Genomic DNA, 72,089 nt, shown 5'->3' on the forward strand with positions numbered 1-72,089 from the left:
GAAGTAAGAGAAATTCAATACAAACAAACAAACAAAGCTAATTTAGTGATAGAATTTAAGTTAATTGAATAATGATGGAGTTTTCCATTACAAACAATTCCTTTCCAACACTATTATTGCTAGACTAGATGTAATTTGACATCATCCTTAGAAGGCAAATAATTTTGAACCTTTCAATAAAAAACAACAATTGATTTCTAGAAACTCTGTTACAGAAAATGTCCAAATCAAATAGCTCAAACCCAGGAAGGACTGTAAGAACCCCTTAAGGCTTACTTACTCTAAGGCACAATTCACAGGGATTATGACTTTTGGCAAAACACATTTTCTTTTTAAGGTGGATATAATAATAGATAGGTAACAAAGTCTCAGATTTTGAGGTCTCTTCTAAGTTTCTTCCAACCACATTCTTTATATTAGCTCCCACCTACCCCCTGGCTAACAAGGAGTTTGGAACACACACCCCTCATTTTTAGTGCTTCAAGTTGTTTTTTATATCTAAAGAGCCTTTGAAAACTAAAGCATTTCTTTTGTTTGATACTTGGACACCCTTTAGTGAATTATACTCCTCACAACTTCACTCATTTCTAGCTGTCTCAGTTCACATGTGCTACTCACAGCATTTATACTAAGTTCCTATGTCAAGTATAGTATCCTGTGCGTAAGAATGTTCCATAAATGTTGAATTCATGAACAAATTAATGAATAAAGACCAGGTCTACTCTATATGTTCTAATCTGCTTTAGCTCACACTGCTTAGTCAAATTCAATTTTATTTTCCCATCAATATCTGCTTCCAGTTCAAACAGCGATCTATATACCTTAAGTAAGAGCCAGAAAAAGGAGTGTCTGAAAGTTGGGACCTCATCCCCCTCTAAGCACTTCTCCTATTTCTTTGCCTGAGTAAATTGATGCCTACAAATAATAAATATGCAGCAGGGTCAGGGCCAGGGGTCCTTTTTGTATGAATTTAGTAAAAACATATTTTTTATAGAAAAGTATCTGCAATAGCCTCCCAAGAGTTTGGTCAAATCACCCCAGAATTTGGTTTCCAATGACAGTTATATGATATATGTGTGAAAATAATGGGCAGTGGTTTCAGATTATGAATGTTATTTTGGTTGACATTCCCAGCAACTACCATGGCTTTAAGGCAGGAGAGCAAAAGTAAACTAAATAAATAAATAGGAGAAAAGGGAGGAAAACAAAAACAAAACAACACAAATTCCAGCTCTGTTTTTTACAGGGACTACTTGAGCCAGGTTGAGAAGGCAGAATGCAACATGACCAATAAAATATAAACTTTCAGTCTCCGATCAAATGATGAGGGGAAGTTTCTCTTTGTATTTTTAATAATGCCCCCTACAAATATGCACATGATTGGACTCTATTATTATAAAACAATAGTAAAGGTTTGTAGCAAAATCTGTTTTCCACCTCAGCATTGTTTATGCTATTTTAATAAGTTGAATAAACTTGAGAAACTAAGAAAGTGTCACTTTTCCAACTCGCTAGGAAGAAACCTGACAACTGCCACGTAATCATTGAAATGCAGTGATTTGTTACAATGCTCCCAATAATTTCTTCCTGACTTTTACTCAAAGGCTAATGACATTGAGAGAGAGAAAGCATTAGGATATTGATTCACATATTGCAGGAGGGAAAGTTATCACGCTGTTTAATTTCAAAGTCAAAATGCTAGGTAGGGAGTTAGCACCTTCACAGATTCTCTGATCATGGGAGGGAGGAATGTGAAGGGAGTGCAGAAAAACATAGCCTTTAAAATAATAAACAGCTTCCCTAAGTCTTGTCATATCACAAAAACACCCATACAACTCCCATGCATACAACTCCCAGGGGCTCATAAATTAATTTAGTGATAAAAGATTGCACCCTTAGTGATGAAAGTCGGTAATACAATTATCCTTATGGATAATCGGGCCCATTATGTAGTTCCAAAGCCCCTTTTATTTGTCATGTGTTGACAATTCAACCAACTCTCTTGTCTGCCATCCTCCATATTTAATGGGTCCCCACCAAAGTATGCAACACACTCGTTTGTATGGGAAGGATGTCTTCATATTGTTATGCCATTGCATATCCTTTACTTCCCTATGTTGCTCATCAGTCTACCTCCTGCTCTTTTCTCCTGTGACACCTCTGAAATGGTACCCATGGCAACACCCCCGCCCCCAGAAGAAGAGGAAAGTGAAGATGCTGCCATCATCCCCAGCACACCGTGCTGACAATGCCAGTCATTAATGCAGCAGCTTCTGCCTGCTCAGATCTCCCTCGCTTCTCTCTGGTCTTGTTTCCCTGCAGTAGCAGCCACGGAGCTTACTCACGGAGATCCAGAGACTCGCTGTTAATGATTTGTCACTTGTTTAGAACACCTCGGGATGGCAGCTCTGTATAATCCGCCCTCAATGGTACTGCCAGGTTGCATTAGGAAACAATTACCTCGCTTATGACTAGCAGAGGAGGCGCCTGGATTTCCAATTAAGCTCGCGTGTTTCCAAAGGGGACTGGGCGCCCCTATATTTGAGGAAGGAAAGAGGCAGCACCATTAGAGTTCTACTTGCTCCTGCTTCAGAGGTAAGCCACGCGAGAGTCAGTGCCCTCCAGATTAACAAACCGAGAGCACCGGAAAATAATGATTTCATGAGAGTTCAGCCATTGACATTTAATAGGTTCTCACCATTTGTTAGCATCTGGAGGAAAAAATGAAACTATGAACACACTTGCCTAAATGCTTTGAGAGTAGAGAACCAACAGAAAAGGGCCAAATGCAGCTTATTTTTTCATTCACCACCCCATTCTGTGTGTGTGACTGTGCAAAGCAGGCAAATTGGACAAAAACAAAAACAAAAACAAAAAAACAAAAAAACCTTGGAATTGTTTCCTTCTCTTACATTCTTAATAAATGCTAGATTCTACAGATTTCTTTTCTAAATTAAACATATATTTTACTATAAAAAATTAACAGTTATTGAATGCTTAACATCTAATATAAACATGTATAAATTGACCAATTTAAAACATTATTACATTGAACAGATCTTGACTTAAATATACCCTATGGATTTTATTTTTTATTTTTTTTAAATATATTTTATTGATTTTTTTTGCCCCCCTCCCTCCCATACATACCCTCCCTCCCCAGAGTTTTATGTCCATTGGTTGTACTTATATGCACTATGGATTTTAAATCACTTTATTTATTGAGACAGAATAAGGTTGTTTGTACAGCTAGGAAAGGTCAAATGTTATTGAACTTCCACTCCAAAGAGTTAGTCTGGAGTTTCTATCCAATAGCTCTCATAATATCATCATCATAATGATGATAAGAATAATAGTTTTTAATCTCATTTAAAAATGCTGAAAAAGGGAGAAGAACAGAGATTTTTAATTAAAGGTCTGTGTATACAAACATCACATACTCCTATATCCTTATTCTGGCCCCTCCAAAAAGAGGAAGACAACTAACCATTTATCAGTAGCAGTGTGAAAGGAGAAGATTTATCATTTTAAATTTTTCATTGCAGATGGTTTTCATTTTAAAAGGCAGGGAAGCAATTTTTTTTAAATCATTTTTTTTCTTAATGCAATTGAGCCAGACGTCTCTCGTAAATCTTATTGCTTTAGTAGACAATACTCAATTCTCTAAACTTTATATGCAATAGCCAGCTTTTTTTTTTTTTTTTTAATATGCCCGTCTCCCAGGCATGAAAATGAAAGCCACCTGAAAGGTGGCATCATATCCAAAGTATGCCAGCAGGGCCATCCTCTCCTCCTTAGCTCACAGTTGAAGATATTCATCTTTGTGCTCAAAGAAAATGATGAGTTTCAATGAGTTTTTAAGAGATTTCTTCCTTTGCTGCTGCTTTTTTTTTTTTAATAGGAAGAAAATAAATGAGTCTGTCACTCAGTATATCTTTTGAGTCAAATAGTAAAAGGCATCCAGTGATTCACTGAGTTCATGGAATCAGGAATCCAAGACAAAAAGTAAACCATAGGGGGGAAAGTAGGAGTGGATGCTGCCTTTGTAATTAAAAAAAAAAAGGAATAATTAATTCTGGACTTGAATTTTCTGCCTGATGTCACCTACTTTAAGAAAAAAACACACAATAGTATGTTAGTGGTATAGTATTGCATATTCCCACTGAGCAAATGACAGAGGTACTGTGCTGACTAGATTCATTGTTATTCACAAAGTACATTTGTTGTCAGTGTTTGAGTCTGCAGCATGCCTAAAATCAAAATACTCATTAAAATAACAATACCATCCATCATCTTCATCATTTTACATAAAAAGTTCTAAGAGATTCGTTTCCATCCCAGCCAGCCTAAAATGTTTTGCTTTTACAGATTCTGAAGTTAAATCTCATGACCATTTACCATTTATGTTCCACCTTTGGTGATACTGGAGATTAAATAATACACAATCACCAGCTGACATGTATTTTGTAAGCTCCAAGTAGGTAGCCACAAAGAGGAATTCTAAGATTTTATTAAATTAATATCCATATTTGCAAATATTTCAAAGGTATGCAACCAAAAATCAACCAAGGTTTACGGGAAATCTTTTTAGGATCAACCATGTGGACAAATGGTGGCAAACCTCTCCTGGATGGGGTGTGATAGAGAGGACAGCGGATCCACCATCTGACACCCAGTTCAGTGCTCTCACGTTATACCCTGCAGCTTCACATGGAAATGAGTGAATATTGAACATATTAGAAATGCAGACAATGATTTTTTTTATCAACTAGAACCTCTTAAAAGACTTTTTTTAAAGTTTACTCCAAAGGGCATCTGTCTTGATATTTGTTTACTCTACCAGAGAATACATCTCATTCTGCCATCTCATTCCCTTTTACACATATGTGGTTTTCTGTTATTAAAATATGAATGTTACTGGGAAATATAACTATTTTTAAGGCCTCTATTTCCCTATAGCTCAAAATTATCATATTTTTTAAAAGAAGTTTTTCTTAAACATCTGGAAAATATGCCAGAAGCGATCAGCTGAGATACAAAATCCTTTGCTCCAAGAACACATTCTTAAATATAATGCTAGAAAGTATAAACAGGAAAATAAAAATCACTCATAATCTCATCACTACAAGATTAAACATCCTATGTGATATGTATTTATTTTCCTGAATCAAATCACATTTGACATAAAAACCCATCCTTATGGCTACATAAAAATCCAGTTTAACTCACATTTTATTTCCCTTTTCTCAGGACCTTTCCCAGAACCTAGAATTTACACAATCTAGAAACTTTTGAAAGAGAGACCTCTGTCCTACGGTCAATTGTAGTCTCCATTGCAATGATCAGGGTCAATTCAGAGCTATATTCCTGCTATGAATCCACTACTGTAGCTCAAGACCAGGTTAAATATTCTTTAAAAGCAGAAGTTTTATATTTTAACAAAGTTCCATCTTGTCATTGTGTTACATACCCATATATATATATAAATAATTGATTTTTTACAGAGAGGAAGGGAGAGGGATAGAGAGTTAGAAACATCAATGAGAGAGAATCATTGATCAGCCACCTCTTGCATACCCCCCACTGGGGATGTGCCAGCAACCAAGGCACATGCCCCTGACCGGAATCGAACCTGGGACCTCTTAGTCCATAGGCCAACGTCTATCCATTGAGCCAAATCAGTTTCGGCCCCCTGTATTTTTATCAGCCATCCCTATATTGTTTGAGATTTGGATTCTTTGTCATTACTGATTACTGTACATGGCATTACATTTATATATAAATACTAGAGACCCAGTGCACGAATTTGTACACCAGTGGGATCCCTCGGCTTGGCCTGCAGGGATGGGGCTGAAACTGGATCTCCAACATCTCCCAAAGTGTCCTAGATTGTGAGAGGGAGCAGGCCAGGCTGAGGAACCCCAAAAGTGCATCTTCGGGGCTAGGGAGACACACAGGAAGTTGTGTCCAGGAAGGGACTGTGTGCAGGAGGGCCCCAGGGTGTGTCCACCCCATCTTGCTCAGTCCCTATTGGCAAACCCTAGCAGCAAGTTAACCTACTGGTCAGAGCATCTGCCTCTTGGGGGTCAGTGCACATCATAGTGATTGGTCAGCCCATCAAATGCCTGCCTCCTGATGGTCAGTGCATGTCATAGGGAGCAGGTGAGCAGCCTTAGCATATCATTAGCATATTACACTTTGATTGGTTGAACAGGCAACTAGATGACAGGACACTTAGCATATTAGACTTTTATGATTTAGAATTTGGTCACATCTCTGACTATTTCAAAAGAATAGATTGTTAGGAGTAAGATTGTTAGGAGAAAGACGTCTCTCTTTCAAAAGTTCCTATGTTGACAGGTACTGACTGTTTTAAGGATCTTTATTCAAGCTTCAAAATTACTTTTAAAAAATGATGTTAACATATTAATGATTTTGTCACTTAAAATTTAGTTGTCAATTTCCTTATTATTTTCAAGTTTTTTTAAACATAGAAATTTTAAGGGTTTCTTTGGGGTTTTCTTTGTTTTTAAAATATATTTTTATTGATTTCAGAGAGGAAAGAACAGGGAGAGAGAGATAGAAATATTAATGATGAGAGAGAATATGGATCAATTGACTGCCTCCTGCATGCCCTCAAATGGGGATCGATCCCACAACCTGGGCATACACCCCTGACCAGAATCAAACCCAGGACCCGTCAGTTTGCAGGTTGATGCTCTGTCAGCTGAGCCAAACTGGCTAGGGCAGAAATTTTAAGATTTTATATAGTTAAACTATGTATATTTTTTTGTCATTTTTCCCATGCTTTATGCTTAAGAATCCTTTCAATATCTTGAAATCTAATATCATTTTATACATTACTTTTACTTATTTAATACTTTAATCATACTAAAATTTGTTACAAAAATTAAATTTAAGGTTTTCTCTTTAAAATAACTAGATTTATTTTCCCACTATCTTTATCCTTCTCCAGTAATTTATGATACTATCTTATAATAGTGATATGACCCAAATACTAGGGTGTACTGGTTAATAATGGTGAATTTTGTAATCAAAGAAAACACAAATAAATAAGTTTGAATTAAAGACCTTAATCATCAGTAAAAGATCTGAAAAATTTTCTATGTGTATACAAAGTAAATATGAAGTCACATGCTATGCATATTCTATTTTTGGAGGACCTTATAATATGATTATTAGAAAAATTAAATTTCAATAGTAAATGTAAAATCAGGAAGGTTACCCTCTTGTACATAAAAAGTATAATCTCCACCCCTAAATATTTATGCACAAATATCCAGGTACAAACATCACCCTATGGTTTCCAGCATATAGGATATGGGGAAAAGATGCCGATATTTTCTAAATGTCAAATATTAATAGTAGCTTCTCAAATAATGAACTCCTCAAGTAATGTGAAAATGCATAATGAAGAGCAGAAAGTTGTAACCTGGAGCTTCCTGCACTGGAAATAGTTGAGTCTCAATTTATAGTGATTTTCTTTCTTAACCATTCAGCTTTCAGGCAGTCTCAGTTCTGGGTCAGCGAATGTCCACCCTCTGGCCACAGCCTCACCCTCATCTGTGCAGGATGCCATTGATGTATGATAGCAAATCCTCAGATAATGAAGAACCAAGCACTGGGGCTTTTCTAATTTTCACAGAAAATGAACTTTAATTCAAAACTATGCCTGGCTAATTAAACTTTACTGTGATCTAATTTGCCCTAATTATTTCCATAAATTGAGATGTAACAGGGGTTATATAAAATTATTGTAACATTAAATTGAGTTTTAGTCTGAGTTTTAAGCTAAAATGAGGTTTCTGAATGGTTGCAACCTGTTGCTAGATATGGATGCCATTATTCAAAACTCAGAAGTGTATAAAATGAATTTGATTAAAATAAACAAAAAAAGGATTTTTTTTTCTCTTTGAAATCTTAAGGAAAAGTTTCACTCCATGAAAGTACAAAAGACTGAGGTTATACTGTATGAATAAAGCTGAACAAAAAAAAAAATTTGATTTAGATCCAATAAAAGCAGAGTCATCTAAACCCATGACTTTGACCACCCAATACTAACTATAAGCCAAACTACTTCCTATTTCCTGAAGAGTGTACAGTCTAATTATATGCTATATTAGAGGCCCAGTGCATGAGTTCATGCACTGGTGGGGTCTCTTGGCTTGGCCTATGGGGATCAGTGGACCTCTGCACCACCACAGTCCAGCCTTGCCACAGCCCAGCCTTTCCAGCCAGCTCATTGGGCTCCAGCCTGCTTTCCGCATCAATCTCACACAGCATGAAGTAGTGCGCGAAGCAGCTGGCGGCCAGGGAGAAGCACAAGCCCTGGATGGGTGGTACCCGGCTCCCACACTCCCATTCATCCTGACCCCACTGGCCTGGCATGCAGGAGGAGTGTCCGCAGAAGAGGTTCACGCCACCACAGCTGCGCTCACCAGCCATGAGCCCAACATCTGGTTCCCATCTATCAATTGAGCAGTGCTCCTGCTATAGGAATGCACTGACCACCAGGGGGCAGCTTCTGCAATGAGTGTCTGCCCCCTGGTGATCAGTGCATGTCATAACTACAGGTCAGTCTTCTGGTCATCTGGTCACTTAGGCTATATAGACTAGAGGCCTGGTGCATAAAATTTGTGCATGGGGGGTGTCCCTCAGCCTGGCCTGCATCCTCTTCAATCCAGGACTCTGTTAGTTTGGGCCCAATCCCTGTGGACCACTGGATCCTAACCACTTACCTGCCTGCTGGCCTAATGCCCCCAACTGCCTTCCCCTGCTGGCCTGATTGCCCCTAATCCCCTGCCAGCCTGATCTCACCCTTAACTGCTTTCCTCTGCCAGCCTGATCACCCCTATCTGCCTCTGCCTCGGCCCCCACCACCATGGCTTTGTCCAGAAGGAAGTTGGACTTCCGGAAGATGGCCAGTCTACCCAGTCTAATTAGTATATTACCCTTTTATTAATATAGACTAGTGGTCTTGTGCACAAAATCCATGCACATAAATAGAGGATTAATTAGAGGAAATAATTTAATATTGCTATTTGCCTTCTCTCTACAATAGAAGTGTCAGAGATTAAAGAAAATTAGTAAAATGTATATGAAAACCTTCCTCCTGTCAGAGTCTGGGGTGCACCATGGGACCCAGAGACAAGTCCCTACCCACGCACATCCACCTCAAGATTGTGTGATTCCCAGACCTTCACCCCGACACACATTGGTTTAGATCCAAACCCGGCCAGTCCCACCCTTGTCAAGCCCTGCTGGGCAGGGGATGTAACCTCAGGTCTCCTGGCCCAGTGCCAGGATGGGGGGTGTGGCCTGAGATCCCCTGTCAAGCCCTGCCAGGCATTGGTTTGCAGCCTCAGGTCCTCTGGCCCAGCACCAGGACAGAAAGCGCACCTTGAGGTTCCCTGTGAGGCCCTGCCAGGTTGTGGGGGAAGGTGTAGCCTCAGGTCCCTGCTGACTGCTCCTTAAGGCTCCTTATGGGAACTTGGCCTCAGCTGTGGGTGGAGCCATCTTTTGTGACGGAGTAATGGTCAATTAGCATATTTCCTCTTTATTAGTAGGATTATAAAGCAATAACAGTTTATCAAAGTATATTTTTATGTCTCTGAGGTACATTTTAAATGCTCCACACTTCTTTTATATTAAAGGGAAGGAAGGGAGAGGGCAATAACCTATGGAAAAATGAGATGCTTATCACAAGTGGCAATCATATTAAACTGGAACAAAGAACTTTGCCCCGAGTTAGATCCAGCACTGAAAAGAAGATATGAATGAAATGAATTCACAACTCAAACTACTAAAACAAGCAAAAGTTTGGTCTTTAGGATAGTTTTCATTTTGGCTAACTAGATTACTTTCTACTTATACTGGTGTAAACTTCATAACAACAGATTCTGAACTCCATCTATTGGAATAATTGCCATCTATAGATATTCTATGAAAATGCCTGATAAACATTTTTTAATCAGTTAAATAAATATATCAAATTAAACTCATCTATACTTTTAATGTACCTCATTGTCGTTCATTATGTAAGCCTCCCATATGTTCTGTATCATTAGAGAAACATTCTCAGTGGTGTAATGATGTAGTACATACACATGGGGTAAAGTAATGCATTTTTCATTTCTTCTGCACATTTCATTACAGGGTAGAGATGCTGTAATTTTTCACTTAAGATTCCATTTTGGTGTGGGAATGGGAAATAGACCTTGAGCCAGAGCTGCATCCAATTTCTCTAATTTATAGCAACTGATAATTTGCTGGAAGATAAGTTTTCTTAACAATCCCCTTCCTATCGATGCTCAGGAGAGAAGGTATACAGGTTGCATTTTCTAGCCTTTTCTTTTTCTCAAACCGGAGATATCTCATTTTTTGAACAAAATGAATTATTTCATTATTTCATTATTTCATTATTTCATTCCCATTAACCATTTTTGCCAGTGATACTTGAGCTTTGTGCTATAGTTCCTTAAAGGGAATTTCAGTTTATGGAAGATGGGGAAGGTAGGATCCCTTACTTCCAAAGGAAGCTCTCTGGAATATTTGCTGTAGGGATGGGTTCCCATTTTCTTTTACTTGATTGGTGTAAATAGAGTCTTTGGACAGCCTCATCAACTGCTACACAAAGTAGCCTAGGACACTCTAGGACTATGTGAAATGCTGCTGATCACAAGGCTTGGAATAGCTGTGCATGGATCCCATGGCTTTTTCTTTTAATGAAAGTTGCAAGTTTCAAAATGGTACAAAAGTTCAATGTTTCCTGGGATGGGTCAGGGCCTCTGGTGTATATAACTGCTTCTCCATTTTCTTTCTTTCTTTCTTTTTTTAAAATATATTTTATTGATTTTACACAGAGAGGAATTGAGAGGGACAGAGAGTTAGAAACATCGATGAGAGAGAACCATCGATCAGCTGCCTCTTGCACACCCCCTACTGGGGATGTGCCCACAACCAAGGTACATGCCCTTGACCGGAATCGAACCCGGGATCTTTCTGTCCGCAGGCCGACTCTCTATCTACTGAGCCAAACCGGTCCCGGCTGCTTCTCCATTTTCTTGTGCCTGTTTTCCCTCTCCTTTTTCACTTACCTATGGCAAAGGGGCTTCTCTTGGCTGGAGAATGAAGTTAGCTGTGAAATATCCCTCCCCCTGTGCCCCAGCCCCACCTAACTTGGCCCAGGCATGCAATGCAGCCACAACATGAGCCCCTATCATTCTTCCCTGTGCCCCATCCCTGACCAGCAGGAGTCAAGAAGGAAGATGTGTTATTCCACATTATTTCATTACAAGACTTGTACTGAGCCGGGATGGACAAATGGGAGCAATTCAGTGTTTCCTGGGATGTGTGTGGCTGCCTATTGTCAGTTGATACCAGACAATATGCTCCATTTCCCCTGGGGGTATCCAGAAAGCTGCATTTATTTCTCTCACCATTTGTTAATAGCTGATCTATTTTCCATGTTTTCACTTCATGTGAATTTTAATAATTATAATACTCTTTCCCTTAGATGCATCCGCATAGGATCAGAGGCCTGGGTCAGGGAGAGATAAAGAAAGAAGAAAAAGGGAGGAGCATAAAAAGAGTCTCATGAGTTGGAAAAGGAAAAAAAAAAAAAAAAATTCAAGTAGCAGCCAACAAGCCAGCAAGTCCCAGTTGTCTACTAAGTGTCTCTTCAATAATAAGACAATGACATTGAACAGTTGCTGTTTTCTGTCCAGCACCAGCTCCTTGTTTGACATAAGCTTGATGTCTACCAAGGCCATGGCAGGCCAGCTCCTCCGGCACTCCCCCTGCCGGAACACTCACAGGCCTTCGGGACACCGAAAGGCAACGGCTCTAGTGCTTTCTTGCAACCACATGAGATAAAGAACAAATGCCCAGGCAAGTGCATGAGCTGGCTTCCCTCGTGCCCACTCGCTAAAATTCAAACTCTGCAGTGAAAAGCGGGCACTCTGAGAAAAATAATTATCACAATAAAACTGGAATGCAAGGCTACCTCTGTGGGCTGCCTCCTCCCTCTGACAGATTTCCTTCCAATTCCTCCAAAGTGCACAGCATCGACCATGTGATACTCTTATAGACAAATAATTACGTGTACAGCTGTGCATATTTTCTGGCAGACAGATGTTGGATCGGGACGGCAGTTGCTGCAGCTCATGTGCGGGAACAAAAAGAACACTCCATTGCATTAATTCTCTTCTTTCTTAACAGGTTCACCACTTGAACCAGACCTTTCACTTGGTGTATCTGTAATAAGAAGTAGATTCCATCTCCTCTTGGTGTGCTCCTGTTTCAAGGAGCAGTTAATCGGGTTCAAGGTTTTGACCCTGAGTTGAAACCTATGATTCCAGACTTTAAATAGGAATGCTACTTTCCCCTGTGTCTCCACGTCTCCATAACTATGTTCTTGGGGGACAGGGGAGTTTAAGCTGAAATTATATGGCTACAAGGGCTAGCACCTGCAAGAAGTTCATCAGTGTTTGTTGGCTTTACAGCAGAGTTGGAGGTTCCAACAGTCTGTGCAGTAAAAGATGGAGAAGAGACCGATGGCCCTGTGGTGGTGTGCCATTTTTCTCAATGGGCTTTCTCATTTGGCTGCCGTCACAGCATGGTTGTCCTCTCTCTGGCTTCCCCCTCATTACCAATGCCCTAGATAGGGGTGTCGAACTCAATCAGAGAAGGGGCCAAAATCTAAAATCCAGCCTAAATCGCGGGCCGAATGGTTTACTGAACAGTCATAAACTGTCATTGTGATGGAAACGCAGTGGAGTGCAGTGATGACAGCGCGGTTCGGGCCACATTGCAAGGCCTGGCGGGATGGATTTGGCCTGCAGGCCTTGTGTTTGACACATGTGCCCTAGGAGGAAGACCAAGACAGGTGGCCACAGCTGCCTCTCCACCCGAGGGAGCCAGAAGTACAGGAAGATAACTTTACATTATTTATAGTTTTTTCCTTTTTCATAGGCACAGGTAGGCTGGGATGGTGAAAGAAATGGCCATAGTCTCATGGCTATTTACAAAAACACATTTCAGGGAGGTCTCAGTCTGACATGGAAATGGAAAACAGATGAAAATGTCTTAAGCGTCACCCCTGAAACAGAGCACAAACAAATAGGACTGAATCTCAGCTGGAAATCTCTAGTCTGAGGAGGTTAGGAGAGGCGCGGAGAGGAGGGGGATTAGGAGAGAAGGAATGAGAGTTCCTAGAGTCAAAGGCACTAATCCTAACTGCTCCCGCTCCACCCTGAAGACTGTGAAGGCAGAGAGGTACCCACAAAATGCTCTGCCCCCATGCCCAGCTGCTCCTCCAGCGGGGTGGTGAGCCCCAACATCAGCAGGGCCTGAGAGAGCACACCAGACAACAGCACCTGCTTCCCTGTTCTGCTCCTATCTCCTTGTGCAACTTGTATCCAGTTTCAAAACCCTCCTCCTCACCAGGGTTTTCAGCATCCAACAGCCTCTCCCAGGGGTGCTAAACTGCTTCTGCTTTCATCCACCTCTTCCTTTTCACCCTACCCTTTAACTCCAGAAAGTTCTCATCATCTGTGCCCTTCTATAACTAGCAGGAAGCACAAGTTATGTCCTGCTGTCCAGTATTCTGCTCTAAATGGCTCATACAGAGGCATTTCTTGCTCCTGTTGCTTACCCAGGTGAGGCCTCACCCCTTGAGTTCCCCTCCTCTCTCTTCTATTTTACTTCTAGCAAAGGGCTTCTTCCTCCTCTCAGCCAGATATCTCTCTCTCTCTCTCTCTCTCTCTCTCTCTCTCTCTCTCTCTCTCTCTCTCTCTCTCTCTCTCTCTCTCTCATCAGGCCACTTGATGCTGGTGGGGAAGATCCACATGAAAACATTGAATCCAAGTTTGCATTCAAACAGAATACCTTTGACCTTTCTCTAAAAGCCCTATTGTCCCAAAATCCTAGTGAGAGCAACCCCAGAGTTTCCAAAGGCACTTGTTATTTCAACTTCTTTTTGCTAGCATTCAAACCAAGGCACAAAAAAAGTGAAATGCCTTTCCCAACATGTTTTTCTCTTAAAACATTTCAAAAACTTAAAATTGACTGTATGCATGTTAAAACACAAATCTCTTGGCCCTTGGTTTAGAGAAGAAGCATTTTGCTGGAGAATATGAAAGGAGTCTTTATTTTACTAGTAATGCCTGTAGGTTAAGGAGTGCATGCAAAACCCTGGAGCCAGAGATTGGCTGAGAGCACGCAGTGCACTTGCCGCCACTGTAGTTTCAGGAGACCTTGTGGAGGCAGAACACAGGGCTTTGCACAGAGATTGCTCCCTTCACACTGTGGTGGCAGATGGGAGCATGGCAAGGGCTGTGGGCAGGCAGAGTCTTCTCATTGCCAGTGAGTGCTTAACACCACAGGGTGGATGATCACTTCTAAACATCTACCTTATCAGGATGGCCTCAGGAACACGGTGGGGATTAGCCTTGCATCCATGGGTGCTGATCCTGATTTGGCTCACTACTAGAAAGGTAGTGAGTAACAGCACGTGGCTTTGTCCCTTCCTCATAGTGCCCAGGCACCACATTAGCGTGGCAGCCTGTGATCAACACCAATCCAGAGCTAGGGGGACCTGGCAGTGCAGAGGAAAGGTGCCCTGTAGGGCTCTGAGCTTTTCCACACAGAGATAAAATTTACCCAAATTACTAAAGAGCAAGGGAAAAAAATTCCCATCACAATTACATGGATGTTCTGTCAACAGCAGTAACAGTAGCAGTTACAGAATAACTACAGATAATTACAATCATTTAATTCAAAGTACCAAGTCACTTCATGCAGAACATGACTCATTTATCATTATTGACCTTAGAAGAAGCAAATTTGCCCAAATCAATAAAGGTTCCAAATATCCATTAGAGCAGACACAGATTGGTTACAAGCGTTAGGAGTTTCTATATACCTGGATTAATAGGGGGGAGTAGATCTGCATGCTTTTGATTAATGAAGAGATTTTTCTTTTTCTTTTGAGACAGGTATTTGAAACAGAATTGACCTTAATTCCTCCTTTAATTCATGTTGTAGAAAAGCAGTTGTTTTTGTTAAGAAGTTTTATTCCTATCAGTTGCTGAATCACAGTGTAATTACAAAGAGAAGTAATCTATAAACAGGTAGAGTTCAACTTTGTTTTTAATGGACTCTTCGGGGCTCCCTGAATATTCATGTGACAGGGTCCATCTGGTGGGAATGGACAAGAGAGTCTCGTGAAAATGACCAGACAGCATTGTGTTTCTCTTTTAAATTACCACCGTGAGCTTCTTCACACTCAGATAGCATTCGCTCAAATTATGAAAGAGGAGAGGGGACAATTCCCATCACAATTATGGGACATTCTATCAACAACAGAGGTAGCAGTTTCAGAATAGCTACAGAGAATCACAATTTCCCTGTTGTAGAAATGAGAAGATTCAGGCTGCTTTTGAGTTTGAATAATAAAATTGAGTTTGAATAATAACAGATAAGTAAGTTCAGTCAGTTAAATATAAGATAGTTTAAATTGATTCCCAGGTGTTTTACAAACACTACCTCACTTAAACCCTAACGCTGAGGGCTGGTAGGGAGAAAGGTAGAGAACTGGAGGGAAAACTCTTCTTACCACAACTAAATATATATACACAAATGAGAGCATACCCCACCAGCATACCATTTCAAGGTCCTAGGATAGAAAATTCAGACTTCTGTTTACAATGAAAGAGATTGTGAAACGCCTTAGCATAAAATTAACTAGTATATGAAGAAAAGATTACAACTCTATTTGTTCCAAAATTTTAAAAATTACAAAATTCCCTTCATAGTGGAAATTTAAAATGATGAAAAATTACAAACGTCATCTCATAGGAAGACCGATTACTACAATGTCAGATTGTTCTCCTACCCCACTCCTGACACTCACAGTCACCTCTAAATCCTCTCCCCAGTCGGCTGAGAAGGGAGCGGAGGCTAGCTCTTCCAGGTCACCCAGACAATAACAGCTGCCGTCTGTGTCCACAGGAGTCGGGCTGCCAAGGCCATCCTCCGGGCACCATACCTTGCTGTCTCCAGTGGAGCTCAGGTGATCCCTGCCAGGGCAAGCCTTCAGCCAAGAAGTCCTCTGGAAGAGCTACATCAACATTCTGAAGTGAGTTTTGAACCCTCCACACCCCTGAGGAAAATCAATGATCTTTCCCACTCCTGCGGGGGACTCTCAGGATCAGGTGCAGCGTAGCCCACGCTTTACACTGATTAGTTCTTGTAAAGAAGCCAAATTCCACAGCCCTCTCATTGACTATGGAGTTTAAAATCTTTACTTGAGGAACTGAGAAAATTCTCCCCCAGCTACAAATCCAGCCCGACAGGAAACCCAGGTACTGGCAGGGAGGGAATCAGCTGGAACCACTAAAGAAACAATTGCTTCCTTAATACCATCTGGGGAAGGGAGGCTAATGTGGAGGCTGAGAACATGGAAGGAAGCTCTGAGGAAGAGGGGGAAAATGCACAAAAAGCATAAGTCACTGGGACTGAAAATTTGTTCCATTTGTGCCTCTCCGCAGGAAGAAATAAAGAAATGCTGACAGGGCATGCCAGTCTGAATCCCCTGAGCAGTTGGCCTGTTTGACTTTGTGTGATGGTGGGCCAACCTGTGTGCCTGCCGGCTCACACTACCGGCGCTCTTCAAACACATTCTATAGATCCCGCTAATAAATTCCGTTTGGCTGCAAACCCTTCCCAGTTCCAGGCAGTCGCCTCTGAAGTGTAAGTGCAGCCTTTCTGTAAGCCAGGCTACTGCCACTTGCTGGTGATCTGTACCCCTTTGGAAATCTCATCTACGCTGCATTTAGAGGCAGGAAGCAGGGTTTGAATGAAAATGCAGTACCATGGCTAGAGGACACAGCTCTCACACCTTCTGCAGAACCAGAATAAGTGCTATGTTTTAAAAATATATATGTATGTGTTGGCAACATTGAAAAGGGGGCTAAAAAAACATCCCCCACAGAAGTGAGAGCAGCAGCAAAAGAAACGTTAGCGCCCTGCTGACGGGAACAATAGAGCATATGGACATCACACTGCGCCTGCCAAGCAGACGAGGGCAGGATGATCAAAATGGAGTCAATCTGCTCTCTAATAGCAGAAGAGTCGCCTGCATGAACACTGTCTCCAAGTGTGCCGCGAGGCTCGAGGCTCTTTAATTGCCTGAGGAAGGGTTTGGCATTTCAGCCAGTGCACTCCTTCCACTGGGGCCTCTGTCTCAGAGCACTTCCCGCAGTGAACCCGCGGTGGCCACCATCTGTGGATGTACACACCTGAGACCTTGCCCTGAAGTAGAACATCACCCTGCAATGGCTCTCGCCCCAGAAGCCATTCTTGACTCTCACTGGGGTGAAACTAATTTGACCCCACAGAACAAGGCCAACAAAGCTAGGTTCGGGCTGAGGGTTAATCACTATCCACTATGCAACTTCTTGCTTTCTACCCACTTCCTTCTAAGGCCAAACCCATTCTCCTTCAGGAAATCTATAAGGAGATCAACACAAACCCAAGGTAAGTCTTTTTTAGTTTGTGTAAATTTTGCACTGCTGGTCACAATGGTGACTGAGAGGCAAACGTGGACAGCTCGATGCAGCACATCACCTTTTCTGAGGACCCCCTAGAAATAGATGTTCCCTTGCGGGGGGGTTGACTAGAACTCGTCCTCCTTACAGCCATGTTTAATTGGCACGCTAGGATCCTTTTTCTCCATCAGGACTTTTTGATCCAAAAAGCACGCTGACTGTACTAGTAAGGAAAAGCCTTGGGTCTTTCACTCCTCTCTGTGGCTAAAATACTGCATGCTAGCACAGCTCCCAAATGTATGTTTGAAGCCCAGAAGCCCTCCTCTGATCTTCAGACACATGTATCTGACTGTGTGTTTGGCATCTCAACTTGAGTGTCACAGGGGCATTTAGAATTGTGCCACAAACACATTCACCTCTTTTAATCCCCCTCCCCGCTTTCCAGTCCAAACTGTATCAGGCTTCCCTGGACAACTGTGCACCTCTCCTTCCTGGATGATCATTCTTCCAAACCTGGGCTATTGTGCAAGCAAAAGCCAACGAATTTAAAAAACATTATGTGACTACTTTCCTACTTAAATGTGTCAATGACTTCTCACTGCACTTACATTAAAAGCCACACTCTTCCTGTGACATTTGAAATGGGGACAACTTCATGTGTTCTAATTTCATATTTTCCATGCTGCTCTCTCCATAAACCACAGAGCGGCAGTCCTCGTGGCTTCCTCCCAATTCTTTTAAATCTGGAATATACTTCCCTACCTTAGTGCCATTGCACAAGTTGGAATGCCCCTCCCCTACTCCTTTTGTGGTTTGGGTTTCCTGTTTCCTTGACTCACAGCTGAAATGTCACCCCCTCAGAATCGTCTGCTCTAATTCTCTCTAAATAGAGTTCTCTGCACTCCTCCATCATTCATATCCATCCCTGGACCATAGTCATTTTCTTCATTGCACTAGTACTGATCACAATGTAGCACTCACCTGTGTCTCTTTCTATTCTTATTTATTATTAATCCCCCACATCCTACCAAAACTCTATTTAGTACCCAGCAAATATCTGACACATAGTAGGCACACAGTAAATACTAGCTGAATGAATGAATGTGCCAAATGAAAAAAATGGAGCCAAAAGTATTGAAAAGGGAATTGAAAAAAGAAGGAAAAAATAAAATGAGAAGGCAAATGGTCACCAATATGAACTCAGATGAGAATCAGAAAATACTGTGCCAGGCCGAAACCGGTTTGGCTCAATGGATAGAGTGTCGGCTTGGGGACTGAAAGGTCCCGGGTTTGATTCCGGTCAAGGGCATGTACCTTGGTTGCAGGCATATCCCCTGTAGGGGATGTGCAAGAGGCAACTGATCAATGACTCTCTCTCATTGATGTTTCTAACTCTCTATCTCTCTCCCTTCCTCTCTGTACAAAATCAATAAAATATATTTAAAAACACACTTTGTTAAAAAAAAAAAAATACTGTGTCAGGTATGGAAGAAAGAAAACCTTCCAAGTCAAAAAGTATAATTTCCCTCCAACTCAAAGAGACATAACTTTAGCATACCAAAAAGCATGTTATCCCAACTAAAAATATTCTGTCATAATGACCATCAGGAAAATTAATGTGATCATACTTGTATTGGTCAAGGCAATGCCAATCAATGTCACAGAGAAGTCTCCAAATCCCAGTGGCTTAACATAGTACAAGCTTATTTCTCACTCTCATAACAGTTCCACGTGGGGGTTCCATTTGGGTAGAGCTCCTTGAAGAGATACACCAGCGACCCAGACTCTGCCATCTTCAACATGTGGCCCCACTGTCCCCCTGGGGGCTGACTCCCATTCTAGCTAGCTGGAAAGTGGGGAGCTTCTCTGGGCCTGGCCCAGAGTTGGGTCTGCCACCTCTGATTACATCCACGGCTGAACCTCAGCTCCACAACCTTCCTGAGCTGCACTAGGAAATGGAGTTCAGCTTTGCGTCCAGGAAGTGGAGGAAATGGGTTGGTGATCTGTGTCACAATATCCTTCAACCTTAAAGAATGCCTCTTAAATATTTTATTCAAGTTGTCAGTTATATGAAAAGAAATGATGTTTACAGCCTATGACTGGCAACCCTAAAAATAGAATTGAGCCCATTTAGCACATACTTTTTAATAAAAATTTTCCCAGGTGCCATAGGGCACCTTCCTCGAGGTCTGAGTCAGTCTCTTTCATTCACAAGTGAGCTGCAGGAAACGGTGAAACGTGCTCTCTGCTCGGGTCCTTAAAGTGTTAATGTGCAAGGTCTGTGTGCAGAAGGCAAGCTGCCATAGATCTCACTGACTTTGGCAGCGACTCAGAGGTTATATTTTTCTCAGGGATGAAATATTCTTGGATAATTGTTCCAACATGTGAGAACCAAAAACGTTTGGGTTTTTTCTTTTCTTTCTTTCTTTCTTTCTTTTTTTTTTTTTTTTGGTAGAGAAAGATCTCAGGAAATAGAAGCAGACAAAAAAACCTACTAAGTTATCTAGTCCGTCTCTTGAGAATCCAAGCAGATTTATATACTTCAGGATATTTCACAAGATAATCCACTTGATGTGGAACAGCCAGCCACAGACCTCCCTGTCAGCCCGTCTTTATGGTGCGTGACACACAACTCCATGCACGTGCACAAACTTCATCACTCTCAGACGCAAGCGGAGGTGGCTTTATGGGTGTGCCTCTACTGGAACCGTGTAATGTGGTAGGAGAGATGCTGGAAAAATGACTCTATCTCCAGAAATACCTCCCCACCTAACTTGGAACACTTTCCTAAAATTTTGGTACGAATGAATACATAATGTGAACCTCCCACCTTTGTGTGAACTAGCTTACCAGATCCTTCTCCTTTAGAACACCTTGCCAAGATGAGAACATTAATATTTTAAAGATAAAGTATGAGGGAGTATATGACCCTGTCCAGGAAGTGGAAGCCGGGAAGGCAGCCCTGGGCACCTGCAAATGGCAACTGTGCAAAAAAAACGTTTATGTCATTATCAGGTGGTTATATGGATATTCAAGCTCTTTCTCTTGTATTAAATTCATTGATAGCAAGTTAGTTCTGCAATAGAAGGGGAAAATTGTATTTTATTTTTATTTTATTTCAACATCTGAACAGATCACTGTGACCAATTTTTCTTGTCCTCTATTTCAACCACATTTATGGGTCTTATGCCTATGACTCCCTCCTGGGTTATAGTCTCTTCCAATCTCCTTGTTTCACAGATAAAAAACGGAGGCCTGGAGGTATGAAGATATCACAATGGCAGAGCTAGGACTGTAACTCAAGCCTACAGACTTCTCACTCATTGCTCTTCATAGTGCATGATAGCATTTAGACTTTATAAATTCTTTACTTAGTTCTGGGCATTTTAAGTTAAACAAAGCAAGCATTTAGCAAATGCCACCACTTAAACATCTTATCTTTGGGGGAGATTAGACTGCACATAAAATAATTACAAAAACATAATAAAACAAAAAAACCACTGAGGTGACTGGCAAATATTTTTTTTCCACTCTGATGTTTCCTTCCTGCAAAGGGGATAAAAAAGTGTGACTCTGGGCTTCACCTTGCTGCTGTGGAGTGCTTTATCTCACAGTACTAGAGGCGTGGTGCACAAAATTCTTACATGGGTGCAGTCTCTAGGCCTGGCTGACATGGAAGGGCAGGTCCCAGTTGACCTGGGCCCCCCTCCACCGAGTTCCCACCCCACTCCCCATGCATCCCCCTCTGCTTGACTCATGGTGCCCAAGTTTCCAATTGAAGATGCAGTGAGTGTGTGCAGCCAAATGCCACAGGCTGGGGCACAGCATTGACCTCTGGGTCACCCAGTGGCACCCCACGAAAGCCAGGTGGGCAGCACACTCTCTCCTAGCTGGCCTGCCAGACTGCCTCCTGCCAGAACCCACAGAAAGTCAGACCCACCCCTGCAGTCCTGGTGGCTGTGTGGTTGCGGAGTGGACTCCTTGTAGGAGCCAGCACCCAAGTGCAGGGGCTTCCCGGGCATGCAAGCCCTGAAATCCCAGGGGAGGCTAACAGGGGTAGTGAGAGTGAGCTCAGTAGACACCCCGCATTCTCACTGCACCTCAGTTCCCATCAGTCCCACCCCCAGGTAGCTGAGGAGAGGTCACAGTGAATCGCTGACACCTGCCAAGACCCTAGCTGTCCCCTCACGGTCAGTGCACATCATAGGGAGCAAACTCCTGATATCTCTGTCTCATGGTCTGAGGGAACAATATGCATATTAGGCTTTATTACATAGGATGCTTTGGAAAGGATCACTGGGCATGCACAGTTCTGCTCAGTCCTTCTCCCTCTCACATGCAATTCTCACTAAGAGAGCTCAAGTTCACAATTGCACCCCCATATCCTAAGTATTACTGCCTAAGATAAAGATAATTCTGCTCAACTTGGAGCTTCATCTATAGTCCAATCTACTCTCATATTATGCTAGGTCTGCCCAGTGTAGACACTCTTAAAGAAGTTTTATTAACAAAGGTTTATTCTTCAAAATGTTTAGTATTATATTGGGGAATAAAACTATTATTTCTTTGTAACATCTTGGACAAAAAATTCTCAAAGTTATAGGACTCCAGATAAGGGTTCATTCTTACAGAATTTAGGTCTCCTGGTATTATTTTAAAAACATAAATGGGACAGAGAAGAGGCTGTCACAGGCAAGGAAACCTATATGGAACCAATGAAGGCAGTGGATGTGAGGATAGAATTTATGTTGAGGAAGAGAAGCCTAAAATATCACAATTGGAAAAAGTCTTCCAAGTCAGAGTTTGCAAAATCAAAGGTTTTCAAAAACCAGGCATAGCCAAATAAAAAGATAAATGTGTGCAACATATGATAATGAAAATAAAATATGGTGGCTCTATGGCAACCAATAAATTAAAGAGTTCATTTTGAATCCAAGTGTATAGACTCTTTCTTAAATGTTTTATGGTAATTAACGAACCAGTCAAACAAAAAAAATACATCTATGAGAATAACAGATTGATCTCTTCTATGTCACTTCTGAAAAGTAGATGTTCAATCTATGCTAAATGACATCCATTGCCTAGGTACTGCTATGATGAGCAGAAACTCCTCTCCCAGTGAAGCAAAATCTGCTTCCTGGATGTTCATCCCTCTCCTAGCTAATTTCATCCTTGAGGTTATCAGAACTAGCCTAATTCTACTCATGCTTTGGGCTTTCACTAGAGACCATCAATAATCAGTGTTCTTGTCTCCTTCTGAGTATCTTCTTAGGACATGTTTTTTATTCCCTTTGCCATCTTTGCTGTTAATCTTTCTAAAGAAATATTTTGTTTACTCTGTTTCTTCCAAACTGTGGTTTTAAACATATTTTTTTTTCTTATTTTAATCTTTATTGTTGAGAGTATTACAGATGTCCCCCTTTTTTCTCCATGTTACCTGCTTCCACCCAGTTCTTATCCCACCCCAGGCCTTTACCACACTATTGTGTCCATAAGTAATGCATATCTGTTCTTTGGTTAATCTCTTCCCATTCCACCCTCCACCCTTATCCTGTCTCTTCCCTCTGAGATTTGTCAGTTTAGTCCATGTTTCCATGTCTGTCTCTGTTCCTATTTTATTCACCATTTTATTTTGTTCATTAGATTTCTTGATCTTTTATTTTATTTTTTATTTTTACATTTAATTGTGGATAGATATCTACTTATTGTTATTTTATTGCTCATGGTATTTTGTTTTGTTTTGTTTTTAAATTTCTTCTTCTTCTTCCTCCTCCTCCTCCTTCTCCTCCTCTTTTCCTTTTCTTTATAAGCTTACCCTTCAATATTTCATGTAAGACTGGTTTGGCAGTGATGAACTCCTTTAGCCTTTCCTTGTCTGTGGAGCTCTTTATCTGACCATCAATTCTAAATGATAGCTTTGTTAGGTAGAGCTATCTTTCTTCTAGGTCCTTGCTTTTTATCACTTTGAATATTTCTTGTCACTCCCTTCTGGCCTTCAAAGTTTTTGTTGAGGTTATCAGAACTTTGGGTTCCTGACAGTCATGTGGGTGCTTTCTAGTGGGTAACTAACTGCTTTTATCTTGCTGCTTTTAAAATTCTCTCTTTATCTTTAAGCTTTGGCATTTTAATTATGATATGTCTTAGTGTGGATTTCTTTGGTTCCTCTTGTTTAGGACTCTCTGCACTTCCTAGACTTGTAAGTCTACTATTTCTTTCACAAAGTAGGGTAAGTTTCTGTATTTATTTCTTTAAATAGGTTTTCAATATTGTTCTCTCTTTCATCTCCTTCTGGCACCCCCATATTGCGAATGTTGGTACATTTGAAGTTATTAAAGAGGCTCTTTATACTGTCTTCATATTTTTGAATTTTTTCCCCTCTTCTGATTGGGTGTTTTTTTCTTCCTATTCCAAATCATTGATTTGATTCTTGGAATCCTTTACTGTTATTCAGAGTCAGATTTAAGGATAACATCAAGGTCTTCAGCCTGGGTGAATAGAAAAATATAGTTCCAGAAACAGAGAGTACTGATTCTAGTTTGGGAGCCACTGAATATCAGGAATCAAAAGGACAATAGATATAAAGTTTTGGTTGGAAGACTGTTGTAAACTTAAGACTAAACTTTGGGTGAGAGATCAGTGTTGAAAATGGAGGTTTGCAAGGCATCCACTTGAATAGATATCTGAAATTCTGAGAATGGACAGTGTTTTGGAGGGGAGCAAAGTTAAAAAAAAATTAACATGACTTATTTTTTTCACATCTGTTATATTACTGGATGGATAAGTAGATGCTATAAATAAGTTTGTGAATTTCTTGTATCCATCTTTAATGATACAGGGGCATGTGAAGAATATCAGGAGAATTAAAGAGAATTTTGAACACTGAAAGACTACCATCAACAGGCTGATTCTTCTCTGCATATTGGGAAGTTAACAAAACATAGCTGAATTCAGGCTATATCTAAGTTCTGTCCAACTGAAAGATAAGTCTTCTTTGAAATATTGTGATGACAGAGAAAAAAAAAAAAGATGCAGATAAAAAAACAACCTGAAAACAAAGTGATGCCATTTGTATTTCATTTGTATTTAATAAGGTATGTTTTTATTATCTGCCACTCAGCCATAGAAACACTAATACTCTTTATTATTTTGTCTTTGAACTTTTGACATTGAACTTCCTTTAGTCTAGTTTTAACCCTTGCTTCTGATAGAATGGGAGGAGAGTATGTGTATATATGGGCACACGGTATTGCAAGTTTTAGTATTGGGGAGATGTTTATGTCCCCACCTGTTGCTTGTAGGATTGGAATTCTTTCTAAAGCTCAAGAAAAAGAATTTTCTGAGACATGGGAGAACGAAATATTGTAGAAAGCTTTATTTTTTGTGGAATCAATCCCCTGAATTTCCAAGTTTCCATTTCTCTTTGTTGAACCAAGAAAGAAGTGTAATTGTGGCTTCAATAGGGTTAGAATTGAAGCCAGTGTCCAGAGGTTTCAGCCCATGTCAGGGCATAGTTTAATCCAGCATCAGGCTAGTTTAATGTGTGTCTCCAGCTGCAGTCTGTCAATCCATTGTGTGTGGGGTCTGCATGAATGTGGGCCACACAGGTGAATGCAAGAGAGCCAAGAGCTGAGAGAATAAACTCCTTTGGGGGATTATGTATACCCAAATTTTCACAGGTTTGTGCTGGTTCCTCCTCCTCTAGCCTATGATTTATTTGTTTCCAGGTTTGACTGACAAGTATCTTTCCTAGGTCACCCCAAGTTTACTGTGCAGGCATCCATCCTCCCTTTTGTCCAGTTCCTTCCCTCAGTAATCTGTGGGGATTGGGCTGGTGGTTCCCAAAGTAATGTGAAGTTGCAGCTTCCTGGTAAAGCTGCCCAGGTGGCCATGTTTATAATGCCTGGTCTCTCTTTTGCTTGTTTTCTATTAAAAATAACCAGCTAATTATAATGGCATCACAAGAAGTTCCTCTCCACTGAAAATATATGTTTTTTAAGAGTTTGTTCACAATAAAGACTAAGTGCCTGAAACCAATATCTTCATTTCTTACATATCTCTACATTAAAAATATTATCTTTTAAATAACTATAAAGTAATAGGAAAAGGTAGATTTTGGTCTTGGGTTTTGTAAAATTCTTTTACAATTAAAACTAAAATTCTGGTACAAAATCATTTCCAATTCAACATTTCTTTATTCCTAGCAACACAGCCTTTGTTCATGTTCACACACTGTTCCACTACATCCTCTTGTTTGAGATTATTAATTTGATGGTGAAGGACTCCCATTAATATTGTTCTCCTTTAGTAGGGGCCAACTCTCCTCAGAGTCACCTTCAAAGGAGCTTGACCAGTGACTAAATGTATGAATTTTTAAAACATTGCCAGTCAGCATTGAATGCGTTTATCCATTTAAAATGAGTTTTGTTTCAACACATTTTGCTGCCATCTCTGGTAACTGGAAAGTCAATTTGAGACATCTTATAATGTGCTTTTCAAAATTGACCACGGCTGCAGAAGCAGCTTCTTAAACCAAAGATAATTAATTTCTACCTGTCCAATTTGATCACTGTAGGCTGACAGTCCCTTGTAGTCTTTATTTTTAATGTATGTGAGTTTCTTTCTTTCTTTCTTTCTTTTTTAACAGAGTAGATTGTCCTTTCATCTCTCTATTTTCCTTCTGCAAATTGGCACTTTCTGTCTTCTATGAGTCTCATTACCATCCAAGGATTTCCCCCCACTTCACAATAAAGGAACTAAACTGGGGCATCCAGGAGAAAACACACATACACACCTACCTCTGTAGCACATTTTCTTTGCTTTCTCTGAATCTTCCTCCATGTGGTCTTTATGGCTTCCATAGCTCTAAAGTGTCAACAGAGACCTGAAACTTTTCAACTATTGGCTGCCTACCTCATTCTCCCTCTATTCCTCCTAGGCAGCATCCTAAATAGAATGGGATGTCGAAGCACCTGATTGGCTCTTAGAGTATTCATTCTCCAGGAATACCCTGTAGATACCAATTGAAACTGCATCATCCATAAAAGTAATCCATAGACCCATTTGCTTTTCATTTTTGGCTTATGATAGCAATAATGACGGTAACACAGGGCCCAGGAATTGATGACCAGCTGGGGTTAATGGCCCTTGGCTGCACTGTAGGCTATCAACTCCCCCAGCTAGTCATTAATCCCCAGGAAATGCCCCATACCTTGATCGTTATTACTTAATTAATGCCTCCTTCACTTTCAGCCTAAGTGGTCAGAGCACTGTAACCCTAACAGCAGCTTGTAGGTGGAACTGTGTGTTTCAACTCAAATATTGGAATTCCCTAAGGCTGCATACATATTTTAACTTCTTCCCAGAATAGTTGATTATGTTTGCCTCAGGCTCCCACCCCCACCGCACCCCCCTTATATAAGGGTTGGGGATGGTAGCTGTGAGGCTTTATTTTTCAAGTGAAAATTTGCTACTTGCATATCAGAGGTACAAGGTCAAAAGGAAACTTGAATGTGTTCATCTTTGCCTTTGGTGTTTAGGTCATCTGGATTGCTTTTGCTTCCAGAGATCTAAATGCAGAAATAAACAGAAAGGAAGAAGGGAAGCTCCCTTCTCTAGTTGCTTAAAACAGACTTCACAATAGAATTTATTCTGCTGTTATAAAACTCAAAGTGCTCTCATAACTGGCTAAATAACACGTGATATAAATATTCTCATGGTGTTAACATTATTATGTATCATCTTTTCAGAGATCGCTATAAGCTATCCTCAAAGAATACATTACCAGGCTGACAAAGAAGGTAGAGTTTATTTGGTTTAGTGTGACTGGTGAATGTGTCTACAGGAAAATATAACAGAAATTTTGTCAAAGTGTATAATTATCACAAAGAACAAGACAGACTCTGCTTTGGGTCAGCTGGATTTACATATAAAGAACACCATGTTTGTAAACCAGATATTAACCCAAAGTGATCTTAACTTCTTCTGCCTCAAGTAACCATCTACATTTATTCTCAGTAGGAACAGAAGAAATGCAGTCCCGCTTAGCTCTCCATATTCTGAAAGAAACTCATGTTATCTGAAGAAATATGTTCCTAAGAGATGAGCAGTGATTCATGACCATTAGAGGCCCCAGTTGTGCAACAACTTAAAGGAGATCATTTGGGAAGATCCAAACTGTAACACTTTATCTTTAAGTTTGCTTTGAGAATCACACATCTCCAGGATCAACATTTTAAATAGAAATAGAGTCTCATCCCTGGAATCATTGAATCTTAGGACTGGACAGAGCATTTCGCAAATCATTTTGCTCCCTGACTCAACTTTATACTGGATTAAGCATAAACCAACTCCGGTAGATAGAAATCTACCAAGAATATAGTTGTATGACCACTTCCCTGAATGTATCTTAATGATAAACAGTTGTAACTGATGGGTAATTTTTCTTTGTACTCAAGTTTGAGTTCATTTTCTCTTCTTCCATCTTCAAATGGAAAATCCTTGCCTAGCCTTGAAGATTTTTATCAAATTGTCTTCTTGTCTAGGGCCCTGAAGAAACAAAGTACCAGTTCCTTTATCCTTTCTTCTGAAGTCTTATTTCCATACAGTTTGTCATCTTTGTGTCACTAGTTTCCTTTAGTTCCCTAAGATCTGCTTTGGGGGAGGGGTGTTTGCAGATTGTATGCAGGTCAAGTGTTAGGATCTGAATAATGCAAGGTAATAATCAAGGATTGCTCTATAGCTCAAGATGCCTGTACTGAATCACAGAATACCAAAACACAGGTCCTTCTCTGTTCATAACATCTCAAACACTAGAGTGGCCATAATATTGGTGCCCTGACTCATTTTTGCTAATCCTTCTATTCTGTAAGTACAGAGTATTTACTGTGATTGCTCATTGTATTCAGCATGGAGCACAGAGATTCAAACAGCAAAAAGACAGAGTCCATACCAGGGAGGAATTCACAAACAATTAAAGGGGATACACGGATAAACCAACACAGGTCAACAAATCTGTCCCTTATAGTTAGAAACTTCAGGAGATAATGAAGGCGCAAAGGTGTGGCACCTAATTCAACTTGGAAGTTTCAGCACCTTCCCCATATAAAGGTAAAGCTCTGGTATTACTGAATTATAGAGAAGGGGAGTTAATGAATAGGGAAGAGTGTTCCAGGTAGAGAGAGTGCATTTATCAAGGAAAAAAAGATATGAAAATAGATGCTTCTGGCAAATGGTCCAGATGTTCATATTCTTATTGGTCCTATCATCTCCTCTACTCATTTAATGAATTTTCAAGTTATTTCTGACTTTTCCTTTTTCTCTGTTCCTTTTCCTCTCTCTAGTCACCATTTTCTACCTACCTCACCACTCTCCCACTTCTGCAGCTGGTTTTCTGAGAAAGTCTGGTTTCCAGAGACAGCTCTGCCCATGTCTGTTCAGCCTGATAAGCTCTATGCTTCTGCTCAGAAACCCCCTTTAGCCCTACCTTAGACATATGTTAGTTAGGTGATGTTGTCCAATAATTATACATCCTACACTTGCAGTTTATTGTAAGTGATAGTGTATTATTGATTTGAGGTCAGTAATACCCAATAATATATAGTTGATTCTACAGCTATGCTTAAATCCAACCAGTCTTTTCCAAATATGTATATTATTTTGTGACTTTAACCTATTAACCAGACTTAGAATCCAAAGTGAATCTACTACATCATTAATGAAAACCTTTAAGACTAGGTAGTCCAAGAGTAACATAAATGTGGAATATTCTTGTCTGTGGGAATTATTTACAAAGTTTATTTTCTAATATTTTTGTTACAAATGAAGCAATCTTACATTTCTTTAGTCACATACTATATAAAATTGAAGATTATTAAGAGAATAACTAAGTTTACAGAGTAAACCTGAATATTCATATATTTTATTTAAAATTATAATTTATGCCAAAACCGGTTTGGCTCCGTGGATAGAGCATTGGCCTGCGGATTCAAAGGTCCCAGGTTCTATTCCAGTCAAGGGCATGTACCTTGGTTGTGGGCACATTCCCAGTGAGGGGTGTGCAGGAGGCAGCTGATCAATATTTCTCTCTCATCAATGTTTCTATCTTTCTATCCCTTTCTCTTCCTCTCTGTAAAAAAATCAATAAAATATATTTTTTAAAATAAAATAAATAAAATTATAATTTACTACCAAAAATTAAATCATTTTTGAACTATGTTAATGCTTTTAGATGCTAAGTTATGATTATAAACAACAATGTAAATACAGACATATGCAAAGGGCAAGTTTAAAAAAACATTTAATACATTTTAGAATAATTTCAGAACTACAGAAAAATTGCAAGAATGTTACAGAGTTCCCATATATCCCACACCCAATTACTACAACACAGTTGTCACAACTATTACCCATAAACATATCTTATATACTAAAAACCTAAAATGCTAAGTTTTTGGTCATCTGGTCATCTGTTCAACCAATCAAAGCATAATATGCTAATGATATGCTAAGGTTGCTCAACTGCTCACTATGATGTGCATTGACTACCAAAGGGCAGATGCTCCAACTGGTAGGTTAGCTTGATGCTGGGGTCTGGCCAATCGGTACTAAGTGAGACAGGCTGGAACCCTCCTACAGTCCCTCCCTGGCTGGCCAACCTTCCGTGTTCCTCCCCAGCCTTCTACCCAGCCCTAATTGTGTACCCATGCAGTCCCCCGGCTTTTGCCCTCTAGCAAGCTGGGACCGTTCAGGGGATGTAAGAGAGCTGGTTTCAGCCTGATCCCACAAGCCAGGCTGAGGGACCCCACTGGTGCATGAATTCGTGCACCAGGCCTCCAGTGTTAGTAATAACTAAGGTCAATACTTTATTTAGATTTCTTTCATTTTTACTTGAAGTCCTTATTCAGAATACCACCTTATAGTTAGTTATAAAGTTTTAGGGTCCTCTAGACTATGTAAGTTTCTCAGATTTCTCTTGTTTTCTATAACCTTCACAGTTTTGAGGCATACTGGTCAGGCATTTTATACAATGTCCTTTAATTTGGATTTGTCTGGTGTTTCTCATGGCTAGACAGAAGGTGTGAAATTTGGAAAGGCCACAGAAGTAAATTGCCATTCTCATCATATGATTTCTAGAGTAAATGCTATCAACATGATCAATGATGACTGATGACTTAACATGACTTATCATTTATCCTTGATTGCCTGACTAGACTAATGTTTGTCAGTTTTCTCCAATGTAAATTACTCTTTTCCTCCCATTCATATCAGACATACAAAGTTTCTAAGAGCATCTCAGACTTAAAGAGTAGATGGTAATAGCATTTCAGACTTATGGAGTAGATGGTAATGTTCCTTCTCCTTGAGGGGGAGTACCTACAGAAATTAGTTGGAATTGTGCAAAAGATACTTTTTAGAGTAAAAATGCACTTACTAATAATGTATTTAATCTGTTGCTATTTGTATTTTTAAAGGACTAAGGACTGATCAATAGAGACAGAGGTATGTAAAATCTACGGGATGAACATGGAAAGACACATAAGAGACCAAGAATGGTGTTTGCCTTTGGAAAAAGGAACTGAGGCAGGGTGGGAAGACACCCTGCTTACAACTAAATATAACATACACTTTGATTTCTGAAATCATTTTCTAAGTTTTTAAAATGAAAATGTAGTCATGTATGAGACTAGAGAAAAACAATGGCATAAGAGAGAGAAATGGTCACATTGTTTGATGGATAGTGATTTTATAACCAAGAATACTACCACATCGGTGATCTCAATAGTCTTTCTTAGCACCTCAAGATAGATCCCAGAGTGTTTCAATGTATTTAAGTGAAAAGTCAACTGATGTTGCTGGTTTTGATCATGATTAGTGTATGCCAGAGTTGTGTGCCTATGTTTGGTGGTAGTATAGTAAGTGGGAAAGAGAATCAATAGCCTGATTAAAAACAGAAAGCCCAAGAGACTTCAAAACCTAAAAAGTTGGTTTGCTTTTTTAGTGTGTGTCACTGAAGTAATTACCCTGGTCACCAGATTTACTAGAGTTACCATCCATGTTTCAACAAAGATTAATATTGGCATTGATAAGGAGAAATGCCCATGTTAGCTTAGTCCTTTGAACAGTTGTTTTTTTTTTCTTTGTTGTATAACCAGTGATTTTCAAGGGACAAGTCATTGGAATTGCATCACACAGAGGCGTTACAGAACTAGTGTCTGTTTGTTTTGCATTTGTACTGGGGTAAGATTTCAATATTCCACATAAGATATGATTTAAGTACTTGTGTATGAGATGGGTAATGTTGCTCAGTGGTTCATTAAAGAGAATAAATTCAAATAATTAAAATTAAAAAAAACACACACCTCTTTTAAACTGGGGAGCACAATATTGTGGCAAGAGTTAATGCAGATGTAATAAAAATCGCAAAAAAAAAAGGGGGGGGGGTTGAGGGGAGTCTGAATGAGAATGAAGTAGAAGTAGTTTTAAAAAAAAATCAGAATTGACCATTTCTGCCAAAACCGGTTTGGCTCAGTGGTAGAGCGTCGGTCTGTGGATTGAAAGGTCCCAGATTCGATTCTGGTCAGGGGCATGTACGTTGGTTGCAGGCACATCCCCAGTAGCGGGTGTGCAAGAGGCAGCTGGTCGATGTTTCTCTCTCATCGACGTTTCTAGCTCTCTATCTCTCTCCCTTCCTCTCTGTAAAAAAATCAATAAAATATATATATTTTTTTAAAAAGAATTGACCATTTCTGACTAGTGAAAATGGAAAAATGAACATTGAAAGGGAAATGAATATATTAGCTTTCTGAGAGCAGAAAGGATTTTACATAAGTATCAACATAGAGCTTTGCACAGGTTAAGCACTGTTTTGATACTGATTACTTACTTACCTTTATATATAGACTGTGATGGTGTCTGAAGATGATAATTTTTTTTTTACATGACACATAAATAGTCAGGGAGGAAAAGGAGAGATTATAAGGTTGACCAAAGAAAGCAGGTCAGAGAAACAAGCGGAGAGCAACATGTTTATAGAACATTGGGTTGTTGAGAGCACATTTTAGACCTTTTGGTCTTTCAGAAAGGCCAAGCTTCTCTTCAGCTTAAGGAATATGATTTGAAACATCTTTTTAAAATTATAGTCATGATCTATTAGACAAAGCCCACACTATATAAAATTCTGTGCCAAATTTAAAACAATATCAAATGAGCTCTCTCTGCTTTCTTTGCCAGACATTGTATAATACACTGGCAGTTCTTTAATTGGAAGGGAACTATAACTTAATTCTTATACCAGCCCACTATAAAATTTTATCAGTGCTGCTCCAGTAGGAATGGAAACAAAAGTAATGTCTTCTCCTCCTAATATGTTATTTTAGGTCAGTGTCAGATTCACAAATGAAACTAAAAAGTCTTTTAAGATGAAATCCTTATTCTACGAATTTAACAATATTTGCAACAAATTTAGAACTTACATCATGGTAAAGACTGGCAAATTAGAAGCCATTTGAATGAATGCATTGCGTATCCTTTAACCTAAAGTGAATACCATGTATAGAGGAGGAATCATTTATCTGACTGAAAAGGCCAATGTCATTTTCATTTCTAGATAATATGCTGATTACTAAGGTAAACAGTGACCGGTATGAAAGTAATCTTGTTCATACTATACGGTAAGATACAAAATAAGTATTTTTATTGCAATTATACTATCAAATGGTATGAGGTCATATGGATCTCAGTCTAAAATCAGAACATATTCCGTTTAGTGTTTCAGTGTTTCTAATAGATAAGGCAATGTCATTAGGAGCTACATATTGATTTTAATTAGAACAGGCATGCCACTATTAATATGAGTTGTGATGCCACTAGGCAGCTGTCAAGGGGGAATTAATTAATTAATTGTAAATTAATTAATTGAGAGTGAATCAAATCAACCTAGCAGAATGAATACAGAACTTGGGGAAGGCGGGTGGGGTAGTTAAACTCACAAAACAGATTGAAAATCCAAGATGATCTAAATTGTTAATCAAGATTGAAGAAAATTAAGCAACTAATTAAAGGAGAATAGCTATTGTTTTTGAGATGAAAGTATTAATAATAAAGTAATAGATTAAATTCAAGCATTTTCCTTATAAATAATATATGAAATTCTGAAAAATACTAAGATTTTGTCATCCTATGTTTCAGACCTAGAAAAATTATTTGTACTTTGGGGTACTTAATAATGCTCATCACAAATTTAACCCCTTAATTTCCTGCTAATGGTTAAAGAAGAAATTGATTCAGATGCTTAAAAATAAATAATACACTGAATTGAAGGAAAAGTCTGTTATAAAGAGAGAGTTGTGCCATTTCCTATGGATTTCCTTATAGTTTCTAGATTCCAGTGTTTATGAGACTTAGTGCTTCAATGTTGAGCAATATAGAAGGTTACCTAACAAGTAAAGGTCATGTTGAGAGTAATATTTTTTTATTAAAAATGTGTTTAGCCCAACTGGCATGGCTCAGTGGTTGAGTGTCCACCTATAAACCAGGAGATCACAATTTGATTTTAGGGCATATTCCGAGGTTGCAAGATCCCAGGAGAGGGCCTGCAAGAGGCAACCAATCAATGATTCTCTCTCTCTCTCTCTCTCTCTCTCTCTCTCTCCTCTCTCCTCTCTCTCTCCTCTCTCTCTCTCTCTCTCTCTCTCTCTCTCCCTCTCTCTCTCTTCTCTCTCTCTAAAAATTAACAAAAGCATATCCTCAGGTGAGGAGTAAAAACATAATAAAATAAGGATATATTTAATTTTCTGGGCTTGCAGAAGAAAAATAATCAGGAGTTTTCCTAATGAGCAATGAAGTATCTGATGTCAATTACAACCCATTAGTTACAATTGAGATAAAATATCTGAAAGTGAAAATTAAAGTCAAATTTGTATGAGATTCTGATTTCCCAAAATAAATACATGTTTTAGATAGTCTTCATTTTTTGACAACACTTTTCCAGAAGCAAGACATTGAAAATGAATGCCAGGAAGAGAAATCCTGTTTGTCATGGCTGTATCTGCTAAAATATAAGCAGAAACCATCTGTAATAAACAGTGCTACACTTTATTAGATAATCAATGAACAGAGTGGCTAAATGTCATGCGGCAAGAAAAGGGTATGTGTCTATGGGCCCCTTGACAGGTTTAGAGATGTTTTTGGTCAAATGAACACACTGACTTCAGACATCTCTGACTTGAAAGGCAGGTTATGATATGAACCTGCCTATAGTAACTGCCTATTACTCTAAAAGTCATTGCAGATTGTTCTAGAATCATTGGCAATGAACTTATAGTAATTGCAAAAGGCACTACAATTTTTCACATGTGAATTAGTTTGTTAACAACTCTGTATTGTTCATATACTGTGACTCATGCACCATTCTAGAAGACTGGGATATATCAATAAGTGAAACCACTATTTCTGCCCTTAAGGGGTTTATATTCCAGCATATTGACACAGAAAACAATAAAAATTAAGCATCATAAATAAATAATGTATTACATTATAAGTAAGTTGGTAATCCAAAAAGAAAAAGTAGATCAGTGTATAAATAATTAGAAAGAAGAGTGCAATTTAAAATAGAATGATCAGGGTAGATCTCATTGAGAAAGTCCCATTTGGAGTGTTCTTAATCCAGACAGAAGAGACAGGTGGAAAAAAGTTCTAAAATGAATAGCTGCCTGGCCTATTCAAGAAAGAGCAAGGCAGAGGAGAACAGGAAAAGAGGACATTCAAGAAGAAATGGAGGGGCAGGACATGTAAAGCTTGGAAACAACTGTCAAGACTTCTAATTTTTCATTGAATACATGGCATGGTACATGGTTTTTAGGCATAAAATTGGTGTGGTGTTACTTATGCTTCAGAAAGATTGTCATGGCTGTTCTACTGCTGGTAAGGGGAAAAGATAGAGATAGAGAAACCAGTTAAGAGATTGGGATAATCCAGAAGAGAAATGGTAAAGGCTCAAGTCTGGGTGATAGCTTTAAGGACAATAAAATTTGACCTAATTATTACTCCTGAGTATATTCCAGGATTTGCGAATGTAGTGGATGTAGGATGTGAAGAAGAGGAAGAGAGAAGTCAAGGATGACACCAAATTATTTGGCTGGGTATTTGGGAGGATGGTGTTGCCTTTCACTGAGATGAGGAAAACTGAAACAGAGAAAGTTTAGGAGGAAAAATACAATATTCAGATTTGGGCATGTTGAGTTTGAGATGCCTAAAAGATAACCAAAAAGTAACATTAAAGTAGGTGAATTTATAAATCTGGAGGAAAGGAGTCTGGGGGCGAGATATTTAAATATGGGACTCTGGGCATAAAAAATAGTATTTAATACCATAAGACTGGATTCATCGCTAAAGGAATGAGTGTTGACATAGAATTGAAGGGAACCTAGAACTAAGCACTAGATTGCAGCAATATTCTCCTTGAAGAAAAGAGGAGAAATCCATATAAAAGACAATGGATTAACCAGTGAGGTAGAGAGAAACCTGAGAGAGGGTGGGGTTCTGGAAGCCAAATGAAGAAAGTGCCTCCAGAAAGAGTGCTCAACTAAGTTGATATCTAGTTGTCAGTGAGTAAAATAATTTATAAAATGTAGAATTAAATAAAATGCCAACTAAGTAAAAATTATTTATCAACAAAGTTTCTTATGATCATGATTTTAGATTTAGACATGCATTCAAATTCCAACCCCATCACTCACCATCATGTTTCCTGAAGCTGGTTTTTAGACATCTGTCTCACAGATCTGTGAAATTCAGTGAAATAATTTGTATAAAATCACCTAGGAAATGCTTGTGAAGTAATAGGTAATTATCACTTTAAATATAACATGTAATGCCAACACTACAAATATTAACATGAACCCAAGTATTTAAGTAGATAATTGTTATTATATAATTATATTATTCTTCATATTTTATATCCTAAGACTTCTGCTACTTATTCAGAATTTATATACTCCTTTTCTCTTTCATTATGTATCAAACATTCTTTGGCATTTATTCTTTGCTTGGCACTGGCACCCAGGAAAAATAAAATAGACAAGACACAAAATTTATCATTCTATAATTTAAAGTGCACGAGACAGTTCAACCAATACTCCACAGAGTTGATTTCTCCACTTCTAGTGAGGAATTTGAGCAGTGCCTTTGTCACCTACCAGGTAGGTGACCTTAAATAAGTCACTCAAACTCTCTGAGTCTCAGAAAATGGGGACATGTTGTTTATATTTGCAAGGTGGTTGGAAAGATTAGCAAAGATACAGTAAATATTCTGCCATCTATTACTAAGTAGGCATTCACAGTGTAGGTCTTATTAGTACTATAAATTCTGTGCATTCTGTCAAAGAGAACATAGAATTTCTTGAAGTGAATAATTCATGGTTTTCATTTTTATGGCAAGTGACAACTTTTTAAGGCAACATAAACTGACACCCTTATAAACAATGTGTGGTTTTTGGTTTATAATTACTTACATCCTGTTTCTTTAAACAAAGGATTTGAAATAGTTTTAAAAGAGACTATGTAAAGTGGTAATAATAAGGATATAAAATCAAAAATACATATATGTAGAACATATATAAGCTTTCAGGCCTATCTAATTTTCTATTGTGCATTTCAAATTGAATTCTAAGTTTCCTGGCAAATAAAACTAAAGGGAAATATCAGATAAACAATGTATATTATCAACAAAAAAGGATATTCTAGATTATAATAAAAGACAAAGTTTGCTTAGCATTAAACTCTACAAGCTATTTCTTAGTAGAGATTTCATATAGAATATATAGAGTGATATAGATTGCAATCATTATTATTTTTGTAACAAATTTAGTTATTAATTTTAGAGAAATGTTTCTTATAATAGCTTTTAATTAAAAAATTGGGTCGTAATGTAAAAAAAATAATTGAAAAATAATAATTCTAAGGAAAGATAAACTAGTACTGTCCAAGTTTGTTATATCAGACATTCTGATAATACAAAAATTCTCTCCAATCTTTGTGTGCATCTTATCACCCCTAATATACTGTGTGCTTGTTTTTTAAATTTAAAGTTATATATACAAATATACACTTATACTAGCACATTCTACTGTGTCTATACCGGTTTAGAATTCTTAGAGGAATAAATGAGCTTAAAATCATTTATCATTACTATTGCTTCTCTTCTCAGCCCTTCAATGGGAGGGGGAAGGCCAAGGCCTGGGAATCCATGTTTTGTGTTGCTGAATGCAGACAGAGGAATGTTCTTTAGAAACCAAACTCACATGGTTAGCCTGACATTCTAAGAGAAAAAGTGTGACCTTTCCAGAATTTTCACCTTAATGGACATCCAGGTAGATTACCCCTTGCCCCACCACCACCACCACATGATACTAACTCTTAAGATGGTTTACAGAAAACACCAGAATTTTTCTCAGCGAAACATTTTTATCAACTCTCACATAAACAAATACACCTAAAAAGTCCCCGGGGTAAGCTCTATTGAAAAATGTATCTTCCTAAGGAAGTAACACTGTGATTTTCTTTATGTAAATCCAGATGCTCATGAAGGCCTCCAGGGCTTGGTTCACAAGTGAAAGAGAACATTCAAGCCTTGCTACTTCAGATTTTCATGAAAATTTCTGACATCCTGGCTTGCAAAAGTGTTTCTCTCTAGTGGTTTAGTCTCTGTTGTTTATTTGTTGCTGTTGTTGCTGCCACTGGTTTTCCCTCCTTTTTAAAAGTTACTGGCTAATCCTGGTTTTCCTTTAAAGATGTGCTTGATGCTATTGGGGAAATGCCAGACATAATGAAGAAAAATCCTAACACGCTGTCCAACAGAAGTCCATCTTTTGAAATGAAAAACACTCATAATGAAAATGAGCTGACAGCTTACTTGATGATATTTACAGCTGGATATGACGTCAATCGGAAGGAGAGTGCAGATCAATTTTAATGGCAAGCAGCTAAGCATGCTTATTGATCTGGCAGCTTGCTACTCTACAAATGGCAAAGACCATTAATATGTGAGCATCGGGGACATGGGAGAAGCATAAAACAACAAGTGACTTTGAGCCTTTAAAGAAGACAATTTAAGAGTGCTGATTTGATGATCACGAGGGAAAGTGTGGATTCATGATTTAACCTCCATTCACTGCCTCTCAACTAAAAATTGATCTCCATGCTAGGAGTCATATTTCATTTGAGAGAAATTTAATATACTTTATAATTTCCTCTTTAAGCCCTCTGCTTTAAGGGATACCATTTGCTGTCCAGCTAATTCTAAAGCAGTTGCTTTTTGTTGTGTGTTTTTTTTTTGTTTGTGTGTGTGTGTGTGTGTGTGTGTGTGTTTGTGTGTGTGTGTGTGTGTACTTTTTTTCTGGAAGTACAGAACCATTTTGGTTACAGCAGAATGACTATGTAGGTGAAACATGAATCAAAAGCATATGAGAATATCATGTATCCCCCTTGTCTGCCTCCATATTTCCTTCCTACCCTAGGAGGACAATAACATTAGTCCCTCCCTGGAATATAAACATCGGCTAAGATCATGTCTATTAAATACTGCTGGAAGATATTTATTTTAAGAATCAGTAGTACCCGCATAGTAGTCAATATTGCAAATATATATCACTTAAATGTGGCCACTGCTACTGGGACTAAACTTTTTCCTCGTCCGGAGGAGATGTGAATATCCCTCTGGTCACCGAATAAACTTTTCATTCAGACATCTCGCATTGTATTTTAATATACCTAACGGAGTCTAACCAAATGGATGTTAGGTGGGCTGTCTGTAATAATGAACTTCCTAACCTCCAGAGAGGCAGTACATCTGCTCAGATCAAAATGTGTTGTTTATGAAGCTCCCACTCTCTGGAGACATATGTACAGTACCGATGTGAAAATAACAAGCTTCAAACCCTTTGAATGGCTCCCCATCAGCCAGTAAGGAAGCATTAACCCTCACAATGTGGAATCGTACTCGGAGGCCCTTCCTTAATAAAGCAAATCTTAGCAACTGTTCTATTTTGTTTTGTTTTTAATAGGCAGTTTGGGTGGAGCGGGGGGTGGAGGATGTTGGCATAATAAAATAAAAGCACAGCCAGTGAGAAAATAATTTCAAAATCAGAATTCAAATTCCCTGCATTAAAAATTGTAATGTACCAAGCCTCTTGCCATGTCCTAATACCAAGTAATGTTCCCTGCAGGAGTGGCTTTGCCATGGGTTCTTTCTGAACTCAGCACCTACCAACTATTCATCTTTCCTCTTCATTCAGCCTCTCTCCCACTTGTTTAACATTCTGTATTATTACAGTGATTACTTCTTAGGCAGGCTGTAAACAGTACTGTATACAGTGGGAATTCTTAAATATTTGTTAAATTTATTCACTTGGCTTTCTCATTTTGAGATCTGAGAGAGAAAGCAGGAAAAGAGATAGCCATGCAGTAACTGCACAGCTAGAGAGAAAAGAATGAGAGAGGCAAGAGACAGAGAGCATCCCTAATCACTGTCACTGACTCCAGAGAGAACCAGGGATGAGGGAGGATGCCAACATTAAATTACTCATGACTCCTCTTGACCCCAAAAGAGGAATATTTATTTCCTTTCAATTCACATGTGCTGCCCAGAACTGAGCTTCCTGGAATTTCTATTAAGAATCCAGATTACACAGCAATAATTTTCAGGTGCTAACAGGGAGCTCTAAAAGAAGGACAGCGGAGAGGAGATGAACCATAGGCCAGTCGGGCTGCAGAAATTTAGGAGGGATTTGAATGGATATAAATGATTGATGGAATTTGCAACAGGCAGAAATCATAATCCATAAATTTGGGGTGCAAGAAATATACATTATCTCATTTTTTTCTATAAACCAACTTCCTTTCCCATTCAAACCCTAATTTGATTCAGCTGAGTTAGCAGAAAATAACTCTCATGTTTTGGTCAGCTCCCACTCCTCTTTCTCAGAGTTCGTTAAGTCCCAGGAGATTTACAAAGAGCCAGAGTATTTTAAAGATATTTTAATTAGGAATGGAGGAAAGGGGTCATGACTGGTAGTCATATCGCTTGTGGTTGTTCTGTCCCTCACTCTTATCTCCAAGGCTCCCTGGACCACTGGGTCTCCTGCAGGGGCTAGCCTGGGCATCCCTGTGAGGCTGCCTAGCATACTTCAGCCATTCCCTCTTCAGGGTCATACCAACTGTCCAGACTGCTGGACCCCATTTGCCAGGAGCTTACTGACCTCACTGCTCTCATTTCTATTCAGAAACTCTCTTCTTCCTCTCTGATTCAGGGGAATCCTTTCTATTCTAAGGGGACACTCCCTTTCTCTTAGTGTTTGCCTCAAAAGCACTCTCTTTATCTTACAGTTTCAGATATTAGTAGGGCCTCAAGCTTCTTGGTGGACTAAAATTTTGTCTGCTGTCAAGTTGTAGATTTGCCAGGGGAATAAGTGTATATTTCAGTCCTGAGCTCTTTTTTTTTTCTTTTCTAAGAATCATACTATTTCTAGTTAAAAATCAGTTTATCATAAATAGTGAGTTGGCTTTATGATTGAAAACAGTAGCCTGGTCTGTGTGACTCAGTGGTTGGGAGTTGACCCTTGAACCAGGTGGTCATAGTTTGATTCCCAGTCAGGGCACACGCCTTGGTTTCTAGCTTGATCCTCGGTGGGGGATGTGCAGGACACAGCGGATTAATGATTCTCTCTCATTATTGGTGTTTCTAGCTCTCTTTCCCTCGCCCTTCTTATCTCCGAAATCAATAAAAACATTAAAAAAATAAACTATACTGAAACAAGTTATTGGCCTCACTTGAAATTTTTGGAAGTGTGTTCAAACTTTGCTAGCTCATGAGGTGACCCCCTATTCCCAGAGAGCAATGTAAAATACTCCTTTTGGATGTACATTATTTCCATGTGTAAAAAGTCTACTAAGGATAGACTACCTTAGATAATAGAGAGTGTCTGCCCAATAAATTCTTAATGTTTCCAAAATAAACAAATGAAAATAGGAGAGGACATTCCTGGCAAAGATTAGGGGGCAAGGAATACAAACAGTAAACTCAACAGACACTGGTTCGGCCTTCAGAACAACAACACTGTCAGGCTGGAGTCAACTTCCAATCAGTGTTAATAGTTACCCACATTAGAAATTCAAAACAGCTCTCTATGCTGTGAGAAAAAAAATCTTTTTACTATGTAGGAAACACAATTCCCCACCCATGGAAGAAAAGAGTTAATTTTCTTCCTTTTTTTTTTTTTAACTCCAAACCGATAAAATTTTTGAGAAATGGAACCATATCCAAAGTCAGTCCCTTTTCTTTTTGATTTATTTCAATCTCTTTCACAGAGGCAGCCATCAAGACAAGTATTTTTTTTTTTATGTCAACTCGCTGAGGACTGACTGCAGTCATCGGAAAGAAGCAATAATTGATTTCAATAATTAATTCCTGCTTGCCCAAGTACCGTTGCTCACACACTCCTCCTTGGCCCCAGTTAAAAGGAACTCAGGGGCAGGAGTGCATAAACAGCTACATTACTTCGGGGAGTGAAAGTCCCCTAACATACTGCAGATTTGGGAAGAGCTTTTAGGCCAGGGGCTATTTGAAGCTAACTCCTAGAGTTAACCCCTGTTCCCTCAAGTAGTAGAGGAGTAGAGAGCCAAGTTGAGGGCTAGGCATCTTTGCAACCATTGATCTCAGCTCACTCAGAAAACCCACCTCCACATGATATCTAAAGTTCTCTCAAAAACCAAAAGGAAAGGGGAAGAGCTCTAGAATATAGGTCAGGGAGGAGGAGAGCTGGAAACAGGGAACGAATCAGAGGTGAATGTCGCGAGGAACACAAAGTCAGTAGCCAATGCTCTTTGGGAAACCAGATGACCCCTGGTCTCTTTTCATTCCAATGATTTCTAAAATCCAAACAGCTTCCCACGGCAGTCAGAAAATGTCAAAATGGAGTCATCCCATGGTCCTTTCAAATGTGTTAAAAAGGTTCCACTGTCGCCGAACCCGGTTTGGCTCAGCGGTAGAGCATCGGTCTGCAGACTGAAAAGGTCCCAGGTTCGATTCCGGTCAGGGGCATGTATGTTGGTTGTGGGCACATCCCCGGTAGGGGGTGTGCAGGAGGCAGCTGGTCGATGTTCGATGTTTCTAGCTCTCTATCTTTCCCCTTCCTCTCTGTAAAAAATCAATAAAATATATTTCAAAAAATAACGTCTTAAAAAATAAATAAATAAAAAGGTTTCACTGTCTTGTATGCTTAACATAAACAGAAACTAAACTGATTCCATATGACAATATTTTATTGCTTCCTCTAAGAGATTTTCAAATATTTAAAAAAAAAATATTCCGTATGCCATCATACAGCCATAAGAAAGAAAAACTCAGCTCAGACTCAATGTTTTAGAATATTTACCCTTAATAGAAAGACTGTTACATATTCAGATCTTTGCAAATGGATTACTGAAAAACAACTGCAACCACGTTCCCCATCTCCAGATTATACACTCAGCTCCCCTTGACCCAAAATGTGTCACAACGTGGGTTTTTCGCTAACCAGGGAATTTACAGCCCCAAACTGATTGCGATGTCAGTGTGTTCCTGTTAATGAAGGCCTCTGCAGGGCTGGGAAACATAAATGGAAAGCAGGCCCTTGTTAGGCACGGACCGTGCAGAGCCATGCCCAGGCACAAGAGCCAACTTCTTGTAACTACCTGGTCCCAGGGCGATAAGGTTCCTGATGTAAAGAACAGATTAAAAGTAAAACAAGACCAGATGTTTTTTCTATTAGATGGATTAAGTCAGGCCAAACTAAAATTAGGAAAACACGCAGGGCTGATTTACTGCCGTGCTGTGATGGGTTGGCTGCTCGGGGAGCCGTGGCCAGTGGCTGCAGCGCTGGCTCCGTTTATTAATGGGGCTGTGGGAGTGGGAAGGCCGCACCCCTGGCTGCTCTAAAAATGCTGAATGAGGACTCCAGCCTGGTGATGAAAGATGCTGTCTGAAGGTGAGCCCTCAGTAAAAACATTAAAATCTACTGCAAACATAGCTAATGGGACAAAGGGGAGAGGGGAAGGCTAGGCTTTACTATCTCCCTTAGTAAAAATATTTTAGGAGTAAATGTACCAAATTAGCCCAGCTCAAAGCATAAAAAAAACAAAAACTATCTTGTTATAACTAGGAAAATCGACTTCACTGCATCTTATGTACACCCATCCTAGACAATTCAACCCCAAAGTGTTTCTTTGCATGCTGAGCTCTGAACATGTCAATGGAAGGTTGCTACTGCGAGAGTTTGCCAGGCTATCCTCACCGGATAGAAGGAGTGAAAACAGGTCAGAATGCTCAGAAGCGGCTCGTCCTTTGACCAGAGTGCAGCAGCTGGATGTAACTCCTTGCCAAAAACTTGACTCAAGACACAATTATTTGAAGGATAGCCTGCTATCCTGAAATCTTATTTAAAACTTTATAAGTTTTAAGGACAATGTAAGCAGCTTTCTCAGACAGTGGCTTAAGTATGCTAAGGCTGAGGTGAGATAATGCCCATAAGACCGGGAACCCAGTCCATTTGCACCACTTATATGCCTACCCGCCTCCCTCACGTTCACATTGCTCCAGTTGTCATGCGGAGTTTACTGAAGATCCGAAAGCTGGCAAGAAAATAAGCCTTAAACCTCCTCCCAGACCAGCCCTTAGTCATGGGGACTCCTGGAAACATTGTCTTTCCCCCTTTTGTAGGGAGTATGCTGATGAATTTTTCCAAATTTAAATTGTTTTCAGCCCCTACAAATCTAAATAGGGTTAACTCAGTGTTACTTTTTGCTGTGCAGGACTGAGTGACTATTGCTCTGTTGGTATAAAGCTTGGCCTAGAGCCAGAACTGGGTGTCTTTGGGCAACCAAGGAGACCCACATTGTGTATTGGAAGATGGAAGGGGGTACACACAAACCTCTATATTAGACCAGTAGCCAGCAGAGGAAATGTGGGTGTCTAGAAGTCATATGCTTAAGCTGACCACGAAGCAGCAAGGTAAGAGATGGACATGGGCATGGTTCCAGGGAGTCAAGAAAATAAGCCAGAGGGAAAATAAAGAAGAAAAATCACACACACACACACACATACACACACACACACATACACACACATACACACACACACACACACTCTCTCTATCTCACACACACACACACACACACACACTCTCTCACTCTCTCTCTCTCTCTCTCTCTCTCTCTCTCTCTCTCACTCTTTCTCTCTCTCTCTCTCTCACACACACACACACACACACACACCTTTTATGCTCCAACAGGCAGTTTCAAATAGCAATCTCTGTAAGAGAAGTAAAACGATACAACAAACATTGTACTGAAACTTTGAAACAAGCATTTGGGGAATTATACACTGTTTGTATTCATAAGGTGTTAGCCAACAGATGGAAAAATATTACTTCTGTAGGAACAAATGGTCACCGCCTAATTTATGGCACATATTGTCTCCTCAAAAATATCGCTCCTCTATTTTTTTTTTTTTTTTTTTTTTATTTTTTTTTGTGCGTGTGGCTGCAGGGACACATCAGAAATTATAGTTTAGCACCACAAGTATTTGTTGTACCTTGAACATGTTACTTTCAGTCTCATCTATACTGCATTAACAGTTGGGCACACCATTTTGAAGTGCTTGACCTCATAAATTATTTTTATTTGTACAATGCCAGAATTGTGATCTATTCTAATATGATAGACTATGTTCCAAAATAGACCTGGTTATTGCATGGCTCAATGTGGCAGTAACCTGGGGGTCAGTTAGTGACACTTAAGTTTGTCTTTCTGAGTTCTTGACACTCATTATGACTCCAATTATTTGGAGAATGATGTCTAGTTCTCACAAAAAGAGGGAATCTTAGACCGTCCAAGTTAAACACCTACTAAAAGCATCAGTAATTTGTGATCTTATTTGTACTTATTTTCTTCAGTCTAGAATTCATGTTGCCTTTCTAATTTGTAGAGTTAAGGGCAAATTTATATTTACTGTCAAAATACTTACCTAGCTTTCTGTTACAGAATGTGCAAGTGTACTTGTCAAGTGTGAGGTGGGGGCCATGGAGTTGGGAAGAGATGAAGCCAAGAATTTATATTTTTGCAAAGGCTCTCTATGAGACCTGTGTCACCCCAAAACCATAGGACTTACCCATCCCTATGAAAACTGCTCTTTGATTTAGTTAAAACTGAATGTTCCTGCAAGTAGCTACCTTAAATGTTACATTACCAAGAAGAGCATTTTCAGACCAGTTTTTTTTCCCCCCACAAACTGCATTCTTAATAAATGCATTCTGGGGAAAAAAAATGCTAGGTAGTTCATGGCTTGATAAAATACCAGCTCTAAAGAACATAAACATATGTCTAACTTTTGAGACAGTGGAATATAATTTAGATGTTTTAAAATGATCATGAAAAATCAATTGATCATGTTCTGAGGGTATATTTTCATTAACATGTATTATAGTCTTATATTTACCTCAAAAACAAATAATTTTAATAGCTGAAACATGTTTGGTATCAATTCCAAGTTACATGACAAGTTTCACAGAAGGTGCAGCCCTTGTGTTCTTTTCACAACTGTTGCTACAAAAATCACAAGGCAGAATGAGATGTTAAGAACGACCCGAATATCCCCTTGCCTCTAGACATGACTGTACTTAAGCCAGAAAGATGGCTGTTCACGCTGTTCTTTAAAACCTCAGAGGAAATATATAGTCGTTAGCTTATCATGATAACTATGCAATATCTGTGAGTAATATATACAACTGCCTTTTTATGGGTACTACATTAACAGTATTTCTGTTCATTCTATTTTAAATTTTATTCAAATGTAAGTGTGAATTCACTATTGAAGAGATATATAACATGTGTAACTCAAAGGAGCATATAATGCCACAGAATGAAAACTGTTCTACATGAAAATCTTGTTATATTATTTTGACACTATTAAACTGTTAAATTAATAAAAATGTTCAGGTGCAATTCTCTTTATGCAATAAAATACTTCTGAAAATGTCTACAAAGTGAATCATATTGAAAGCTTCCTATTTAAAGGAATATGGTAAATACTTAATAAAGTAAATAATCTTTTAAAAAAATTCACGCATTTATTTGCCTAAACTGACACATGTATGTATTCAAGTTTATTTTAATACTCAAGTTAAACTGCCACAACAAATTGTACAGAGCCTTGTTCTTCTAGCCAATAGTAAGTCAAATTTTCAGCTTGACATGTTTATTACAAGGACATTATCTCAGTCAGTTCATCAATTAGTGCAACTATAACAAAAATACCTTAGACTGGGTGGCTTAAACAACTAACTTTTATTTCACACTAGAGGCCCCGTGCACAAAATTTGTGCACTGGGGTGGGGGGTGTCTCTCAGTCTGGTCTTGGCCTGCAAAGACGCCAGCAACTCTCACCTGACCTCTAGCCAGAGGTTCCCCCCCCTCCTTCCACACAGCCTCTGGGAAGATACTTGTCCTGGGGCCTCCTCAGGGCCCAGGCCCATGTCGCCCTGCAGCTCGGGTACTCAGGTGCTTGGGCTTTCATGCTTCCTTGCCAGGCTGTGCATCAGTTGCCATGGGAACCTTGCCTCAGGAGTCACCCCCTTGGACCATACTACTTGTGAATGTGTGTGTGTTGCGGGGGGGGGGGGGGGGCAGCCTCAGCAGCAGTGATTTGATATCTATGGCGTGCCTGCCAGCCAATCGCCCCCCTTCTGTGGCACCACACTGGTCCTGTCTGTACTGCTGTCAGGGGGCTTCCAGTCTGTGACTGGGGTTACTGGGCTACAACTGGGGGTTGCAGGTGGAGGACACTGGCACCCATAGGGTTCTGTCAGCATCAGGAACAGGAAGGATCCATTTTCCTGGTTCCTCCCCTGCTACGGAGACACTGAACTTGGGGCCCCACAGGCCTCTTCCTTCCCACCACAAGGCAGGCCAGGGCGCGGACTCTGGGCTCCGGACCCCATAGGCTCCTTCCCTTCTGCTGTAGGGCCAGCCTGGGCCCAGACTCTGGGTGCATGAGCTCTGGGCTTGTGACTCCACATGCCTCTTCCTTCCTGCAGCACGGCAGGCCGGGGGTGGACTCTGGGCTTGTGAACTCTGGGCTCACGGCCCTAGAGGTCCCTTCTCTCCCACAGCACAGCCGTGGCGTGGATGCCGAGCTCAGTGTCTCGCTCCCAGTCCTCTGGCCAGAGACCCCTCCCCTCCCTCCACAGCCAAGGAGCAGATACTAGGTTCCCGTGGCCTGGGCGATGCCACCAGCATCTGTTATGGGCACGTCCATTTTTACAGCAGATGGATGGCTAATTTACATATTACTCTTTTATTATATAGAGTGGTTCTGGAGCCTGGGAAGTCCAAGATCAAGACACCAGTAGAGCCAGTGTCTGGTAAGAGCCTGCTTCCTAATTAAGATGGTAGCCTCCTCCCCATATCCTCACATGCTCTCCCCTTATCCTCACATGGTGACAGAGAATAGAAATAAGCTCTTTTGTATCTCTTCATTTGAGGGCCCTTATTCCATCATGAGGGTGCCATTCCCATGAGCTAATTAACTTCCAAAGGCCTCACCTACAATTGGAATCACATTGGAGATTAGGGTTTCCAATTATGAATTTAGAGAGACATAACCATTTGGTCTACAGCAGTTGTTTAAGTTATTTTTCCACAAAGTATCTATACTAATAAAAGGGTAACATGATAATTAGACCAGGTCAACGGGCCATCTACTGGACGCCTGACTTCCTTCCGGACAAAGCCATTGTGGTGGATGCCAAGGCAGAGTCAGTTAGTGGTGAAATCAGGATGGCAAGGGATTAGGGGTGACCAGACTTGCAGGGGAGGGCAGTTGGGGGCGACCAGGCAAGCAGAGGAGGGCAGTGTGCAGCACAACCAGACTGGCAGGGGAGGGCAGTTGGGGGCATTAGGCAGCCAGGCAGGTGAGTGGTTAGGAGCCAGTGGTCCTGGATTGTTAGAGGGATGTCCCACTGTCAGTGAGATCAGGCCTAAACTGGTAGTGGGACATCCCCTGAGGAGTCCTGGGTTGGAGAGGGTGCAGGTCTAGCTGAGGGATAACACCCTCCCGTGCACAAATTTTGTGCACTGGGCCTCTAGTCTATAATAATAAAAGCACAACGTGCTAATTAGACTGGACAACTGAACAACCTCCCAGACATCCTTCTGGACAACCTTTTGGATGAAGCTGGGCTACGAGGGCCAAGCCCCTTGCCTAAATTATGTGCATCGGCCCTCTAGTAACATTATATAACATTCAAAAAGGATAAATGGGATTAGAGTAAAAAGTAAATTGCCCTTTATTATGGGCTGAATTGTAGTCCCCCACAAAATTCATATGTAAATATATTTGGAAATGGACCTTTAAAGAGGTGATTGAGTTAAAATGAGGCCATACAGGTAGATCTTAATTGGGATGTGCATTCACAAAGGAAATACCATGTGAGAACACCATGAGAAGGTGGCCTTCTATTAGCCAAGGAGAGGGGACTCAGAATAAATCAAACTTGCTGACTTCTTGATCTTCCGTGTAGCTTCCAGAACCGTGAGAAAATAAACTTATTTTGTTTAAGCCACCCAATCTGTAATACTTTTCCATGGCAGCCTTTGGAAATATACCCTTTCACTTCTCTTTCTCAGCCATCAGTTCCCCTTCCTGGAGGTAACATACTTTGACAGTTTTTTATGTATAGTTCCAAGGAGCTTTATGTACTCTACAGGCAAATACATGACGTATGCATGTATATATAATACTACATACTAGTAATCTCTCCTGGATCTTCTCTTTTTGCTTAGTAATTTTTCACATATTGATATCAAAATGTGTTTATTTTATGGCTACGTAATACATTTTTGTACAAATATACAATAATTTATTTTACCACTTCTCCATTAATGGATAGTTAGGTGCATTACAATATTATGTTATTGTAATAAAAATGACAGTGAATATTCTTGTGCATATTGTCACATTTGTGTGAGTATATTTATACGCTAGATTTCTAGAATTAGAATTGCAGGGTCAAAAGATATATGTATTTTAAATTTGAAACAAGCTTTTCCATTGCCTACCATAGAAATTATAACAATTTAGACTCATATAAAACTGATGGATTAGGGTGCCCATTTTCTCACCTTCTCACCAGCATAGTATGAATAAAACTTTTTTATGTGGTTTCCCATTATAGGTTTAATAGCGCTTTTAATATTATGAATGAAATTAAGCTTTTAAAAAATCTTTTTAAGTAACTATTTGGATTATCTTTTTAATAAATTGTTTGCTCATGTTCTTTTCTCATTGTTCTATTAGGTTGTTGGTAGTTTTATCATTAACTTGATGAATTCCTTACACATTTAGAACATTAGCCTTGCTCTATAATATGTGCTTATGAATTATTTTTTTTATAACTTATTATCTTTTTAATGTGTTTATAATGCTTTTCCCATGAATGTTTTAATGAAATGTATCAACTTACTTAGGTTTATAAAGTACCTGTCATATTGAAGAAGGCCTTCCTCCCTCTGAGAGATTTAATCTCCATTTTCTCCTAATAACTTAGCAGTTGCAACTTTCCCTTTAAATCTTTGATTTATCTGGAATGTATTTTTGTTGAAAGAAAGGGGGTAAGGAGTAAACAATTTTTAAAGGTATTTATCTCTTTATCCCCTTCTGATTGAATAAGCCACATTCTCTCTATTGATGCAATGTCATATTTATTATTCTTCTGCTATCTTTTGATACATTTCTAAATATTTGTTCTGCTCCCTTGATTTATATGTATATTCATCTCAATGTCTAATGGTTTTCATTATTGTGCATCATATGTTTTAAAATCTAGTAGGGTACAAATCTCCTTATACTTTTCCATTTATGAATTTCTCTAACTATTCATGCATACTTATTCTTCCAAAATATCTTTTAAATCCGTTTATCTAGTGGCCAAGAAGCTATTTAGCACCTATTAAATGTTATATGTAATGGATACCTATCACATATTGAGTCTTTTATATAATACTGAAAAGTTCCTTTCCAGTTATAGCATTTTAGTGTTTCTCTTAATAGCCTGTTGTTTATTTTATATTACATGTTTACTATTTTGTTTATTACTAGTACCTTACCATCTTGTAGCTTTTAAAAGGAAATGTGGCAAATCAGAAAAATAATACTAAAATCTAAGTGTAAATACAGAAATAACACATTGAGACAGAAAATAGATAACCAATAAACAAAATAATCAGACAGTCATCAAACTTCTCATTTGTAACATGGTGGGATGTCAACTAGAGATTACTGATGGAGAAAAATTAGTCAGACATCAAGATGGAAGATAATTTAAACATACAATAAATCAGAGAGTAATCACTCAATCCGTATAAAAATAAATAAGGACTCTAACTAAATGACAAATGAGCCAAATGTAGACTTCATAATGAGGAAAGATGAAGAGGAGATGGAACCAAGGTGAACAATAAACTTCCAAAGACATACAAATAAATAGAGATAGATAGGTTTAGATACTTTAAGATAGCAAGAATAAGTTATATGTGTGTGTTTTCATGTCTTTTGAAACTGAAGAAACATACAGCAAATAAGTTTTATTTCTAGTTCAGACAAAAACCACTAAACTATTTAATTAAAACTTAGAAATCTGGGTAGAGTTGAACAGAGGATTAAATAATGTTCTGAAACTTGGGTGGGATCAGGTGAAAGAAGGGTAAGAGAAGTATATTTATACCAACAGCTTCATTTTTATGGAGGAATAGGAACTAAAGCAAATAGAGCATTTGGCAGAATTGCATGCTATCTCATTTCCCAATAATAGTAGAAAAAAATATGCAATATGAAAGCTGGGAAGAGACTGCAGCCATAACTTAAATGGAAAATCAGAGAAGAATGTCAAAATTAACCATGGAGAAAATAGACTACATAGCAACTTAAACCAATAAAAAGAAGGAAGAGGAGAAAGAGAGGGAAAACAGGTTAAATAAATAAATACATACAGAAAGATGAGAAGCATAAAACTAATGAATTGGTTATTATACTAGATAGAATGAATTCCCCATAATGACAAAAAAAAAAAAAGTAAAATTGTGTCTACATAAGAAAATTCAGACTTATCCTATATAATAAAGAGGATAAGTCCTCTTTATTATATAGGATATATATCATGTCACAAAATGGCCACCCCCACATCATCACACGATGGCCATCACAAGATCGCCACACCCATGTTGTCACAAGATGGCCAGCAGAGAAGGGCAGTTGGGGATGACCAGATCTGCAGGGGAGGACAGTTGGGAGCAATCGGGCCAGCAGGGGAGCAGTTAGGGATGATCAGGCTAGCAGGCAGAAGCAGTTAGGCGCAAACAAACAGGCAGGTGAGTGGCTAGGAGCTAGCAGTCCAAATTGTGAGAGGGCAATCGGACATCCCCCAAGTGGTCCCAGATTGGAGAGGGTACATGCTGGGCTGAGAGACACACACCCCAGTGCACCAGGCCTCTAGTAAAATTTTGTGTACCAGGCCTCTAGTTCAATTTATAAAAAATAAATTGAAAAAGAAAAGTTGAGAACAGATATGAAGCACATACATACCAAAAAGAAAAATAGTAAGGGCAATATTATTATGAGAGATGCTGGAATTTAATAACTTTAATAATTATAACATGGTTAAGTTTTGTACATATCAATATGGGAATGAGCTAACTATAGTTAAGAACCTTTTAGCTCCAGAATGTCTCAGAATGTAGAATACCTGGTGACATTCCATGAAGAGATATACTATTCAGGATTTTCCAAACTTATCTGGTTACTTTTATAGAGGGAATACAAAAGTATTCTGTGCAATTCCTAAGGGGTTGTATGGGAAGTATTACCTATGCAAACTCCTAAGTATGAAACTGCAGTGTCACTGGATATGGTCAGTTTATTTTCTCTTCATCAGTCTCTTGGATCTTGGCAAGGAAAGTTTCGATGAGATTAACTTTGATTTTTTAAATTTTGTTCCCCTCTTTCAAGTTTGGTGAAAATAGCTGAGAAAGATATGAAAAGTACTTTAGTACTTCACATTTGATTTTGTTTTCCATAGAAAATGTCAAATACAGTAGAGCTGATGAAAAAAATAGGAATGGGAATCAGCAAAAATACAATTTAAAAATCAGTGTAGACATATCTGATTTTTACCAAAGACAACAAAAGATAAATCCCATGATACATGCCATCAACTAAAGGTTGAACTACCTTTCTCTGTTTTTTGTTTTGGGCAGGTTTTTATAGATTTTGTTTTTTGTTTTTTTTGTTTTTTGTTTTTGTTTTTTTCAGTTAGTAGTCTCTGCCATAGAAGACAGAAATCTCCAAGCAGGAAAGACATGAAGGTTCAACATGGTAATTTGAAGAAAAAAAAAAATCTAAAGGAAACAGTACAAAATTGTGCCATGGTCAACTAGGGATGCAAAGAGAAGTGGCATGAATATTTTCCATTACCAAATAAACTAACAACAGTAATTATAACACAAATAATAAGTAGACCTTCTGATTCAGCCTCAAAGGTAAGGATAGCCATCACCAACTCAACCAAAGGAGCCATATGATAGCTACACAAGTAACTTACATACAAACAAGAACTGCCTTCATGGTACACTTGAGGTCTAATTTCTGCAATCTACAATAGAATAAGGCCCTGGTAACTACTTACACAATCAATAAAAACAGGCTAAAAAGAAGATACATACAAATAAATATGTTTAATGCTTTTAGCCTTGTGTCCACATTTTAAACAAATGTATCAACATTAGCTGAGATATTTCCTTCGAAAAAAACTAATGCAAAAGAAATCAAGGATGATTGAAACATCTATCATTTATTTTCCAACCTTTTTAAAGACCTGAGGAATTTTCAGCTTTCCAAAAGTTTCTGATGACATATTGAAAATTTGGAGAGTGTTTGAATTTAAGTACCTGGCCCAAAATCTAAGAAAGGATCTGAAAATCCTGCTCTGGAATCACTGTGGCTCTAGAGCATCAGGTATGAATAAACTGTCTTCCTGACAGAAGAGGAGCACCTTCACAGAGCTGCAGGATGGAATCAGAATGACCATCTAGCCCATGCCTGATTAGTTTAGCCAAGATATATTAGAGGCCTCCCAGGAAAGTCCAGAACTTGAGTAGAAACACGGGGGTCTGCTTCCAGATGAAAAGGAGACCAATAGGTTTTAGGAGATACCAAAAAAACAGATAGACAAAATACCTGGGTTTGCACTCATGTTCTAGATAGGATGTTGTCTGTTAAATATAAGAACACAGATTGGTTAATGGAAAAGGATGGAGAAAGTTATAATCTGAACACACTAACCAAAAGATAGCTGTAGTAACTATATTAATTTCAATAAAATTGACTTCAAAACAGGACTATTATTATAGATATAGAGAGACATTAAATAATGATATTGAGGTCAATTTTCTAAAAATATGTAAATATCCTAAATATATATTATTATAAATTAAAACATATGAAGCAAATATGTATTGATAAATGTAAAAAAGAAAAGAAAAGAAATAATCAAGATCATGATTAGAGTTAGAAGCCTTTTCTCAGTAATTGATACAAAAGTAGGCAGAAAACTATAAGGCTATTGATGACTTGACCAATATAATCAGCCAATTTAACCTAATAGATATTTATGGAATGTTTTAACCAAGAGGAAAACATATGAATTTCTCAAATGCAGATAGAATAGTCACCAAGGCAGACATTTACTGAGTCATAAAACAAACTTTAATAAATTCAAAAAAATAAAATCTCTACAGAGCATAGTCCCAAACCATAAAAAATTTGAACTAGAAATCAATAATTGAAATATCTAGAAATACCCAAATACTTGAAAATAATTAAAAAGCTCATGTATCATTGATCTATGAGACAAACAGAAACACTTGATGAAAATGTAAAATATTATGAATTAGGCCCTTCTCGGTGGTTGAACTTCATTTGACCCAGAAACAAGAGGCTGCTGTTCAATTCCTAGTTGGAACACATGCCCAAGTTGCCAGCTCAGTCCCCACTAGGGGGCATGCAGGAGGTAACTGATTGAAGATGAAACTTTCTCTTTGATATTTCTCTCTTTCTATCCTTCTCCCTTCCTCTCTTTAAAAATCAACAAAAACACTTTTTAAAAAAAGAGATATATAGGTTTAGAAAAAAAAAATTATGAACCAAAGGAAAATGAAAATACATGTCAACATTTGTGGTATGTGACTAATATAGTGTTTTGAGGAAAATTTGTAGCATTAAATAATCATATTAGAAAAGAATAAAGATCTAAAATTAATAATTAATCTTCCAAGTTAAGAAACTGAAAAATACCAGGAAACTAATCCTAATGCAAGCTGATGAAGAAAAAAATATCCATAGCATTTGTGCCACTTTATTCAAATGTTGAAGAAATTATCTAGGATGTTGAAGAATCCAGGATAGAATACAGACTGTAACAATAAATCTAACCATATTACAAATGTCTGTGACACAAACTCAGTGAAGTGGTAATTTGACTTGACACTCTAAAGAAAAAAAAAAAAACTGCACATAAACACTATAATTTAATTGGTACATTTTTTTCTTCACAGAGCAATGGATTAGCAATTTTGAAACTACTCTATACATATACCAGATTTGAATAAATAGTAACTAAACTATAGATAACGGGAGACAGATCTCTTATTGCAAGAGGAAGAGATTATAAATATAGGCAGTCCGCAGGTTATGTCGGACTCAACATGTCATTTCATGGTTACATTGCCATCTCCCATTTATTTATATTAAAAAAAAAAGTTCTGTCATTTCAACATATGTACATATGTGCCTTATGTTCTTTATTATTTATTTACCACAAGTAAAGGACAGGAATTGTTATCTATCTTTTAATTTTTTTTAATTTTTTTTTTTTTTTTACTGTTTCACTTCATTACTACTGTCTATGTGCTCCATGTGAGTGACGTAGGTACTTATGTAGGTGGGTTCCAATTTATGGCAAAAATTGCATTACATCGAGCCATAGGAACAGATCTCCAACATAACCCAAGGACCTACTGTAAATAAGTGTGTGGGGGGGGGGCATATTTGAATAAACACTGTTGTGCTAGATTAGAGTCAGAGATGTCAGTATAAATTCATTTTATATTATATATTATTTTATATATTAGTAAATAGATGAAAATGTAAACGTGGGAATATATGTTAACTAGAGGCCTGGTACATCAAATTCATGCACAGATAGAGTCCCTAGGCCTGACTGAAGATCAGGGCTGATTTGGACCTTCTGGCTGCCAGCCAGAGCCTTCCTTTGTTTCGCACCACCCCCTGGTGGACAGCGCATGTTATACCAAGTGGTGGAACTCCCAGTCCATAAAACTCCTGAGGGGACAATTTGCATATTAGCCTTTTATTATATAGGATATGTATGACATATTTCCTAAAACTGTCTACTAAGAGGTTCTTGATGCAGTAATAGCACCCCAATAGCAATGAGCACACCCAGCACTCAGAAGTTTTTTAACCATCACTCTCTAACAAGAGGATCCATTTCTCCTTGGAGAAAACACTGGTCCTAGGACTGCCACAGAGCAAATACAAGAAAAACCTATAGTATCTGCTGATGCCAAATAAGGAAGCACTTAAAAACTTTTAAATAAAAAAGGATAAAACCACATAAAAAAAGAGAGTTCCCATTGGTTTGGGCATCAAAATTAACAATGATTGTGTTGTTATAACCAAAAAAATAAAATGAATATCCTTGAGTCAATACTGATATAAATCTATGATTAACTGAATATATAAATAAGTAAATATATAATCAAGTAAAAAGTGGCAAATCTCCAGAGAATAAATTTAAATAACATATGTAGATATATAGTCCTTCCTCCTGGAGGTGGAGCTTAATTTTCCTCCTCTTCAGAGTAAGTTGAACTTAGTAACTCACTGACAATAATTCCCCTCATTTAAGGAGAACAGAAAACAGAAAAGAAAAACTGGTAGGATTACAGTAGAGGAAACCTAGCAGACATCTCCTGACCAATAGTGGTATTAAACTGGATCACTTGGTTAAGCCATGTTGACATCATGTACTCCATGATGTGATGAGAAGGGCACTTCATTTCTCTGATATTCCTCCAAAAGAAGCATAATACCAGTCTAATCATGAGAAAACATCAGGCAATTCCAAATTTAGGGGGAAATTTTACAAAATACCTGACCAATACTCCTCCAAACCATCAATGTCATGCAAAATAAGAAACTATCTGAGAAACTTACATGAAAGTTAAATGAAGAGACATGAGAATTAAATGTACTGCAACATTCGATATCTATTTAGAATAGAAAAAGGACATAGAAAATTCTGATTAAAGTATATTAATTACATAAAAACTAAGTAAATTTCTTTTTTTAATATAGTTTCATTGGTTTCAGAGAGGAAGGGAGAAGGAGAGAGATAGAAATATCAATGATGAGAGAGAATAATTGATTGGCTGCCTCCTGCATGCCCCACACTAAGAATCCAGAATAGAACCTGTGATCTTCTGGTTCAACCACCATGCCACATCAGCCAGGGCATAGATTTCTTAATTTTTCAAAAGCATTATGATTATATAAAAGATTAGCACTAAGGGAACCTGACAGGAACATAAACAGGAATTTTCTGTATATCTTTGCAACTTCTCTGTAAATCCAAAATTATTCCAAAATAAAAAGTTTTAAAACTGTCTGCCAAGGTTGACTAGAATTTCATGTAGTAAAAATGCTAATACAGTATTAAAATATATACTCGCACAAAGTAACACACAAATTAATCTTGGAATAGAATGTCCATATTTTAAAGTTACTTTCACACCTATAAAAGTGTTCTAGGTAGTGTGTTATTTAGAGTTATAGTTGTCGTTTTTTAACACATAGTTTAGTTATGGCGATAAGCTCCTTAAAGTCTACATAATGAGGGGAATTCTAGTGCTTTTTTAAAAACCTTGCTGTGATTGCATGCAGTGACAGAGATGCCTTAAAGAATGTTTCACAGATGCTTCAAATCATTCATTTCTCATAAACATATGGGGTCTATTCTTCCGTCACTGTGCGTAATTCCTATTGACACTAATGGGAACTATGCATGCATATCACTATAATTTGGTCTCCAACAAACTGAAAATCATCACTGTTGAGATGAGATGCAAAGCAAGCAAACAAAGAGAAGAACTGACTCCCTAAAACTCAGATTCTAGAATTTCTTGTCAGAAGAAATTCCAGTCAAGGAGAATTAATCTATAGTGATGCCAACATAAAAAAAAACAAAAAAAAAAACCCTACAGTAAGACAAAATATGATCCTTACTGATATTGTATTTTAGGGCATGATATTTTCCAAAGATAATAATTTACCTTTTTTTTCAACTGTCACACAGAAACAACTAAACATTTTGTAATACAACTGAACAAAAATCCCAATGCTGTAACAATAGCTATATGCTACTAGGTGGTAACACTATGTTGTTTTACATGTAAGGACTTTTATTCTGATTTCTATAAATTGACTATTTATTCAAGCCTCATTTTACATGATTATATCCCCACTTTTAAACTTTAAATTAAATGTACAAAAATTTTTCCTATTTAAAATTTAAGATTATAGCATGTATCTCCCACGAAGGAGAGTCTCACATTAGAGAGATTTGTTCACTGTTCCATTGTCCCATTTCCACACCAGAAAATACAACAAAGTTCCTAGTTGTGTATCTCAGCAGTGTCATTTTGGCCAGACTCCAAGATGTAGGAGGTTGCTTCAGATCTCAGTGGGAAGCAACCAGGATGTGCTTGGGGGGAAGCCATTTGAAGCTGGCAGGTGAGCCAATTCTATCACTGAGGAAAAGTACTGTTAGTAAAGTCACCTTGTGACAAGTGTCTCCCTGCTGTGGGTTAACTTCCAGAAAGAAGGTTTGGAGAACACATAAGAGTTCACAAACAAGGAAATCAAACAAAATAAATTGGGCATAATTTGACACTGTTAAAATAAGAAGTGTCACTGGCGCCGCTGTGTAGTAGGAGTTATGAAGAGCTTCTGCCAAGATTAAACATTTAGTTAGACAATAAAATAGCTTGCTGGTCAAGCCAAAGACATTATTCTTAATGCTTAAACTGATGGAGACTAGTGAATACGTCTTTTTGACAAGCAGGGCTGCCAAAGAGTAGCAGCTAGGTCTTAAGAGGCATGCATGTGTTCATGTGGTTGATAAGGCCCAAGCAGAGAGAAATAGCAATGTCAGAAAAAATAAAAAATAGAGTAGGATAGGGTTTTAAAGACATTTTCAACAATTGTCTAGAGAACTGACACCCCCCCCCCCGAAAAAAAAAATAATGTGCAGAAACTTCATTTTCCTTTCCAAATTCACTTAGATCTTGGTGGACTGAACAGAAAGGTTTCCACATTATATAGTTTTCTCAGACCAAAATATTGTCATTCGATTTTCAAATGTTTCTTCAGCATATTCCCAAAATGGTTTAAACTACATGTAAGAAATGCCAGTGGAAAAAAAATGGAATAGTTCACATGTAAATATTGGCAGAAATCAGCAAAAAGAAAGCCATGCAGCCATCGGAGCATCTTCGGTGCTTTCTTTTGCCCTGGTGCATCCCTGTCCCACTTACTAACTGAAGTGTATCCATGCTCCTGTTGGCTCTCACCCACACTTTCACTTCACCAATGCTCACTTCACTTAGAATGAACCCACTCCTCATTCCTTATCTTTATTAATCAAATGCTGGTTGATTTCCAACTGCTATAATAAAGACAACCATTGAATTAAGTGAATTCATACAAGGTATGAATCACTACCCTACACACGTTTGCCCTCTAAGGCAGTGTGTCTCAGAGTCTGAAGCGTGGGTCCTTGCACCATGCTAACTATTCACATTGCTGGGCCCATTAGTGAATTAGAAGTGCCGCATATTAAAGAATTTCTCCAGGTGATAGTTATGGCAATGATTTTGGAAATCACTGTTACTGAAAACACTAACTCAAAAGACTAGCCTTCACAATTGCAAAAAGAAAAATGAGGGGAGATAGTTCCTAAAAGCAAGACCCTTTCTGAAAGGGAATTTTTAAAATTATAACAAAAATCAGTCTATAGATGTGGCCTAAGGTCTGAGTAAGACTAGCAATGTTATTAATAACTATCACTGGTTTTACTCCTTCAACACAAAATGTAAGTGACCCTTGAAATCAGGGAAGAACAGAAAACCAAGATTTACACTTTCCCCAGCCATGCAGCTTGTTGGTTTGCAACACTGATTTTAAACACACGTGGGCTAAATAAAACCATAAACTTTTGCTACATAATTATGCTGTAAGATACAATCAAAATCTCATACTTGATTTTCATTGACGTGCAGGAAAAAGCAAATAAGTACAAAGAATGCTATGCAACTTCAGTTGATAAAAGAACTCTTAGGCTGTCATTTTGGCCAGCTGAGAATGTTTTCCCAAATAGACCTAGTGCTCTACTACCTCCATGCATTTGTTCATTTTATCCCCTTCTTACCTCAACAAATCCTGCCAATCAATTTAGGACCCAAATTGAATATTTTCTCTCTTTCTTAGAATCATCCTTTAAATTCTCATAGTATTTGAGTACTTTCTAACTTGTATTAATGCTGTACACACACACATAACATATATGATCTTTTATCTTTTTTAAATCTTTACCTGAGGATAAAATTTTATTGATTTCAGAAAGGAGAGAGAGAGAGAGAGAGAGAGAGAGAGAGAGAGAGAGAGAGAGAGAGAGAGAGAGAGAGAGCGCGACACCAATCAGTTGCCAGGGATTGAACCTGTAACCCAGGTATGTGCCCTAACTGGGAATCTGACCTGTTACCCCTCGGTGCACTGGAGGAAGCTCCAACCAACTTAGCCACACTGGCCAGGGCTAACCTTTCATCTTTTTATATAAGTTGCTGAAGTGGATTATCCTTGTTATGCTAGATGAATGAGACACACTGAAATTAAGCAAATTCCAAACTATGCCTAAGGAAAGAATAGTAAAAGAGGGCAGGGAGGGAACAGCCTCACTGGTCATAGAGGCCGAAAAGAATTTACAGATTTGATAATGCAACGTTTGCTTTTAGGCAGACCACCCATTAACAGAAGAGCTGGGCTTCTATGGATTTCTTCCCTTCTCATCTTTTGGGAATTCACCTACACAGCCTTTCTCTGAATTCAATAACGTATTCCAAACCAGGTCTTTCTCTTTAATGTCACACCCAGATAGAGAACTGACCATTTCTACCAAGAGAATAAGACTCTATACTCTTTGAATACATATTTAGTGAGCACTTACTATGTGCCAGACCCTCTTCTCTGTGTTAGTGATATAGCAGCAAATAAAACAAACTGAGCTGCTGCCCTCATGGAACTGATATTGAAAATAAGATAACATTCACGCAGTGATAAGTGTGATGAAGAAAAAATGATTTTGACAAGAGAGTAGAAAGTGACAGGTGAAGGGGAGTTTGCAGATGCTGCTAATCAGAGAAGATCTCTGTAAAGAGGTCACTATGAGCTGAGAGTTGAGTAGAGGAAGCAAGGCCTGTGGGCTCCAGGGGAAATGGCATTCCAGGCAGGGAACAGCAAGTGCAAAGGTATTAAAGTGCAGCATCCATGTTCAACAAACAGCTGGAAGGCCAGTGTAGCTGACACAGGTGAGTGAGGAGAGATAGTGAGGAACCCAAACTGATCATGTGCCAGTTTAGAAGCCCTGCTCCGGATTTTTTAATTTTATTCTGAATTCTGAAGCCAGTGGAGGTTTTTAGCCAGAGAGAGACACAATCTGCTTTTGATTCAAAAGAAGCACTCTGCCTGCTTGAGGGTGAGATGGGAAGGGTGGGGAAAGGAGGTTAAGAAGAGCAGGGAGACTATTTTTGCAGTGATCCAGGGATAACATGACTTGGTTAGAGCAACCGCAGCAAATGGTCAAATTCAGGATATAATTCAAAGGGAAAGCCAATGGAATTATTCAGAGACTAGGTGTAAGTGCAAGAGAGTTATCTAGGAACAAGGTGGAGAGGGGTGCCGTTTCATGAAATAAGGAACATTAGAACAGGAACAGCTCTATCTTAAACATGTAACATGTGACATTAAATATTACATAAAATTTAGGTATAAATCTAGATTACACGGGAAAGGTCAGAGCTAAGGAAATAAATGTAGTAATTACATGAATTTAAATGGAACTGACAGTCATGTAACTAGGAGAGATGAGTTGAGAAGAGAGAAAAGAGAAAGGGGCCAAGAGTACTCCCTCTTACTCCCACACACAGCCCACTTCTATTGTAGTTCTAGTTTGCCCTTTAAGATTCAATGCAAACAGCAGCTTTTCTATCAGCTTTCCCCACCCTGCCTGCTCCAATACCACCGTACAGAAAACTTTGCAATAGTACAAAATGGCACATTCTTGGGGTTTTTGAACATGCTAGTAGACGGAGGTTGGCATTGTCCTTATTATTATTACATCCTCAATATCTTCTGTGGCCACTGAATATAGAATATGATCATTAACTTTGTTTACCAAAATGAATAAATAAAAATATACACTAGTTAGCCCTAGCCTGGTGTGGTGGTTCAGTTGGTTGGAATGTCATCCTACACACAAAAAAAGGTTGCAGGTCTGATTCCTGGTTAGGGAACATACCTAAGTTGTAGATTCAATCCCTGGGCAATATTACTGTTTCCCTCTCACATCCTTCTCTCTCTCTCTCTCTCTCTCTCTCTCTCTCTCTCTCTCTCTCTTTCTCTCTCTCTCTCAAATTAATATAAAAATATCCTCAGGTGAGGATTTCAGAATGAATATATATATATATATATATATATATATATATATATATAGGCAAAAACAGGTTTATAGTTGTAAGTATGCAAAACAGAGTTTATTCTTCTATTATAATTCATTAATTACTGTATTATTTTCCATGCTAACTATAAACCCACTTTTTCTCTAACCTATATACATATATATATATATATATGTATATATATATATATATATATATATGTATTTTCAGTTTTCTTTTAGCTTTGTACAAGGATAAGCAAGACATTTTATATTATGAACCTGGAGATTGGTAGCATTCCAGGGAGATACATAAAATTTTTTTTTAATTGAGCACAAATCCCCTGGAGGAAGAATTAAAAATAAATCTGCTATAATGATGACCTATCAGAAATCTAAAACAAATTTGGCTAAATTTCTTGGCAAGAATCCTAAGCACACTGAGTGGTTGAAATTTTAGGCAAAGAAAGAAAAGAAAATTTTAAGACCACTCTTGAAATAGCTTTTGAAAATTAAAACTTACCTGATCCATATTGTCTCTTGTATTGTGTCTTAATTTTGATATAAATGATACTTGGTTATTTTTGGCTTACTGTAGTTTGGGTTTCAGGGAAAATGATAGGCAATGATTATATTTTACCCATCCTGGCAAACCTTGCACCTTCACACCTTATACTTGCACACTGACCCACTGACCCTATTCACATACTCACCATTTACATGGTCATGGGTGGACAAAAGAGAGGACAGAAATAAATAAGGAAAACAAGAGCACAGTGGAGACTCCTGGGTTATAGGAGCAGATTGAGCAGACTGTTTCCTCACTTAAGGAGTGGGTTTGAAAGCTTTATTTGAAGCCCTGAAAAGTTATTAAGACCATAAAGATAAGCAATGGAATGTCTATAGACAATGTAGTAATTATGTTTTAAGAAACAGACACAGATAGTGGTAACTTTACAAATAAAATTGCAATCAATCAGGATAATTGTTATTCAACCATTATCAACAATTGTGAAAACAGAAATAGGTTAAAGTCTCTACTGCCTCCTTAGTGAGACCCTTCCTCCACTTGCAATCTTCTAGTGCCCTTCCTGAACCATAAACACTCTTAAAGAGGTGGACTTAGTTATTATGTGATATAATATTGCTTTTAATAATCCCTAAGGTATTTTGAGCATTCTCTGTGCACCTGGAACTGTGCTAATACTTTATATGGGGTGTGTTATTTATCTTCACAACAACCCAGAGGTAGATCCTACAATCCTCCCTATTTTGTAGCTGAACAAACTATGGATCAGGCTGTCTTAAATATTATTTTGATAGGTTAAGTGACTTGCTAGTTTGTGGCAGGGCTGAGGTTCAAACTAAGACCCTTTAAGCTCCAGAGCCATGTTGTACATTTAACCAGTTTGATATACAGTCTCCCTGCAGGATTTTATCAAAGCGTTTAATAGGCTAATGTGATTGTGAATTTCCAGGAGGGAGATGCAATAAAGAGCATTTGTCACTTATTTGATTATAACTCCCCCCTGCCCCCCCTTTTTTTCTTACAGAATCCCGAGCCACCTGCACAGCACTCTTTCCTGTTCTCTCCCTTAGGTGAGGATAGGATTTCCCTTTTTTCCTGACCCCATTCCTCTTTGTTCTATCCCTTTTAGTCTGGGCCCTACAGTTGTACATTTTATACCCCTATAGGACCTGATTCCAAATTAAAGGAAGCCCCGTGTCCTCCAAAGTCAAATAGCCACATTTCTTAATATCACAGTCCTGGGCTGGTATGTCTTGTGTCTCTGAATGTGCTTGGAATAACAGAGGTTCCTTAGGAAGCCTTTATTACTTTTCCATGACCTCAGGCCCCAAAAGAAGCCAAAGACTTCACCTTCTCTCACTTCTTGACATTTTCTGTGTCTATGTTGACTATTTTAAGAAGACAGACACTGTCTCTTTGTACCCTACGTGTTTCGCAGTGCACTGCACACAGTAGGTATTCAAGGGTGATAAGGCCTCTACACTCTTGGGTCCTTTCCAGATCTAGCGATCCAGTTCATATAGGAAATACAATTTGCTCTTCATGCATTCCATACCAAATATATTGGTATTTAGTTATGTTTTAATTGGCCAAATCTTCAGCTATCAAAAGAAAGTAGCAAAAAGCTTTGCAGTAGGAAACTGTGATCATGGTAAAGCCTGAAAGTGAAAGTTCTACTGGAAATCACTATTCCCTTTTCTCTTGTTTCCTACAATTTATTGAAACATGATCCATATGGGTATTCCTGTACTTTTCCCATAAAGTTCAGTGCAAAGGTATTGAGTTCATTTTCTACAGTTGTCACCCCTTTAAAACCAATCTTTCAAATATTCTTGAATAAAAAAAAAAGTACTGATTAGTAAGAACTTAAGAGAATTTCTTTCCTTCTCATGGTGCTATCCACGCGCCTCTTAAAGCAGATCTAGACATAGTCTTAATTGGTGATACACACCCAGATGCATAGTTAGCTGCCCAATCGCCCAAGCAACCGGGTAGCAATGGGTGTAGAGGTATTTTCCTTAGGAGCGCTACTGGCAAATCACTTCCATGATTTAGCCCGTGGAAAATGAGCCCTGTTTTGCTTCATGTTTTAGGTTAGGGAGTGGCTGGCAGCGTTCTGCATAGAAGTGACACTTTCAACACTGTAAGTGATTTGCTGACTTTATTTAACAATATCTAAGCCATCTTAAACCAACAGTATCATATAGCTTGGCACATTATACCACTACAGATCTCCCGGAAAGGCGGAAATGGCCAAATATTTACATGCATTCCGTTTTCTTTACATATTTGTATTTCTACCATTTTGAAAATTAGAATATAAACATTCTGTTTAAAAAATCTGTTCTCCCCCACATACTACATATTCAAAGAGCAAACACACTTTTTTTCCCCTTTGGTATATATGTGTGTGTGTGTGTGTGTATGTGTGTGTGTGTGTGTAGGTGTATCTGAGTTTCCATACGTTAAGTGTCTCTGACCACCTGATAGCCCCAATCCTTTGTTTTCTGACGTGGAGCAAAATTATAAAATCTGCTATCCCTGTAATTACATTGCCCTTTGCCGTCGCTTGAAAAAAAAAAAAAAAGAAGAAGAAAAAAGGGTTGTGTTCAAATTTCCCCCCCTGTTTTATTTGCACCCTATTAACAACTGTTACTGGAGCTTTAATTATGCCCGGGCGATTGCAGAGTTGTGGCTGACTTGTGTCATTTTCCTCCCAGGGGATGCTTTATAATTACCAGCATCCATCGTGGCTGCCTGTAAGCTGATGCTTTTTTATTACCAGTTCAATAATCACTGCATCCTTGCGAACATCTGCTCTGCAAGCCATGCATCGGGGGTCCCAGCGCCTGTCACTTGATGTTCCCTCACCACAGTGACCTCTGTGCCCTCGCCTTCGGTTTATATCTAATTTGTTTACCAGAGGTTCTGTCCAGAAAGTCTCCCAGGAATGCAATTAATACACTAGATTTGCAAACAAAAGAAAATTTTGCCCTTTCTCTCCTTTCTCTTTTTCCAGACTATTGTCTTGCTCTTAGGTGCCATAATTTCTATTCCTAGGAGGTTGGATTCATTTAAGACTTGGGGGAACGGGGAGAATGAGAGATGAGTTTATTTGGGAGCTATCCTCCTGTTTGTATTGAAAAGAAGGAGCATGTTTTGTTTTGTGCTTTTTTTGGTATGTTTTCTCTTGAATATACATGATGTTGGCTAGTGAAGTAAAGGAGGATATTGTATATACTAGGGTAAAATACTCCATAAATGTGAAGGAAAAGACAATTCATTTGTTCCCATTGCAATTTTACTTCTGATCTCCTGTCTCCCTTTTTTTTCTCATCCTAGATAAACTTTTCTGCTCTTCATTTTATGGAATAATCCTTCCCTCCCTCTTCAAGTCCTTAACTATACTTTGTCTGTCTTTTCCTTCTTGCTCGCCTCTTTACCTCACAAAAACAATATAAGTAAAAAATAAAACTGGGTAAAGACCAGCACATATTGGGCACAGCTGCTGGTCCTCCTGACGGTGTTTCTACTTCCTGATTTACTATTTATTACTAATGAAGCTAGTCTGAGCACTTGTTACTAATCCTGTGCTGACTTTCTGGGACCAAATAAGAAAAAGTTGAATTCTTTCTACTGTGCTGATGAAATCCATGCAATCCTTGCATGTGAAAATGTGGACTTACCCTCTCCTGTTCTTAAGCAACTGACATCACAGACCCGGTGAGAGCATTTTATAATTGTCCAATGCAACACATAAATTGGTTGAACCACCTGAAGCACAGTAATTCCTAAAATCTCAAAATGAAGTGGAAATAGCATAGGTCAAATTGGCAGCAAAGTCAAGGACAAGGGAGGTAATTGTGCCTCCTTTGCTGGCCTGCAAGAGCAGTGAAGAGGGTCCTCTTCCTATTCTTCTCTGTATCTATAGGAACTAGTGTTCTACTTTTGATTCATGGTATGAGTTGACTAACTGGTCCTTGACTGATTGGATTATACCACTTGAGGATGAAATTTTATTTCAGAGCCATTAACATAATATACCACTTAGTCCTAAACTTGGATAAAAAAAATGCACACACAGACATATATACACTAGTAGAAAATTACACAGTACCTTGAGACTATTAGTTAAGACCATCATTCAAACTCATGCTTTAAGGCACCCTGTAAATACAGATTTTAGTTGAACTTTTGCAGAGAATCAGGAACTAAAATCATTCCCCCAGGAGATAGCAGACCAAAACTAGGCTCACTGTTTAAGAACAAGTACTAGTAGGACTTCTGCTCTCTTTCCTTCTCATATTACTGAACTTTCACTCAATAAAACAGTCTGAATCATATGGCTATTGACTGCAGCCAAGGGCTACACCTTACAGGGAATAGGAGAAAACAGTCTTGTAGCCTACATCTGGTCCAAATCACCAATTAATTGGCTTGGTTGAGCAAATATAAGAAATATCTAGTGGTGCTGGGGATATCAGCCCTAAATTACTGTTTTAAGACTCAGCTATAAATGAGAAATTTAGGATACAAAGTGGAGACAACTGCAAAACATATAAACCAGAAAAGGGTATAGGGAAAGAAGGAGGGAGTAAAAGAAGAAGGCAAAAGGAATCATAGAAGGAAGGAAGGAAGGAAAGAAAGGGAGAAGGAAGGAAAAAAGGAAAGGGAGAAGGAAGGAAAGAATGAAGGGGAGAAGGAAGGAAGGAAGGAAGGAAGGAAGGAAGGAAGGAAGGAAGGAAGGAAGGAAGGAAGGAAAGAAGGAAAGAAAAAAAAGAAGGAAAAGAAAGGAGGAAGGAAGGAAATAAAGAGGAAGGGAAGAAAAGTTAACACAATTTGTAGTTGGGAAATGAATTTACTAAATATAAAATAAAAATAATACCACACTCCAAAAATTACTTTAAAAATAAGTAAGTTTAGAGTACAAATAAGAAGAAAAACAATAAACTCAAGCAGTACTTTAAATATATGTACTAGCAGCCTAGTGCACAGATTTGTGCACAATTGGGGTCCCTTGGCCTGACCTGGGGGAGTAGGGCTGAAACTGGCTCTCCGACATCCCCTCAGGGGTCCTGGATTGTAAGAGGGCTCAGGCCAAGCTAAGAGACCCTGCTGGTGCATGATTGAGACCAGGGAGGGACTACGGGAGGGATCTAGGGCATGTCCGACCAGCCTCACCCAGTCCCGATTGCAGGACCCCAGCAGCAAGCTAACCTATTGGTCAGAGCATCTGTCCCCTGGTGGTCAGTGCATGTCATAGAGACTTGTCGAATGGTCAAATGAACAGTTGAATATTTAGCATATTAGTCTTTTATTATCCTAAGTGTTGGGTCAACCCATCTGCCATTCAACCAAAGTGTAATATGCTGATGATATGCTAAGGATGTTCAACTGCTCACTATGATGTGCACTGACCCCCAGGGGGCAGATGCTCCAGCCAGTAAGTTAGCTTGCTGCTGAGGTCCAGCCAATAGGGATTGAGCAAGATGGGCCAGGCATACCTGGAACCCTCCTGTGGTCCCTCCCTGGCTGACTAACCTCCCACATCCCTCCCTTGTCCTGATTGTACATTGATGGGCTCCCTCAGCCTTGCCTGCACCCTCTCACAAGCCAGGCCTTCTCAGGGGATGTTGGAGAGCCAGTTTAGGCCTGACCCCTCAGGCCAACCTGAGGGACCCCACTGGTGCACAAATTCCTGCACCAGGCCTCTAATATCAGATAAAAGAAAGCAAAATTAAACAAGGTCAGGTAAATATGAAAAAGAACCAATTAAAAGTCCAGAAAATGAAAAAACAATCCTATAAAATAAAAGTATAATATGTAAATTGACCAAATGGTAAAACAGCCAGTCAGCGGAGTATGGGAACTGTGAACAGGTGACGCCAGGCCAGCCAAGATGAGTGCCAGTGGGAAGATGGAGGGGAAAGCAATGGGAGGAGGAGTCAGTGACCAGCAGAGGTGGAGGGGTGATGAGGAAGCAGGTCTGCACTTACCAGTGCCATCCCCTGAACAGCCTCCCAGTTGCTTCCTGAAGATGAAGGCCAGCAGCAGCAGTGGCAGCAACAGGGTGATGGGAGTGGCACCATCCCCTGATTGCCTGTCTGGTTGCCTCCTGCAGAGGGAGGTTGGCAGCAGCAACAGCAGCAGAGTGGTGGAGGCAGCACCTCCCCCTGATTGGCTCTGTCACCTCCCACAGTGGGAGGCCTATGGGGAGTGGCCTAAGCCTTCAGTAGGACATCCCCTGAGAATTCCTGGATTATGAAAGGGTGCAGGCTGGGTTGAGGGACACTCCTCCCCCACTGCCCAGTGCATGAATTTTTGTACACTGGCCCTCTAGAATAAAATAATTGAAATCTAACATCTCATAAATTAAAGTCTAAATGAACATGGCTGAAGAGTGGGTAAATGATAAGAAAATACTGAGAATTTGCACCATACTATATAGGAATTAAACAATATGAAATAGTAGTAAAGAGAAAACAAAATTAACTTTTGAGGTTTTATCATATATTTAATATAAATTCTAAAATCAGAAATTGGGAGAAGAGCAGAAAAGTTAAATTTAAAAATTTAGGAATTTTGCCCTACCCGGTTTGGCTCAGTGGACAGAGCATTGGCCTGCGGACTGAAGGGTCCCAGGTTCAATTTCAGTCAAGGACACATGCCCAGGTTGCGGGCTCAATCCCCATTGGGGGTTATGCAGGAGGAAGCCAATCAATGACTTTCATCACTGATGTTTCTCTCTTCCTCTTCCTTCCTCTCTGAAATCAATATATATATATATATTTTTTTTTTAAATTATGAATTTTAAGAATATTCCAGGATTTTAAAAAAATAGATGTGGTACAACTAAAAATTGTACCACATAGAGTTGGAAAAATGAACTATCTAAAATACAATATTAATAAATTTTAACATTTTTAAGAGTTTCAAAATATTTAAAAAGTAAAAAAGATCATGGACAATAAATATGAAATAACTTATGTAACCCTTCTAGCTGATAACAAAATATTTTATATCAATATATGTGTTCAATTTTATGTTTCTATTTTTTAAATTATTTTCAGTTTGTGAAATTATCTTTACTTCTGCCACTTTTTAAAAAGAATATGAAAGCCAATTTAAAAGTACAGCCACTTAAGATATTTATCCAATTTTAAATATATTTAGCATTAAACTTTGTTCATGCTGCCAACTTCAAATTTCACACTCTGCAATAACCTGACATTCAAGACATCAAAATACATGAAAAAGCCACTTTTCACAGCCTTAGATGACAATAAACAGGAAACTGGTTACTGTACTGCTTCATAATAAAGTGCCTCGTTTGCTAAAGCTGCTGGGTAGTTTCAATGCCTGTGATACTTTCTCACCACATTTTTATAGAGGGAAAACTGCTATAAGGATTGAAACCTGTATCTATTTTTAAAATTTTAATTTAAAAACCATCAAGACTAAATTATAAAATTTTCAAAAGCCTCTTAGTATTTAAATCAAAAAAGGGGGTTAGTAGAAGAATATCATATAAGGAAAAATATCCTGTAAGTAAATTACATCTAGAAATATTTTACTTTAGAAAATTAACTTTCATTTGAAATGCTAACAGCAAGACACCCATAATAAACATACATGGTGTCAAAACAAGCCAAAGGAAAATAGTTTGGGCAAAAAATGAAAAAGCATCACAAGTAAAATTTATAGAAAATATTGCTTTATTAACTTTTGGTCAAGAATATGTTTGTATATTTTCAGAAAACAACTCCAGAACCATGTGGATTCCTGAAACAGAGATGAGTTGACAGGACTATTCCATCCATGAAGACAGAAGAAAAACAGTCCAGAGATGGAAGATGCTGATGATGCCTTGCCATACTACCGTGTTTCCCAAAAAATAAAACATCCTCCAAAAATAAGACCTACTTACAGGTCACCTTCTGATGAAATTTAAGCCATCCCCCCGAAAATAAGGCCTATCTCCAGACTCTTGATATTGCAATAAACAAGCCATTCAAAGACAATTTGCGCATGGAAATTCATGACTACATTGAAAATAGAATGGAGAGAAATCAGCGTGGAAACTTTGTGAAACCTAAACTGCAAGAAGTTGTGACTTGGGTGAAGAATTCATGGGAGAAAATCACAGACAGTTGCATTGCAAATGTACTGTGAGCTGGCTACCTTGACAAGAAGTACTCATTTAAAGACAGTGCTATTGCTAAACATGAGATATTTGGTCCACTGATTCTGAAAGAAATGGAGTCACAAGAAATTTGCCAGGAAATTTAGGAATTGGATTGTTATGATGATGTTCCAAAAGATGATGACATGATTGTCATTGAATAAATGAATAAATTCTTGATAGGATTCACAGTTTGTTTGGTTTGTGTTGACAACTACCGTACTACCATACTGTATACAGGTAATAAATTTCCTTTATTTTCATTTAACAATAAATGTGTACCATATTCTTCTTCATGGAAAAATAAGACATCCCTGAAAATAAGACCTAGCGCATCTTTGAGAGCAAAAATTAATATAAGACACTGTCTTATTTCCGGGGAAACAGGGTAGCAGTCAGCAGCTGTGCATAGCTACAGGTTGCCCAGGACCAAACCAGAGAAGGTTGGATCTGCATTACCACCATTTGTCCACCATCCAGAACTGAAATATCATTGATGACATATACACATAAAGAACTGCTCAACATTGAAATTGAAACTCGAAAGAACTGTTAGCCCAGAAAGAAACTCACTGTAGATTGATTCATTTGCCTCTCAGCATAATCATTATTGTTTATTTCATTTTTGGTTCTTATAAGTATATTTCTAGTGTCACATGAGCTCACTCATCTAGACGAAATGTTCATCTATGAACAACATAGACTGATGAGCAAGAACAGACTTGGATACAAGGAAGTATAGATCAGACTGTCGGACCTCAAAGGGAAGGTAGGGGAGGGTGGGGATAAGGGGGAAGAGATCAACCAAAGGACTTGTGTGCATGCATGTGAGCCTAACCAGTGGTCATGGACAACAGGGGGGTAGGGGCATGTATGGT

The sequence above is a fragment of the Pipistrellus kuhlii genome, unplaced genomic scaffold, assembly GCF_014108245.1.
Source record: "Pipistrellus kuhlii isolate mPipKuh1 unplaced genomic scaffold, mPipKuh1.p scaffold_m20_p_1, whole genome shotgun sequence".
NCBI lineage: Eukaryota > Metazoa > Chordata > Mammalia > Chiroptera > Vespertilionidae > Pipistrellus > Pipistrellus kuhlii.